Raw genomic sequence first — 66,498 nt, forward strand, 5'->3', positions numbered from 1 at the left:
GAAAATGTATTTTTAATGCACACTGTAAAAATGAGTCGGTATCGGTATCCAAAGGTCAATATCTTCCATGCAAAGCCCTGAAAAAAGTACAGCGAAACGTAGGACATAACAAAGAATTTGTAAAAACTTAGCGACGCGTATTCGGGTGCCTGAAGATTCCATAATTTAATTATTGATAGAGGAGCGCATTAGGAGCAATAATGAATAATATTGCTACCAAACACACGATCGAACAATTTCGAAAACAAACAATTTACTTTAATTTACTTTTCGTTCGTATACTGAAAACAAACCTTAGAGTAATTATACCTAGAGAGGAAATTCGCACTACGAAAAGCGGTCCCGACATCAATGTGTATAAGATACATTTACGTAATGATTTACGTAGAGCTTCTACCAACACACTCACATTTGAGATTTCTGTCAAAATATTTATTGACGTTGTTTATCTAAACAGTCTTATGCGTTGAATGTTATTTATTTTTAAATTTCACCGGTGAAACTAACAAAAAATAAATAAAATTGTGATGGTCTACTCCTGTTCTATCAAAGGGTGTATGTCCCGAAGTACTGCGAAGCAGAAAACATAGTTTTTTTTAGTAATTGATGTGCACATAACCTCATTCTTGCATGTTGTCTCCTCAGCTTTTTTTTGACATAGTTTTCCGTCTGATCAAACCGATTGAAAAAAAATGGAAAGAAATAATTCTTCAATTAAACAATCAGCAGTGTTATGTTACAAACACACCAGAGTATATGAAAATCACTTAATGGAAAGTGACATCAATAGAATTAATCACAGATCCACGTGTTGGATGTGGTTGCGTTTTGTCTCAATGTTTGTCTTTACTCTAGCAAATAGGTCGGATCTTCAGAATAAATAATTTAATTCAACTATATCCGTCAATTGTTTATAAAAACAACTTTATTCGAGGGACAGTGAACTATCTATGCAAAAATGACTTTTGTTAAAAAATAATGAAAAATTCCGACAGAATCTGTTTACTTGTCTTGTATACCAAATTTCCAAGCGAATTTGAGATATTGGGGGATCGTAATTTAAGTTAAACGCCATTGTTCTTAATCACAGAAAATGACAGTCCAGCTATCACTTATTTTTGTATAGATTTTTCGCAAGAAAAAAGTAAAAAAAAAAATGATTGGTAACTTAATTCAAATTTTATGCGCCGAAATTTGCCCTCTTAATTAAGAGGGCAAACACATACTACCAAACATTTCGTATTTGATGTTGGGACCACATATTTTACGTAATTTTGTTCGAAGTTTCCTCTCTAGTTATAATTACTCTAAGAAACAAACCACAATAGATATTACTGAAACATGAAGTCAAGAATACGAAAATGAAGAACATTTGAGTAAATTATTCATGATTGTCTTCGTTGTAAGTTCTAAAAAACAACTGAATACACCGCATAACCATAACCAAGTTTTCGTTGAGTTTTTTTTTTTTAAATAAAATTCTTTGTCTTGATGTTAAATAAATAAGAAACTTATCATGAACGAGATACATAAACCTTCAGCGGGCTCATTTCATTTATAATTTATAGAATATACAGAACACGTCGAGGAACACGTACATACGTAAAACCAACTTGAATTTCGTTTTTTTTTGCACAAAGTGCAGATTAAAAGCGTTTTTTTTTCTTTTATATCAACATCAACAGCAGTCCGAACCTGAAGTGGCAAAAAGTAACGGGGGTCGGGTCATGGTCAACCTTTTTTATTTTAAGCATTGTAATCACAATGGCTGTATATAAAAAACTAACATCGCAGACGATAATTTCCATTCAATTACTCAATCTGGCTACCTTAACAAAGTGGCAAAGTTTCACTAATCCACTGTTGAGGTAGGGAAGAAGTAATAAATTATGGGTGAAATAGGCTCAATTCTCTGTTAATTATTGAAATACAAAAGTGTTTGTACTTCGGTAAGATGGTAAGAATAAAGTGAAGATCAACAAACATTTTATAATTGACGATACTTTCGTAAGCGGTAAAGATCACTTACCAGGGGTAAACGATTGTGATTCCCAAACTTCGTGAACTTTTTACATTTTTTTCATATATTTTATGATAAAAGTCTACAAAATTACCATAATCACGAACTTTGCGAACCATAATGGTTTACCCCCACCATTTCAAGCATTTAATCAAAGGAACAAAGAAAGAAACTGCTCCAATTTAATTTGTTCCCCAATCCGAAACGAATGATTTTGGGAAAATGTTTTCACAATTTTCCCATATTTTTCAAAAAGATTTTTCGGGAAAATAGTGAAAACTTTGAGGAAAAGCGGGAAAATTCTGGAAAAATTGTTAAAAACTAATTAGTTTCTGGTTAAAAGATAAGACAGTAAAATACAACTTTATCCAGTCATTTAAAAGTATAGAAATTCTGGGCATTGTCTTCTAAGTTTTCCGTTCAATCAGAATGAGTCGAAAGTCTGATCGTGTAAGTGAGAAATCACATTTCCATAAATGTTTTTAGAGGCATTTACATAGCAAGAAATCAAAAAGTTGAAAAAAAGATTACGTTGCTCAGAGGTGAGGCCGACATGATGGAACACACGTAAACATAAAATTGAAAAACTTGATTTTAAATTAATTACCACCTTCCTTGAAGACGGCTTTGTCTGCAAACGTTGGCAATGATACAAATAAGTTATCTGTGCCAACATGTTGAAGACTAAACAAAGGAAGTAGTAGCCTCGATGCTTCTAAAGAATTTCTGCAGTCGTCATAGAACAGATTTATTACATTGAGAAGCAGGTACATATTTTTCTGTAACTTTTTATTTCCCTTATTACTTATTTAAATGAAAAGAAACAGACAACATTGCCAGATACGTAAGTCTGTGTCGTAGAATTTATCTGTACCGTCGAGGAAGTACTAATTACTAATTAACTAATTAGTATAGTAGGCACCCAACCGAAAGTGGAATATTTTTTACATTCATTTCTATTTTCATTTGACTGTTCTTAATTTAAAAGGAAATTATAAACAAAATGCAAAAGTTTTGTGTTAAATTATTTCAGAACATCAAATTTTCACAACTTGCTGATCACCTTAAAAAGAAATTCTAACATTTCTGCATTGTTCCAAGTTCCATTTCACTTTCGTATCTACAAACAGACAAAATTATTTAAACTTCAATAACAAGAGCGGCCAAAATACACTTGTATTCCACAATAAGTTTGAGTAATAAAGGGAATACGTAATGGCATTTGAACATATGTCTCAAATTACACACATTAAAGTGGATGGGACGACAAGGCTTGCATGAAACGGTTTGCAATTATATAATAGTCACAATTATTCCTCAATAATTTGCGGTTGGTTTCGTAATGATGATTGTGCACTGATCTGAAAAACAAAATTTTACGACTTACGACCATGCTCCGACATTTTTTTATCCAGTGGAAAGTGACCGTCCTGTAGCTAAAATATATCATTTCCACGGAGAGCAGCGAGTATAGCAGTTTTATTTTATGTTACGTATCGATGGAACCAACGCACTTCAAGCAAAAGTGCTTTGGGCGACAGCTTCCAAATAGAGTACTATTTTGTATGAAAAATGTTTCCAAATTTTTTTAAAGTGCCAAAAGAGAGTACCACCCATGCTTGAAGTGCGAACAACTAACGAATTCTATAGATTGTTTTACTAACACTAACAACACTAACAATGTGTTGAAAATATATTGTGTACCACAGAAAACTGTACTAACTTGACACTAAAACAATAGCTTACCACAGCTAAAACTGTAGGTTAGGGTCGGTCGATTTTTGAATATTTTCCATCCGAGCTTCTGGACCTAGCTGATCCGACTCAGCGAAGTCTAAAGAAAATTTTAAGACCAAAAAAAAATTCAAAAATGTTCGATGCTTCGATGTTTTTCGAGGTATCGACACTGTACAGGCTTTCTTGTCTATGCCAAAAAGTGAATTGTTGGTAAAACGGTCTTAGTATAAAATACATGGTCTACTCTAATAAACAAACCCAAGAGACACATCCTTTTAATGACGAAAATACTTTTATTTGAGAGAGGTTTCTATTGCAGATTTTTCCACAAAATGAGTTTAAATTTGTCGCACAATAGCTTATCTTAAAGCTACGTTGATAGGGAACCAAGAAGTAAAAAGATTTTGAGAAAAGTTTTAAATGCGGTCGAGTGATCGCCATGAGAGTGACTAAAAATTAGCCATGTTCGGCCTTTCTGAGTCGGATCAGCTAGGTCCAAAAGCTTGGATGGAAAATATTCAAAAATCGACCGACCCTACTGTAGGTACAATAACTGTACTACTCTATTGTGTTTACTTGCCGTACCCATAGAGGTAGACTAGGCCGTACCAACAAGGCTAACTGTTCTAAATTGTGCTAAATGTCACGAAGTAAAACACTCACAATTGGGGTTCGCAGCCTCAACTGTTCGAAAACTGTGCTTACTGTTCGAACTGGGCCACTCTATTATGGAAACGGTATTTAATGAGTAACATTTATTGTTCCGAGTTGAAGGCGAAGTTAATAATTGCAGAAGAAGCCATTTCCATCATGTGTCCACAGAAGCGTTTCATAAAGGGCGCCTAATATTTCCTTGCAGAAAATGTAACTGTTCTACTGTTTGTGATCATAATACCTGTGGTCTGTTTTCGTTTATCCCTGATCAGGTCATTGAATTCATGTCGCTAACAATATTTAATAACTGCACACGACATTAAACATTCATAGTTAATTTTGTCCACCTTCATAATCTCTATTTTCCAAGTATATTTGAATCATGTGAATATGGCGGTGAAATTTTACTCATGATTGAAATTGGTGATATGAGGATTAATTCAAATGCACAGTCGAATGACATAGAGCGTTTACTTGTATTAACGTTGCTATGTACGGTTACATTTTCGTAAATCTTGTCACTGCGTGTATGCAAGGACCTTCTTTCATTACCCTGAAATTAATGGAAACAGGATTACGGCAGTAAATTAACAAAATTGAAATTTATTGTTTAGACAATGAATACAATTTCCGCTGACGATGGTATGAAAACGTCGTCAACAGAGTATCCTCGTCGAGGTTGCACAAGAGATATTCAAATTATTCTTAACATTATTTTGAATGAACTAGGTAAAATACTAACAAACTTTAGATATGCTAATTAAAAATTTGTTTTATGAGGTGGCCTGAATAAGCTAGAGCGAAACAAGATATAGTTATTATTCACACTGCGCGGAATGTGGGATTTCGAAGAATTTGTTAATGGGATGGAACCATTTGAATGATTCACATTACCAATGTCTTTCAATTTTTCAATTGAATTCTGAGACATAAAACGCATTTGGCTTCGACTTTAGATCACTTAATATCTATAAATCCCCCGGTTCTTGTGATTATTTATTTATCTAAGAATTTTCATATATTACGATCCTCACAGGGTTAGTTATAGAAGCAGTTGAGTTTATTACCCAAATGAGGAACTGACAAGATATAAGAGTCCACTTCAGCAAAAAAAATAATCGACAAATGAGATTTAACCGATTTTCATTAATCGCATTCTCTCGCGCAGCTTCGCTTCAAAGACTAATAAGAATAGTCCTATCCAGGAAATATTTAAGAAACGGCTAGTCATCTGTTACAGACGCTGATGACAGAAATAAGCAGCATGCTCTGGTCGGTTTTTTTTATGTAACAAAAAGTATAGGTAAACTAAAGAAAGAAAAGATTTGCAGCGAAAAATAGACTGAAACGTAAAAAATAAAAGAAAGTTTGTATGCACAGTAGTCTAAATAGTGTCCGATTTCACTCACCATAGCACTGAATCAAGTACTAGAACAGGTTTGTTTAACGGAAAAACGTCCCCTCTTACCAACTTCATACCAACCTTACCAACCTAATTTATATAAGAAATTTTGAGTCGAGGAGGCTTATATTTGTAGCTTTTACTATCAACTACTGGATGTAAGCCTCCCAATGAGGAGTTTTTAGCCATAAAACACCACGCAGGCCAGTGCGGATTGGTGAGTGTGGACCACATGCTTTATGTGAATTTCGAACCACGCCTTTAGGTTAGCAAAACCTTTAGGATTTTTCGTCTGGTGCTAATTATATCTGCGCCTAAAGTAGTCTTTTTAGATATTTGTACACAGAATTCATTGTGAATGGGTTACGTCAAACACCTCAACTACCCGGATTATGATGCTTGGGTACGCTCAGGAACGTTACTGTCATGTTACACATTGAGGAAAAATCTAATACAGATTTTGCCCTTACCGGTATTGAACTCGGATTTTCTTGGTGGAAGGCCAGTACGTTACCACATATATTGAAAATTCTGTTCTCATGCTTGGTTCAATGCTATGGATTCACGTATTTTCTAATCAGTTCTGTCAGTCTTCTATGTTAAGGCTGAATTCCCAGTCACTCTGTTTTGTCTCCGTTTGACTCCGTTTACGTAAACCACGCCTCTTTTCTCTTGTTTAAACACATCTCTCAAGCAAAAGGAGTCAAGGAGTAAGTGTGAATTCCATTGTTCTATTGTTTTTGAATTTATTGCTCCCTTGTTCACATGTTCGACAACTTTCTAAGTGCACAGTATAATATTGCGCCGCAGTAGCATTATACCAACCTTATAAACTTAATTTATATGAGAAATTTTAACTGATGCGTCGATGAGGCCTCCTATTGAACTCACTTATTTTCTAATATGTCAGTCTACGCTAATGCCAACAGTGCGTTGTTGTGTCAAAGAAGTTCAAAAGTTAAATTCAACTTCATTGAAGTGTGAGAAATAACTAGTTAATTACATAACGAGGGATACAAATTTTAAAAGAAGAGTTTCGTGTGAATTTTGTTGATCCGAGGCAAAGCCGAGGTCAATAAACACACGAAAATGAGACATTTAAACTATTTTTTGCGAGTTGTGTAATGGATTTTATCAACCTAGGTGAAATAACAGCAGTGAAAAAGTGCTATTATTTCGCCTTCGGCTCATGCAACAACTCCCCAAGTGTCTAAATAAACATGTGGACAGAGGTGAATAATCACTATTACATGCTTTTGAAACCATAACCAATTTTCTTGTGTTTATTAGGTGTGTAATAAGCCACTTTCGACCCTAGGGAAAACGAAAGCATGTAAAAAACTTATACCACCGAGTTATGATGGTATATTTTGTTGTTGAAATGTTTGTGGAGTGATTTCTTTGTTTGTGTTGTTGTGGTTTCGTCTCATTTCAGTGAAAGATAAAAGTGGAATTTTTCGGAACGTGTCGTAAGCTTGTCTTAACCACCAAAATAATTTTAGCCCAACATTTTCCTCCGTGCAGACAAAGAGTAAATTGTGCAAGCATATTTTTCTTAGTTATTAGCAAAAGGCTCCCAGCTCAGTAGCATGGTATTTTTTTAGAATTGGTTTAAAAAAAATAGATTCTCCTAACCGGAAGATAATATCGTTAAAGTGTTTCAATGCATAAACCTTTTCCCATAACTTTCCAAAGTAAATATTATATATATACTCATACCATCGCCCACTGCAAAGAGCCGATGAAATCCTTGGACGACTATTCGGAAAATGAAATTTTCAATTGACTGATTTTTTGTTTTTTTTTTGATCTATCCATCCATCTATAGACCTATACTTGTAGAATAAATATTATAGAAAGAGGGAGAATCGATGTCACATCATTGAATATGAACATGAATACGGAGTGTGTATATGTAACGTATACCATGGGTGATGTGTGATGATTCTCTGGGAATCGAAATTCAGCATGTCAATGATGGGGAGATAGAATGTAATTTTATATGTATTTTGATCCAGTAAATTTGTAGGAAAATTATTTTTTGCGACAAATATATCGGATATTGGAAATTTTCGGATCAAATTTGTGATAATTGGAGCATTGTTGGAGTTCTATTTTCCACATTAAAATCGGGTCAAACATTCCATTTAAGTAAATATTCGGTTATTGTTCGATTGGATAGAATTTCGGTTGGTATGGCAGATCAGCTTCACTCTTGCTTTAATTATGTTTGTATAATAACAGGCCCAACAGAGGATATGGTTCAAAGTTCGAAGCTAATGTTATAAATTGATTAATTATTCATTTTAGCAGCTGTTCCATTGCATCTAACACACAATAAAGATGACCGTGTTGTTCGGTTTATTAAACAATTCCATTCGAAAACCGTCTGACCTTGCTTTTCATGAAAGCAGCTATCTGACTTGAGAATTGTCCGTTTTGAGTACCATGAGACGTAAATATTACACTTAGGTATCCTGTTGACTCGTATGTACCACGAACTCTGCAGATGAGAAATCTTCACACTGAGCTATTGCGTTCATAATGTCATTGCCTATTTCGAACGTTTCTCTGTTGGGATTTGCGATTTATTTTCACATTGTCACTGTGGGAGTCGTGGTCACAGGTTCGTAGTATGGTCAATATTGAACAGCATTCGAATCTATTTAAGTTCAAAAAACGGGAAACCCGTTCATTTCTAACACAGAGTTAATATAAGTAGGTCACATGCACAAACCGTTTCGTCACTACAACTACAGTACGGAAAGGACTGGTGGGCAAACAATTACCCCTCATGGAATTACTGTATTGTCGAAATATCTAAGTATATGCTAGATACTCTCTGTGGAAAGGGCAGTGCGAATTTCGCCGGTACGACATTGATTGCAAATATCAACGGTTAGATTTGGAATCCTCAATTAGCTGTATCAAATGTCGTATATATATGGTGCGTTTAAGTGGTCATACACGGAAAATATATTGCAACACATAACAAGTGATTAAACGTTTCCGCACTCTCGATTACATTTTGCTTGTTGCATTTCTACAACCGTTTGATTAACGCCATTGTTACCTTGGCAGAGATAATCTGCATTCACTGGTTATGTTATAACCGTTTCATTACCGCCAAGGCAACAGAATCGGTCGAGATAAGCTCCATTCACTGGTTGTGTTGTATTGAAAAACGAAAAAAGGAAATGCACAGACAAGGGATTCCAAACCACTACCATTATCAATTCACATTTAATGCACGATGCTCATCATTAGTTATTGTACATTTTATGCAAGTTTATTCATTCGAATAGAAAATAGGAACTGAAAATATATTGTAGCCGATCATTTTCGCCTTTGTGTGGATATATTCTTCTTTTAGTGGATATACAACCGGTCGAAGTTTGAGTGAGTGATATTTGCCTGAATAGAGATGAACGATGATTTATTATTGTTTATTTTACCTTTGTAATAATGTTGGCGAAATCAACAACTTTTCCATGATAATGCATGGTTATTCAACTATGTGATGTTAAAATTTGATGAACGTTATCTGAATAGATATAAACACATTCCACTGAATGTGTGTAACATCCTTGGCATCAAAGGTTCGACTTTAGGGATATATGACATGATATTTTGATATATTGTGTTTAACGTGAATAATTCTGTGTCCATATACTCCATCATTTTTGGAAATATGACTGAAATTTCCATAGAAATAAAAGATAATGAATTGCATGCACACGATATGCATTGTGGAGTCTTTTGAAAATGCTAATTTTGTATTCAAACTAACATCCTTCAATGTTGAACATCAAAAGAGAATTCGAGACGGCAAATTCTGTAAAATTTTGAAATTTATGTTGGCTGTGGAGAGCTCTTAAAACTAAATTAATAAACTTAATTTGGCTGGTATGCGCTAATGATCATCACTATGTGTTGCCATAGCGTTGACTGTGTTAGTAGCACAGATGTAATGTTTAGATATGCGATTGAATTGACTCAAGATAAGTTTTTCATGCCTTGGACATAGATTTCAGAACTTTTTTCGTAATTTGGGCTCTTAGCATGAAAAGTTGTTTATTGGACGGTTGATTTTAGGCACTTTCGCTTTTCGTCCTCACTTCGTTCGGTCTACTGCTCGAAAATTGCTTAAATCTAGCATCCACCACAGTTATGTAAGCAGTATTTAGTTTATGAATGTTCTTCGTCTTTTGTAATTACTATCAAATAACAAGAAAACTTCGATTAAATCGACATCAATTGCTCAAACGGAGAAAATCTATTTTTTCTTAGAATCATTAAATCAGACGAGTTGTTGATGATAATATCAGAGTGAACTAAACCCGTAACACAATTTGTTGCTTCGGACTCGCTTTTCGCATCTTATTTACAACAATTTCGAATCACAAAGGAAAATTCCAAGCAAAATTATTATTTTTTTTCTGCAAATATTTTCTAGGAGCGATGGCATGTTATGTAATCTATTAAAACTTTCAAATTATTTAAACAAATTTTTCGCAAAAAAAACTTTTCACATCTTCAGGCAGCTTCCGAGATGCAACTGGAATTCATTACCAACTTCCAACAATGCTAAAAACATTTAATAAATCCCTTTGTATATGACCCAAAAAAGTAAAATTTATTTTCTACGACAAGCAAATCCAATTATAAATTAAGAGAAACTATTTTGTTTTCAGTCATAATAACTGGGGTGTGGGGGGTATACTTTCGAAATAACATTATAAGTATCAGAGCTATAAGCGAGATGACGAAATTGCGAATCCACATGTTTTGCTACATCATTCGACAATATTTTCATAATAGACGAACTTCCATCATGATACTCTGGTGAATTTTGCATGTGAAAATTGTACAAACGGGGACATGGCGTATTCAGAACGTAAAACGACACCAAGTCTTTTTCAGATTCTATAGTTTTCAGATGTAATTGATATCTGAGACGTGTTTAATTCAAATTTTATTGTGCACGTTTGAATATATTGAAAAAGTTTTCAGTAAACATGAATCTATGGGTATGGCCGTATGTGGTATGTGGTCATAAGATGGTATAAAGGACTATGGCGCAACCATTTCTATTAGACGAGAAACGTCATCTTCGAAAAGCTTCAGAACTTATCGATGATCCTGATGTGTTTGAAAGCTAACACATTCGTGGTCGTTATTGCTGTCATACATTTATCAATACTTAAAAAACACCCAAATTATATTTTATGCTTTTCAGAAAAGCATCGATGTCTCTTAAGAGGAATAAATGCTTTGTTGGAAACCCTGCATTAAGGCGTGTTTAGTTACTGTATTTTTTCTGATATAATTTTACAAAAATTATTTTTGAAAAATGTAAGCCACTACAAATGCGTTAGCTTTCAATAAAAAGAAGATTTGTTTGTGACCTTTTCACTACCTCTGATAAAACTCGGTAGTTTATGCAAAAGGCGTTGAATTTTCATAGAACTATTCAAAAAGCCACACTCTTAGTGGTTATTACCCTCACAGGGTTTTTCCAAAATGATATCAGCGAAAATATATTACGAAACGCCCAAATGTATACTTTAATTACAGCTAAGTATCCCTACCTCTAAACAAAGATTTTAATTTAATTCACCAGTTATTAGTGTAGTGTCTACCTTACACTGACGGCAAGTTGGCAATATAGTTATAGACTTAAGTATGGTTTCCACTCAACAAAAAGTGCTCAGTGAAAGAGCCGTGAGACGGTGAACTGTCAAGTAAACAAAGCAAAAATTGAAAAAATTCAATTTTGTCTCTCACCCGGAGTATTTTTTGGTAAGTGGAAATCAAGCCTTAGTTGATTCTTGTCATTAGACATTTTAATCAAATTGATGCAACTTCTACCAAATTAATTTTAACAAACATTGTGCTACATCAATGGACATTTGGGACGTAGACAAACTTTAAAATGGGGAATTAAGTTCATTGAAAATTATTTTTAAATTTTTTAATCTGATAAGTGAAGTCGTTTAAGCATATCTGTCTTACTGTAACCACAATTAATTAGGTCACAGCTATTGGTAATGTTGAACAGAGTTTATTGGGGAGAAGATTTATTTTTTACATGTTACATTCTAGGCTGAGCCAATTAAAATGTAAATTAAAAAAAAATGATTTTTCTTCTTGTGACAGATTTATTGCGAAAATTACCGTCCAGAAAATTCTTTTTCTCAGATTTATCACATCATTTAATATAAAAAAAAATATATTTTTATTCGACTCGCGTCGCATAGATTATCATAAGTATTTTGAAATCGATTCTGAATATGTTAGAGAAATGTGTGCACGCAATAGTAGCATAAAATGAGATAAAATGAAAGTTAAGTTGATATGGTACAGAGGTAGTCTTTAATGTTTGTATTCAAAGAGTGTTTTAGCAGCGAATACAGAATATGTCGCTGGGGAAATGACTATACGTCCCGAATGTAAGATAAACAAGAAAAGGCTATAAATAAAGAAAAACTTTTAATTATTTGCCATATTATCTCTGTCGGATGAGAGAATGGAATCGCATTCCTTTTCTCACGCAACAAAGTTTTTATAATGGCAATTTGGTTAAAGTTGTTTTAAACTGTAACAGTCTTTCTTGGAAAACTGTTTATCTAGTACGTACGATATTCCACATGTGTGCATCCAACAGTTTCATCATTACCCTTTAGTTCTCTTATATGGCAAAATTTGCTATATATACATTTCAAAGCTAACGAAGTGCAGATTTTGTAGCAGCCAATTGACGATATACAAATGAGGTAACCGATTTAATAGAAATAACGGCGTTCTATGCTCAGCTAACATTGTAGCCTACATTTGCGTATTTCATTTTAGAGGATATTTTTTCATCAGAATCGTTTTTGAAAAATGTACGACTGCAATTCCGACAACGGATGTGTTTGCTTTAAATAAAAACTAGGTCCCTTGACTGTCTGAACCTGAGCTTCTTAATAGATTTTATATTGGTAATGATTTATTAGTTGATTAAAAAGAACTATACTAGAACGGTCTAAATTTCTCAATAATAATTTAATTCTGTTTAGTTTTACTGAAAATCTTCGTGAAGTTACAAAACGATATTCATTTTTGATTCACAACTTTATTTTCTGTTTCTAGTCTGGTTTTATGCTCTATATTAGACCATTATTGTCTATAAAATGATAAATGTCTTCAATAAAAATTAAACTCGTGAGAATTGTGGCCCTCGCTTCGCTCTGGCCGCAAACTTCACACTCGTTAATTTTTTGTGGTTTAATCGCTTGTGTTAACAAGACAAAATAAAATACCAAGAAAAACTTATTGAAAATTCGTTTAGCAACAGCAGTTACATCGTTAGACCAATATAATGTATCTTGAAACATAACCTCAGGAATTCTGTGCTTTATCAAACTATTTTTTTATCGGTTTAAAATACCCCCAGTTACGGTGTGAACAAAGAGCAGATAAGGCTTTTTCTGAGAACTCCTTCAATACCACCCATTTCCGAACATGACATGAGGATTTCAATGCTTCATCGAATATAAAAAAAAAATTTTGAAAATCGGTTGAACTTTGCTCCAGTTATCGTGTTAACAAAGAGCAGAAAAGGCGTCTTCTGAGAACTACTCCCAGATGGTTCAGCCGATACCACCCATTTTCGAACTTGACCTGAGGATTTCAATGCTTCATCGAATAAAAAAAAAATTTGAAAATCGGTTGAACTTTGCTCCAGTTATCGTGTTAACAAAGAGCAGAAAGGGCGTCTTCTTAGAACTACTCCCAGATGGTTGAACCGATACCACCCATTTTCGAACTGTTTAAGTCAGCGGTTTAACGAAATTTTCATAAACTGCTCATTTTTCTCAGAGATGGTCAAATCTATTTTGTGTTGAAAGCTGAAAGTGGTCGTTATTGCAGTCCTATATTTTTGAAAAAGGATTGTGGTGGAAAGATATCATTAAAAGTAAACTAAGATCCACTATTAAAAAAACGCCCAGATGTATTCTTTTGAGCCAAGCATCGATGCCTCTTAAGCCTGCCATTGATAACACAGAAAAGTAAGAGGTTCAAGGTCACGAAATTTCTTGTAAGTTCTTTGAAAAAGAGCTACGTCGTATTTGTAAGTTGTTAAGTGTAATAATTTACTAAGACGTATAAACGCAAAAACGTAATTGTTGTAACAGGTTAACAGAATTTGAATACAGCCTCCGTAGCCTAACAATATGCCTGACATGGAACAATATTATGCAAATAGCAGAAAATCCCAGAAATAACCGTTTGAAAGTTGAGAATGTTGTCTGTGTGCAAAAATAACAATAGCAAGAAAAAGAAACTTCGTTATTGTGCTTTTTACCATTTTTTCCCCATCATTTTCTTATAACCATAGAAATCCATCGACTATACGACCATTGTTCTCTTAAAATTGTGTTTTATGTAGGAAAATCATGTGATATTAGCTACTTAGAATATATAAATCTATATGAAAGCATAAGCAAAATCGTACCTATAATGTAGTCGGGAGTTTATTTTTCGCAAATATACAAAAACTCCAAACCGAAATATATCTCTTCTATCCTCATCCGCACAGCAGTTGCTTAAATCTTATAGTTTTTGTGAGCGTTTCGTCGAAAACAAACTGTTTATAAGAACCGTTTTTATCTTAAACATACAAAAGTGCTTATGTTTTGCTCCCATAATATAAATACACAACACACAGCCACACCGTGGAACTTTTTCACAAGAGTTTCACAAAAGCGGCAGAAAAAAAGAGCATCGGATGAACAAAAGTATTACGGGGGAAAAAAACCCATCCAAACCTGGAGCGTATAATAAATAAAACACTGAACTTAATTAAAATACTGAAGCTGCTGAAAAATTGTTATTTAGGGAAAACTTTTTTTGGCACCAAAATCTACCGTATTGTGCCTCGGATTGACCATACTGAAAATGCTTTAGTAATTATTCATAAATTGTTTCGTTTCCCTTTTTAATAGAAAAGGATTCCACTGAAACGCATAAGAATATTGACCCAGTTTTTCATCAACTTCAGCTAGATTAATGAATGGAAGTGAAAGAATTCATTTCCGAAATCTTGTGTGAAAATCGTTCTCCGTTCCGTACTCCTTCGAAGAAAACGACATTGTTATGGTGCTGGTTATTGAAATTTTACCCACTCAAATCAAAATGAAATATTACCTAACCTCCTATATACCCAGTCAGACACCAAAACCATCTAATTTTACACACCTTGAACGTTTCTTAACGTTCGACGAATTTCTCGCATTTCGTCCGACCCATCGAATATACTTCCTTTTTTATCAAAATAATCGTAAAATTTTAATTGAGCGGAAATAAAATCATTTTTTTTTATGTTAACATTTTCCAACCAAAAAATTATTACCAAATTCTATCATGGATAAAATGTGCTGTTGTGTTTGTTGCTCATTGTTGGAAATGGTGAGATAACGTCCGTCTTCGTCATGGTGAAGCGTGTCGTAGAAATAAGTAATTGGGAGATACACTTTACATTCTTCACACCCACTGAACCAATGAACAATTGATGAGATATTAAGCAGTATGTTATTTCATTGATAACAAAGAATCAGTGTATGGTGTATTGAGTGATTCCACACGAATACCTTACACGTGGTACATACACTAACCAGCATATCTCCAGAGTCAAATATATTAGAAAAAAAAATTGTTTTTTTCTTATTAATGACCTGGAATAATAGCGTTATTGTCATATAGTCATCTTCGTCCTACCATTTCCGGCTTAAAAGGTATGCTGAATGGGAAACCTAATGTGTTCGACATTCGCTTGGAATGGAACATTTAAAATAGTCTTCCTGTTGTTTTGCGTGGGATTGAAATTAATGGTCTTTGTGAAGGTTTCTCGCAAGCTTCCATTGTGTTCCATTTATAATATTAGGCGTGACATTTTTGTTTGTGCGGCCCTATGAACCCTATGGCACCGTCCACGTTATGTTACATAAAAACATCTCTACGTAACGTACGATACTGATATGTTCTCGCACATATCCACAATTAGTTACATAAGTGAATTTTATGATAACAGATTTTATTGATCGGTTGTGCCAGATGTAGGGAAAAAAATGTGGATATTAAATGAAGGCAGCAGTTAATTTTAGAGATGTATAAATCGAGGAAATATATTTGTACATATATCTGTAAGTAGGTTTTAGACAGATAGAGTTTTGGGAGGTTTCTTCAGTTGTTCCCTACTCCCTGATCTTACTAATTCCATCATCAGGGTAATTTCCGATAAAAAAAAGTCATAACTTCATGTACAACCTGACCTTAAGTACGTTCACTTATGTAGCACCGATATGTACAACGGAAAGCAAGTGGCACCGAGTACAGATTATAAAAATGCCAGGTCTCTAGAGCGACACTGAGTTAGTTTTAATTGACCTGTTCCGATCGGTAATTTTTGTTATTACCTTAACTGAAAGGCAGAGCCTTACGAAAGAAAGTAAATGCAGTAGTGATCATTGATATTACATGTATTTTAGTTAGATCCAGTAATTTTAAACGGATTTTAATGAAACTTTTGGCGGTATCGGATCGTTGGTCTGTGAGTCAATCGAGGCATGACTCTAGTTATATGGCATATATTTTTTCGCAACGATAACGAATGAAAATGTACCTGTGACTCAATTTTTATGCAAAAATAAATTGGAACACTGTAGGGGATTTCTTTTTCTCAGACAACTGTGTAAATATTATATGAACGAAATATTTACACACGGAAATATCTCACATGACACGAATATTATCTGTGCACTGGGAGTTGCAGGAAATGTTTATATTTGGTAATATTACAAAAATTAAAAAAAGCGACAAAAAGTAGATTAAGTTAATCCATTTCCAGACTTGTACCGTCGATAAAATTCTTTGATTTATAGAGCTTCAACGTTTGTTAATTTTATTGTCTAAAAAGATCTACGGAACAGCCGATGACTCCTTTAGTTTTACTGTACTGTATTGTTTTACTCTATCGTTCGCCTGTATATCCTGTTATACGGTGGTACTAATAGAACCAAAGAAACATGAGCGATGAAACTAATACTGAACATTAAACGATCAATAAATTAATTTGGTTTTTTACTGTGTAAACTCTCAACTATAAACCAAAAAAAGCTGTTATTTCAAGAATTACGTATAAGTCAACGCTGAATAAATTTTGTATTGAAAACACCTTCATGATACCAACTTTTCTCTACAATGTTACTCTGGAGAGAGACCAGGCTAAATAAATTGTGCTCTCTAAATTCGAACGTAACTAACAAAAAAATTCAAATGTATTTGACTAATTCGTGTTTAACCGGCACTCGAGCTTTTATTCTTGAAACCTATTATTTCTAACGTACAATCTTAGTATGCTTCAAAAACACTTTTTTTTCATTCTGCTACAAAGAATCTATTTCGCATTTGTTCACATTTATTTCAAATTTGAAAGCGGATGTGCTCACATTTGCGAGTCAAATGTGGACACATTCGTTTCAAATAATGCGAAACGAATTTGCTCACATTTTTTTTATGACAATTTTTGAAAATGCAAATTTTCAAAAATAATCCAAAAAAAATGTGAGCAAATTCGCGCCACATTTTTTGAGCGAATGTGAGCACATTCGTTTCAAATGATGCGAAACGAATTTGCTCACATTTGATGACAAAATGTGAGCAAATTCGCTTTTCAAATGTGGTACAAATGTTCATGACTTTTTTCAATCTTTTGATATTGATATTGATGTTTTCAAATTAATGAACGATTTCAGAGATTTTTTTTATAGATATCGCAAAAATGACAAAAGGCAATCTGGTCAATATCAACGATTTAGATTTTTCTGCATTTTGTTATTTATATGTGAATCTACGTCCAAATTCAATGGCGATCGAAAGTCACAGGAAATGTTTTTGAATTTTATACGCATAGCATTGAGAGTGTGAATTTTTCGCCAGATTAATTCTCAACTTATAAGAGCTGTATTTTAAAATATGTGTTCAAGAAGCTTAGAGTTTAGTCAAAAATACATAAATATGTTAAGTATTTTCTTTATTTTTTTTTATTTTTTTTACTTTTGAGTGTAAGTATTTAACTTTTCTTCAGTACTTCAATGGAATTTTTTGTACATAAAATTCTGGAGCTATAATGCTAACAGTAAAACCCTAAAATCTTTGGTTTGATTGATGTTTTTTTAATTTAGGTTTAAAAATTTTTATCAAAGTTTTATCAACTTTTGATAAAATTTCAAAATAATTAAATCACTGTGGAAGTGATTATGGCTCGAATGTTTTTACGGAATTGACAAATGTCACCATTTCCCGCAACTCCTTGGGCTCAACGATATTAGAATAATGATAACCCATAATTTTTTATGCCCATTTGGAGTTGAATATATCTTTTTGTTTCATTATTTTGAAAGACCCATTTAGTAATTTGGATCATATTTAAAACAAGTTCACGCGCATCAATAGCACTTGCTGCACATGTATACATTGTACAAGCAAGGTATATAAAGAGATGCAAAATAAGTTTGGAATCACTTGGAATTTTTCGTTTCGTCAGATCTTACTGTGTAAAGTGTGTAACGTTCAACAGTTACAAAAACTACAAAAATGTTTTTCCGAAGACTACTTTCGACTCTAAGTATTTGCTTATTGGTAAACAAGTTGGAAGCTCGTTCCGACGTCATACAATGGATTGAGTCGGATAGAATAACCAACTGGGGTGATTGGGGTGGAGCCGACTATTGTCCAGAAGGAAGTTATGTTACTGGTTTCGACTTAAAGATCGAAGGAAGCCAAGGAGGCGGTGATGACACAGCACTGAATTCTATAAAGCTTGTCTGCACTAGTTTGAAAGGAGTCTATCAGAAAGACATTGTGAGTAGTGAAGGTGTTTGGGGCGATTATCGAGGACGTAAATATTGTCCTAATGGACTTGGGAATGGTTTTGAACTTCGATCGGAATCTAGTCAGGGTGGTCGTCGAGATGATACAGCTGCTGTGGATTTTAATTTAATCTGTGCTAACAATGATGGTACTAGTGCGAATATCAGAGGAGGAGAGATTCTAACTTTTGGTGAATGGAGAACAACGAACAGAATGTGTCCACCCGAGACAGCCATTTGCGGAATTCGTACTCAGGTTGAACCTCCCCAAGGTGGTAGACGTGATGACACTGCATTGAATAATGTTGATCTGGCTTGTTGTCGCGTACCACATCCCGCAAATGCATGTGAATTGCAGCGAGGCCATTGGGAAACTGTTATCGGATGCCATCAAGGAATTTCACAATGCAATGTAAAATTCAAAAGTGGACTCACAACATCTTCGCAAACGACAAACACCTTATCGGAATCTATAAAGTTAGCTGAGAAATTGGGATTTAGTGTAAGCGCTGAGGCATCAATTGGTATCTTAAAGGCTCGACTCGAAACGAACGGCGAAATTTCGAAAGAAAAATTTAATGAGAAAACTTTGCAGACCATCATTAGTCAAACGGATACTTTCGAAATGGAATGGTCGTTTCAAATAAGTTGTGTCGGCACAGCACAGGAGCTGGTTTTGGTTTGTGGTCCGTTTAAGGTTAAAACGAAAGAGTATCGCTGTGTGTCGGACTAAAGACAAACATTTCAGTTGAGAAGTGGCGAAAATGGATTGGATAAACTTTTTCTTTTTATTAAATTTTGTTAGTGTTATGTAGCATAAAGTCGTTGATGAAGAATAAACACCCAAAAATAACCCATCTACAAGAATTATAATTCCCTTGACTGAAAGTCTGAATTGTAGGAATAGCTCAAAATGTCTCTGTCGGTTGATTCACTCCGATGTAAAATCAATATTGAAATACATAATTGTTCGACAGAACGTTAACAACGGATCCCAGACAGGAAAGTCTTCTCATTCTACAAGAAAACGACTAAACCTGGATTGAACGCTCGGATAGGCTAGCCTTGCGAAATGTGAGGCTGGACTAAGTCAATAACGAGCGGACTATGAGTGTGAGTTACAGGTTCTGTGATTGACCAGGACTGTTATTGATTACGGGTTAGGAGATGAGGTCCCAGAGTGGGCTTCAAGATTTTAATGATGACAGGGTAGTACAAAGGATCCACTGATATGTGTGCATCGATCAGTATTGGTCCGCCCTAAGTGATGAAATCTGAGATCTAACAACGTCCGTAGAAAACATTATACAGACAATTTTAAATCTTTTAGCAATTACTTCGAAGAGTGAATTTGAAAATGAGAAATGTTTGAATGTTATGTACAAAACTAGATTGGAACCCGGGACTTACAAAACACCAGTCGAGAGCTTTCACTCTCAGCCAGTACCTTCTGGAGTTTATTTCGAACTTTCGTTACAGAAATAAATCCCCGTGGGAATAAATTACGTTTTTAATCCCTAACAAGTCGAAAATAATCCCGGTTCTAAATCCCAAATTTTTGTCTTTGTAAAAATGCTAATATACTCAAGCTCGACTCGGTAGAAAACTTACACATTTTACAGAAATGTTAATTTGAAAGAAAAATGTATCTTGTCTTTTCAGGATAGGATCAGGATAGAACTATTTTCTAAATCAACTAATAATTTAAAATTGTAATGTACAAATCACAAATAACTTTGTTTCATCCATAAAAATAAGGGAGAATATAGAAACATTCAAATTAACAACTGTTTTATTTACTTCAGGCTTTTAATTTGTCCAACATATTTTAATTTAACCATTTCGAAGTGAATTTAACTGTACACCTACTTAACTTTTGCAAACTATTTTGCTGGAACAGCATTCCGGCGAATTCGCTGAATACAAAGTGTATACCTATCCAATAAATTCCTTCTAGACTCTGAAATCCAATTTAATTTGGACGATAGAATGGGGAATATCTTGATAATGCCCCCCAAAAGGTTGCTTTTTTATATAACTTTTTTGTTCAGAATAGTTCGGCGACGATACAAATCGGGCTATATGATGACTGTAATCCGAAATCGAGATACGAATACGGCAAAATATAATATGAAAAAACATATTCGAACTGTGTGTGTATGTGTATGTGTATACCAGCTACTGATGGGGTTTTTTTCTCGCTCCAAAATAACTCCATAACATGAAACAAATTTTTATGATTATTATTATGTTTATAACGGAAGAAAAAAGCCGTAAAAATATATTTTTACAGTTTCTTTAGTGCTTTTGCTCCTCCGAGGGACTTATTGTTAATACCTGATGGTATTTCTATGTTTTGTTGACGTAACATAGTATTATGTGTATAACTGTCTCGATGAATTCAACTGAGTCCAAGTGTGTACTTTTCTATATAATATTGAACATTTTAACGCTTCGTACAATGGGTGTCTTTTACAGAAAAGAAGGATTTCTTTGAAATTATAGATCCAATGTTGTAATGGAAAGCAAATAGTGCCACTAACATGATATTCCCGTTTCTATTTTTTAAAGACTCAACTCTTTTTTGTCACCATCGATATCAGAATTTTTGAAAGATACAAGGACATGGTTCACGTTGACCCTTCAAGGGGCTTTTTCACTGATTACTGATATCAGTTATTTTTGAAGGATTCAAAGTTTTACTGCGTTTGAATAATGTAAATAGTTAAAGATCCTGTTAACAGTTAAGAAGTACTAGATTCATAAACGAGATTCATCGGGAATTGACTATACAAATTGTACTATACTCTATGTCATAGTCTATGACGAACACACAAGAAGTGATTTTATTGGTTCAGTAGCACCAATGGGACCAGTAGAGTGGACACTTTCATTATATACGTTCAGCAGAGTTCAAACAATTTTTATTTGATGGCGCTTAAGGCGCTTAAAGCAAACAAAATTTTAAGTTTCGTCCCAAACGTAACAATTAGTGAAATTTAGACATGAATTTGCTTTAGCTGTTTTTCAGCTGATCCACTCATACAAACAAAAGTGTTTTATACGATTTTACCACTTACAAGCTCGTTTGATTTACTTGTTTGTCTTTGGATTGCTCTTTTTTTTTCTTTTTTGTACTCTTTTTGATTTTGTATTCAATGTCGGCTAGAAGATAGTAGACATCAATAAAAGGAAATTTATTCATTCAAGTGTAACTATTTCACCCAAACAAATATATTTAAGCACTTTTGATTATATGAGTGGACCAGCTGAAAGACAGCTAAATTTCATTAACGCCATCTGTTATCACTTCGCTGGTATTACAACAATAAATTATTCTTATTCTTCAATTTGTATATTGTACCATGTGGTTGAGCGGAGCTAATCCCTTTGAAGTAAGAGCAAAGAGGAAATAAGAAATGACAGTTTTTTTTATAAGTACCCGTTTAATCCCATAATATTGCTATTTATAAAAAATAATAACTGAAACCGTCTATCACCAAGATATTGCATTATAGCTTAAACGTGTTACTTCCGAAAGTAAAACAATCGCTTAAATTTATATTTAAAGCAACATCTTGCGTCATTGACACAGTACATTAACATTTCATCCCCTAAAACATCTCTATGAAAAATACAAATTTCTAACCATTTATCTTCAGGAAAATTCCCACACGAATTCAATCGTATCTTACCACATGATGTAACATTGCCGTACCTACATATTTTTCTCTTTTGCTAAAATTTATTAGTTCGTTTATGTCATCCATTTTGAAAATGAAATGGTTAAAAATTTTTGTAAATATATCTCTGTGTTTGCAGGCAGAAGTATTTTATTTGATGTCATGTTTTGTGTACACTTTCGTTTAACTTTTGGGTGAATTATATGTTGTTTAATGTTTTGTTCTCTTTGTTGAATATTTTTTTCTGTGTGTTTATTGTGTGAAAGCTGTCGTTGCTTGATAAGTACTTCGGAATTGTCTTGTCGGGTACGTTGTTTATGTACTTATTCAGCTTTCAGCAAAATACTTATTCATCATTTGATGTAGCGATTAAAATCATTGTATTGTATTGTGTGTCCTGCTAACAGCTTTTCATAAACTTTTTGCAAAATGTGGATCACCTTAATAAACAAAGAAAACTAATTGTCTAGTAATGTCCAGCAAATTGTTTCATTATTTAACAGGAATACCAACTTAACATTTCACAAACGACAAGCATACGAATAAATCTCTTACTTCGTTTGTTTAATGTAACGCCTAATGTTCGATATAAGAACTTAACCTCTTATCATTCATATATCTATTTTAAGAGAACGTAAACTAAACTAAAATAAACTTTTTTCATGCCTAAGTTTCTACGGTTTTATTCGTTCCACATCGTTTTGAATGCTTTCAACAGGAGAAACGTTAAGAGAGTTGTTTCATTCAATCTTACATTTGGAATGGTAGAAAGGCAAAGAGAGTCGCTAGTCCTGTATGAGATGAAATGCATGTGGAACGAATAGAACCAATGAGACAAATTTTTCGAACATTTATGTCTTACAGCTCCGATTTTATGAAGAATAGTAATATGAATGCACCACAGTCCGGTGTCGTTTTAGCAATAAAGCGGCAACAAATAGGTGGAACTGCTGGTCGTAACAGTTTCAGTGGCTTTATAATTCAAAATGTACGATAACAAGTATGATACTTTTACTCAGGGATCGCTGTGGTTTTAAAACAGTTCTACTATTGAAATAAATCTTCGGAAAGTGATAAGTTGTTACCTCGATGAAATTGAAAAGTAGCAAGGATTCCATTCGCAGATAGAAATATGGCCCTAGATGTAAATCTTTTAGGGATTCACACTGACCGAATGTTTTTTTGAAGTAATTTTAAATCACTCGGGAATTACTTTGATTCATAACATTAGGTCCTATAAGGATTACATTTTTATCTTTCGAGATGTTAGATTTATTCTCGAGTTGACTTCGTCCCTTTGCATGAAAAGTTTCCTTGGACGATTGACTTTAGGTACTCGCTAAATTACGTAAAATCAGTCGTCCAAAACAGATACGTAAATAACTATTATTTCCATGACCCTAGGACCTCCAGCAGTCAAATTTTACAATTCCATCCTAAGCTTTTATTTTGAACCGTCGCGTCGTTACAAAGAAATTGATTCATTGTGGGAATAACATGCATTTAGACGGAAATGAAAGATGGTCAGTTTGATCATCTTCTAAATTAAAAAAATAAAAAATTTTGCGAATTTTTCATGGAATTTTTAGTACTCATTTTAGTGATTCAGGCGCCAATTTACGCCAATAAAAACTCTGCTTTGGTTTACTCAAATAAACGAAAGCTAGCGTTCGTCAGACGTAATAGTTATTTGCTCAACGACGGGAAAAAAGTTTGAAATTGCATTTCGAAGGGTTGCCACAAGTCACCCGATAAAATTTCCAACTTTTGCTCAAGGTAAACACAACAGAGGCACCCTAAGTTTCAGCAGAAGGCAGAAAATGACTTTTTTCTCGTCTGCGTCCTGAAAAAAGTACATTTCGTACCTAGGACTAAAAGTCTTTTTTATCGTGTGAGAGATTTCCAGACCGAGCCGAAGGCGAGGTCCTAGCTATGAAAAATTAATTTGTATGGTCCTGGTTGTATTTGCATCATCACTGTGTGGTACTGTGGTATATAGTCATCGACTCTATAATATCATCGTTCTTCTATCTCGTGTAACACGGTTGTAAAATGAAACATGTTTGCGCGACGACAAACTTTCCCGTTGAGTTTTATCGAAATAGTTAGTCGAATGGTACATATCAAATCAAAAGATTTTCCACAACTTTCTTGAACGTGTAACCAACATAGTTCAAGTTTCTATTCAGCGAGCAAATTTCTCAAACACAATATTTTAAATAATTAAACAGGAAAACGTTGTAATAAATTTTCAAGTATTTCCAATTTAAAATATCAAAATTTGTTACTGTTTTTTTGTTGTTGTTGTTGGTAATACATTAGGCGCTTTGAACCAGTGTGTTCAGTGTTGCAAATTGTATGTATGTAGCACACAACCTGTTCCTACACCACTTTCGTTTACAAAATTATTAAGATATAAATTTTATGCGGAAAAAAAATCTCCGTACACATAAAAACAAGCTCGAAGAGGTGTTTCTCATTGTTCATTCGATTATAAAACTTTATGCGATTTACAAATATAAATGAAAATTCCCAGGGAAAGTTTTTCGCGTGCGCGTTTAATATTAAAACATGATTTTTCGTAGGAAAATTTATTTGGAATGTGTAGAACCGCACTGAATGAATGTACAGTATTGTTGTGCGGGATGTAATCTGTATAATATATTGTGGAGTTTGACGGCATAGCTGTGCTCTGCATACATTTACAGTGGAACTGCGATGCGCTATAGGTATACACAACTGCAAGACTTGCATAAATATATTTTCGATGGAATCGCATCCAAATATAAAGTTTTCTAATTTAGCAGTAATACCAGTCTATTCGTAGGTGTCTAACTTTTGAAATCAACTTTTTCTCCTGCAAAAATGAATTTTCTTATCAACATCAGTTTCTCAATATTGTCTCATTGAAAAGCTGTAAGTTTGTTGCTCAGAAGAAAAAAAACCCACATCAACCAGATCACATATTTCGGTCTATTTCTTTTCCTGCATATTCGCCGTGTATGCGATATGAATGAAGTGTTTGTCATTTATCGATTCTCCCGGTTTTTGCTACATACTACAGATATATTTTACCGAAAATTGAACGTATCAAATGTTGAATTTCAAATGGTTTCATTATGCAAATACTGAGGAAATGGTTATATCAAACAGAAAATCAGGCGTTCTTTTTTGCTCGGTACTTGCTTATTCACGACAATAGACCTCGGATAGGAAAAATGTGTTTTGTGTGCTCTTCGTCACAAGCATTAACATAGCTAATGAGGGCCTACACACATAACTTACAATAAAATGTTTATTCTGTTCAAGTAAAGTTAAGTGAAGTGGGTGTTGAATTGAATGGGGTGAAAATTTTAAAGATGTGTGAACATAACCTATACCCGCAATATATATATATATAAAAGAAGAAAAAAAAGAAAGGCAATCATTATGCAAGAGGAAAAAGGGGTAGAATATTTTTCAAAGGATTCTTTGTGTGTGCTGTAGGTTAGGTATATTATGATAATTAAGAAAAGTGGCATTATGTAATTAATTTATGACTACACTTTTTTCATGCTGAAATAACGTCAGGATACATTTTCTCACAAAGAGCCTGGTGGGTAGGTAATAACATTGAAAAGTTACATTCGTGTACGCATAATTAAATGAAGGCCTAAGGCACTCTGTAGCTAATTTTGAAGGGAGTTAAAAGTTAAAAACGTTCTATTGTTTTAAGTATTATGTGGCACACATTAGTGACGCAAAACAAGGTAATATTTACTGTTCACTCAATACTTACCTAAGACTCCTGCTTAGCAAAAAATTAATCTCTTGCCTAGACTAAGTGATACACGTGCAGTGTAATAACTTTGCCTTAAATACTTCTTATCGTTCAATGCTTGTCTTTCTCTTGCTCATTTAAATAATCTGTTGCCGCATCCACGGGATATAGCTTTATTGAAGTGATAACCGCTATACATCCAAAATTTATTATTTCTAGCAGATGCCTACGCTCATTCAGTTCTTCAACCCAGACGTATACCTCGATTAGGGAATTAGGGACTATATGCTGTCAGGAAGGTTTCAAATAATGAGGCCAAAAACACCCTCTTGCAGCAACTCCCTCATGAAGGTATTAAATCATTGTAATCATTTCTTCATTATTGCAACGTTGCATGTTATAATATCGAAAACTTCAATAGTTATTTACGTTCCTATCTTGGCCGATACATTGCAAAGAGACGAAATTACGAGAAAACTCCAAAAACTCCCTCACATTCGGCCCTGATTTTGGACTTATGTTATGGTAGAAGTATAGTAACCTGTCTTTATCGTAAAATTTTGTATAATTAAACTGCCTGAAAATTGCCAAACAATAAAGGCTTTCGCTGACACGACCACATTATAAATCGCTTTGTGGATCGGCAAATTTCCCTAAAATTTTCTCCTTTTTAGTTCTAAATTAAAACGTATCGAAAGTGTCGTCTACATGCTTTCCATTCAACTTCTTTTCCAATTGTTTGGTATTTATGTGCCGTGTGCCCAGGCGTTAAAACGTTTTTATTTTTCGTGTATTTTATTGACTTTCAAAGTTCGTGTATTTATTTTTGTATTTTGTAACAAAAGTGATATGTACGTAATGAGCCATAAATAACGACAGGGAACAACAACAAAAATGCTCAAACCGCACCAAAAACAACGATAAATTGTAAATGGGTTCGAAGGGACCATATATACTGCTTTTCTGTTCATTCGGTTTCTGTAGTTTCAACTTTTTGATAGCTGTTTTATAGTTCAAGTCTTGTCAAGCTGAGGTCGCGCAACAGGGAATATTGCGACTGCTGTGGTTGACTAAGAATGCATAAAATACAAATGGGTTCTCATTTTTTCTCTTTTTCATGGAATGGAATAGAGCCAATAAAGCTGATCAAACTCAATAAATAAATAGCAGACGATGATGATTGAAGTATATTTTCATCAGCCATAAATAGATTTAATCGAAACTAAAAATAAACTTTCATCAAACATCTGCGACTCATTTAAGTTTTGAAATTATTGATGAATTGCACTCATGTGCTGAGCTACTTCAAAAATCAATTTGCTGTTGTTTCATAAATTAGTCTAATGAAGGTTTTAGCCTTTTTCCCTCCGACTCGGTCGCTTCACTGCTTTCTGTTTATATAAGTATATTCATCATATCTTATAAAGTCTTGAAGAGGAAGATCGCGATTCCCGTAAGAGAATTGCATTATTGAATGATATTGGCTAGGCTGGAAGGAAAAGATACTTTTTGTGTGATTTCCCGGAAGTTTTTATTTTTTGAGCTTTCAGTTTTTCTTTTCTGCATGAAGAATAGAGTTTTCGTAGCTGACACGAGACTGTCAAATAGATTTCTAGAACGAATAAAAGCTCTAGAAGTGGTAGAAAAATGTCACAACGTGGTACCTACGTTACACTTTCTTCCCAAGCCTATTGAATAGATTAAACAGTAAGGGATAAGAGGTAGGTTGCTCTAATTTGATTCATTCCATTGACTATTCTAACATCTTTTTTCAACAACGACGACGAAACTATCAAGGAAAATATGCATAATGCGTTTTGTTGTTGATATTTCCTTACTATATAGCAAAATGTATGTTAAAACATATGAAGTACAAGATTTTTTTTTAATTAAACACCGTGATGCGCTTGTCCCTTATTTGTTTAAATGCTTCGTTTACTGAATTAACTTCAATATTATACAATGTCCATTGTTGTACGATCATTGCACCGAAATCATTTCGAAAAGAGTATACGGAGTATACTGATTCAAAAGTAGAACTATTGTGTCCGGACCATTTTGTTTACATGCATAAGATACATCGAATTCAAATCCAATTCAATGTATTATCGAAACTAAACTTTTAACGAGTTTCATAGTATGTTCAAATCTATGCACAATGTCCGGAACATATTCAAATTGAACAGATAAGTTTTTGTTCAATTTCAATGAATGTTATGCTGATGCTAAGAATACATTTTTAACTGTTGTATGACAAACATTTTGGTATAGCATGTAACAACATTTTGGATATTTCTTCGATTTAATTTTAAATTTGAAAAGTTTTTTGATTAAAAATAAAAATTTTGATTCAATATCCGAAACCCAAACGGATACACCAGAAAAGTTGCGTATTAGTTGCGTTGAATTCTTCTTTTTTTTATAAAAACAACAATCGGAAATTTCCTATTCCACTTCATTTAAAAGTCACAATGAAAGAGTGTTTGACTGCTGTATATTTTCATCGGAAACAAATTGATTGAAAATCAGAATTTCTGACATTTATGTATAAAACAAATTACTCATTTAAGCCTTCACTGCACCTGCAACATCTAAAACAAGCAATTACCCAACGTCGGATCTAGTTAAGAGTTACATTTAATCAGAAAGACTATTCATGGCACATTTTCCACGTAATTGCTTCATTGATTTTATCTCACGAAACACTTAAGCTCAATAAATAACCAGATGTATAGATGTAAAGTCAGTGCTTTAAGTGACTTCACTGAAATGACGATTCAATTCAATGTGACCGCATTTCGTATATATTACTATTTCGTCCACTAAATAAGCTGAGTGCTGCTGCTGCATACACTTCAGTTTTTTTTTTCTCTTCTCTCTTCATTTTTCGCAATCATATTTCGTTGAATGGGAATGAAAAGTATTACTTGCGGCAAATATCAAAATCGCGATAGTCTTTCAAGTGGAACAGCAGAAAAAAGAAGACGAAAAAAACTTTCATGCACACAGGCACGACACAATAATTAGAATTCGCTGTGTACTATTAAACAAGATTGAAGATCTCAAAGCCATGAAAATCTTTCGAGAAGGTTGAAATTTCGAAAGCGCTCAAAAAAGATGGTTCTGGAGTAATTAATCCCAACTTGAAAGACTTTATCAACTTCAACGGGACGTAAGGATTACGTACATTAAGCACCATTCCCAATAAATTCTCAATACGAAAAAGTTATATTTCTAATCGGATTTACTTGGAAGACTTGTGATAATAATGTAACACTCTGAACGCAAACTAAGTGTACGTTTTCGACAATTTTCAAAATGTCCTGTTGAGTCAGTAAATACAGTTCACAAAAAATTCTTCTCTTTTCAAATTATCAACGTCCTCAATTTTTACATAATTTAGAGCAAGACATAGAAGGTACTACAGTGCAACAACATACAAAAAGCTGACTAATGCTGTGTCGTGATATATGCATCTCCAGCTTTTCGATTTGACGCAGGCAACTTTTTTCTGGACTATTGGCTTGAGCTGCACTGTAGAAGCGTTACTTTTATAAAATAGATGTTTTACCACGTCAAATAGAGTAGAATTTTGATACCAATAATACCATAAGCATGCTAGGTGCTTTGGTATGAGCAAAGATCGCGAGTTGGCGTGTCTCTCATTTTTTCATATATTTTTGACGTATATTTGATAAATGGATGGCAACGTCTAAAGCTTTCATACTCGATACTCGACATTGAAAGATTAGATACAGTTTGCAGGGGCTCTCTGCGTACAACACTTCGACAATGGTTCTGATCGGTTAAGAAACAGAATAAGGAGACAAAATGAAGAAAAATTCGTAGTCAAAACGGAGACAAACATCGGTGAGGTGTGAAGCCCTCTTAAAACTATAATTTCACTTAGTCTCAAAAATTTTGAAATTCGATGCAAATTCTTCTCTTTTATACAGTCTGGTATTCGAATTGCGTTTGTCGCTTGTTGTCTTTTTTTTACATTTTCGTCGAAAATGTCATATCGAAAATTGAGTGTGAGTAACCAACAAGTATAAGGTTTCATCGCAGAAGTTTCTGGCAAATATGCACACAAAGAGCAAAAGAAGAGGTTTTATTCATTGAAACGATTCGCTATTATCCTTTATCCATTCATGTAATCTTTTGTAAACAGAACTTGTGAATTGCAATCGCATAATTATCTGCAAATAGCAATTTCTCAGTGGTACACATCTATACATACATTCGGTTTGGTATAGTGGTATAGTGTATGGTGTTTGCTCAAAATGATATCTGCTAGTTTCATACAATTGAATTATATTTGCATTTTGTTTCACAAATTTTTTAGAGTGTAACGATATTGAAATAAAGCTGCTGTGATGCAAATTCACTTTACATTTTATTACAAATTTTAATAATATACAAAATAAACTAGACTAACAAAAGCAAGGGTTTTTTACAGCTCGAACATGTGTTGTGTGTGCACTGTGCATCCCACGAAATGTTACTCGTTTGGCCAAAAATAACGTTGGCATCCATATATAACATTTAAGAAAATGCATGTAGTGTAGGATAGGATTACATTGTCTTGACAGTTGTTGAACGACAAAGTTTTTGTGACAACTTTGTAAGCTGATGTTATTTGAAAGTTTCCTTTTTTCATCCGTTTAAATTGATTTTTATGCATAAATTTTGTATGCGAAAAAGGAACTGCACTCAATATTCGATGTGTGCTACGTGTATATGTTCACAATCTTGTTTTGGCATCGATTTACTAACAAGTGTTGTATGCGATTAACGAGAAACAGTCGCTTCGTCGTATAATATAATAGGCTCTGTGTAGAGACTGCATCAAATAGTATTAGACAGAATTACAGAAAGTGGTGAGCTTCATAGTGTATGTTACGTACCTGCGGGAAAATTTGCTTACTCAAGAGGGGGAAGTTTGTAGAGCCGAAGGCGAGTAAATAAGGCAGTTTATGCAGTTTTTAAGATTTTTTTGTTTGGTATGTTTTAGGCGAAAATAAACTATTGACAATTAGCAAATAGTTCTAGGACTTCTGCAACAAATCCAGGGCCGAATTATTTTTCTGTTGACATTGGTTTTGTTACAGCTACATCTTTTAGTGAAATAGTGACTCGAACTCTATCGGTAGAGTTGAGATAGAATTGAGCAAAGTGATGTCGTAATCCCTCTCCAGGTAACGTGATACATTCCGGAGATCATTCACATAATAATATGTCATAATATACGTTGTAATTTAGAACAATTTTTACTGTCAATTTCTAAACTTAGATAAATTAAACAAAAAAAAAATTGAAGCCCTTGCTGAAACAGTTCTATACAGTTTTTAAGACACACAGAAAAATGTAAAAAGTCATCGCCGACATCAAGACATATCTTTTTTTAACCTTTCAACACTGCATATTCTTTCAATCTACTACTTCTGTTGCTTAAAGCAATTTCTAGTGTTTGATCCAAAATTTGTTCATACATTGGTTTAAACGGATATTTCGCTATAGGCAAACTACCCAAAGATCACTCCTTATTTGTGTAGACGCAGTCGATAACAGATGAACTAAAATATGGTCCGCTGCCCGTCGACAAATTTAAACTTTCGCTGGCGCTTGCTAAATCGTCCCACATAATTCTCTAACTTTTTTCGTGGGAGCAGCACTTCAGCAGATACCGTTTCCAATATTTTCTTCAATTGACGATACGAGAGAATTTCATATTCTCTGTTGTAGGGCAGAGATATTTTGAGTTACTCCACATGCCTTTTAAACTGAAAACAGTCTAATTTCTTATATAGGTAAAGGTAAAGGGGGAGACTAGGTTCGTCTTACCATTCAGAATTTAAAACCTTTATGTGAAAGGGATTAAAAGTGTACAATGTTAAGTTATGTTTCCTATAAACGATACTTTAATCTACATTCACTTCCATATAGTTAACATTTTTCTGCATTTTTGTTTTCGCTCAAAGTAATACAAAAGAATATTTTATATTTGGTGTCATGAATTTAATGCAATTTTTTGTTTGAACCTAATGAATTATGTGTAATGTTTTGTTTCTTTTCCGGAATATTTGGTCTATTGTTGTTGCATAACAAATATATAGTTCGTTGTGAGCATTTAACCAGAATGCTGTCATTGTTTGGTCGTACTCAAATAAATAGTTGGCAAACTGGTTGGCAGACACAACGAGAGAAAAAGTTTTAAAAAGAAATGTCCCTCTTTCCAGCATTATTATTTATTTGCCTAAACCGACAACATATTTTGTTGTTTTTGGTTTTCGTAAATAAATTGGGTTTTTTGTTGAACTCAAATTTTAAGTGGCAATTTACTGTTTCTTTTGTGTTTAGTTTGTCACTGAAGTTTTAATAAGCTTTGCAAAAATATCAAGTTTGCATGTGACGTGACCGTGTTACGACTTCTCAATAAATGCTGAGAATTATAATTCATTTTCCTGCAAAATATTCACATTTTCCCGAAATTTCGTAGATTTTTCCATTTTTTACCAAAATTAAGGATATTTGGGAAAATCTAGGACAAGAGTTGGAATATTCAAGAAAACATGGGAAAATGTTTTTCCAAAAATGAATTGGTAGGCACATGAGCTTAATAGGTGGCGCCTCTATTTTTAAATGAACCCTAGGGGTTATTGTCGAAACGTTAAGTTTCTTGGTCTGCTAGTCAGATATGCACTAAAAATATTGTTAAAATAACAGAGACAGACATTTTTCGATCGTTGCACCATTCTATTCTGATGGTGCAATACACGGGCAGAATAAACTATTAAAAAAAGGTAGTTGTATCTAAACTAATTGCTTGATGACCAATTTGATGTTTTCATGAATAAATGTTGCGGACAAGACGGCATATAATTCTAATTTCGAGTTCTCGTAAATGTTGAATGTTTGGAAATTTTCCAAACATCTGTCGCATCTATCCTCTGGGCTGTAAACTTCGAAAGCACAAAACAAATATTATATTCCATAACGATAGATGCAATAGATCTGCAACCATCAGCCGTAACATAATATTGATATATTCGTTGGGATTCGGAATCTCATATATGTAAATTGAAGAAGAAAAGGACATCTACCAAGGCTGCTTTGCATCTACAATTAAAAACATTGCAGTTTGCAGGTAATAATGTAAATGTCGGTTGTAATTTTTTCTATTGTGGAGAGAATTTTAAGCTTCGTACAAAGTAAGTTTAAATGTGAAAAAGCCATGTTATATTTCGCAATTGAAAAAAATCGATTAGTCCCTCCCTTATTGGACGTGATTGAGCTTCTGCTCAGTTTTTGTTTTCGTTCCTTATTGCTGCATTAATCTATCTTCGATCTTGGTGGAATTTCCTTTTTCCTTAAGTATTTCTTTACGTAGATCAGATAGCAATCTACGTAAAGAAATACTTAAGGAAAAAGGAAATTCCACCAAGATCGAAGTTAATTAACGATAAGAGCGAAAACATTGCCTTAAATCGCTCGAGTTAGAGTTTCCTATTTTTCCCTGAGCCCGAGGTGAACAATTTATAATAGTATGTGGTACCACATTCGCTGAAGCGATTATCGATGGCGGCCTGCTCCAGCTGCACCATATAAAAAGTTGTTAGTAAAGATTACGAACGGCTTTATGAGACAACAGCTTTTGTTCAGCGAGATCGCAAGATTCGGATACAATTCTCAGCGAAACAGACAAGAAGGGTTTCAATAAAATTCGAAATATAGCCCGCAATATTTTGATCAAACTGAATAGAGGGATTCTTTTGAAAAGCCGCTTACCAAAATCGGACCCATTTCGCCTGGGATTGAAATATACATGGTTTGAAAGGTCTTTGCCAGTAGACCTCAAAACAGGCCCACACGGTCTCTAGCCACACTTGGTTGCTGGTTGAACATCTCCGAAGTTGGTAAAATGGTGATTTTTATCCGAATTTTTTGGCCGTTATAAACGATCGTCCCGGGCGAGAGTGTGCTCGTCGGAAAGCTGAGTTCAAGTAGTTTCGGGTCATGCCTAGTTTAATTTAATTCATTGATATATGTTTGCAAAAATCTGCAAGAAAAATTTTCAAAATCTGTGTGAACTTTAGACAGGTCTGGGCTGGTACTGATGACGCTTAATGGGAAGCTAACATGCTAGTCGTAATATACATTGTCTAAGCTTTCCATTGATACCCCATTTGCAGTGCTGGTGATTGCCGACATAACAGAATTTTATGTTAGCACAACCGCTACTCGTAAAACTCGCCAGCAATCACCAGCGATCGTTTATAACGGCCAAAAAATTCGGATAAAAATCACCATTTTACCAACTTCGGAGATGTTAAACCAGCAACCAGGTGTGGCTAGAGACCGTGTGAGGCCTGTTTTGAGGTCTACTGGCAAAGACCTTTCAAACCATGTATATATCAATCCCAGGCGAAATGGGTCCGATTTTGGTAGGCGGCTTTTCAAAAGAATCCCTCCAGGACAAGCAAATTCAATGAACTAGACAATTATTAGACACTCAACGAAATATATTAGTATGGTGACCAGTCTAAGTAAAATTTGGGTAAACACAGTTAGGCAGTCATGCGAAAGTTGGCCATTACGAAGTAGTTTGCAAAAATGTTCCATTACAAAAAGAGTGTTTGATTAAACTTTCGCAAGGAGCAGGCAATAAACGAGAATACATTGGATGCTGCGAAAGTAATTCATTAACTCGGAAAAAACTTTGTGATACTCGCAAACTCACTCGTGTGTTTTTCTTTTATCACAAAATTGTTACCTCAAGTAATGAACCACTTTCGCGGCATCTACTATTACTTGTGAAGCCCTTAAGGTGCGGTGCAAGTAAAATGTCTAACTCTATTCTATCCCAATCAAAATGCAATTTTTTCGTTTTCCACATTTTAGGCATACCCTAGTATGCCCGGTCATCCTGTAGTCTATTTATTTATTTATTTATTCGCTAGTACTGTTTGAGCCGCAATAAAACCACTTGCTCCCATAACCCCACCACCAGGATGTGAACCCGATCCACAAAGGTACAAATGCTCGATTGGGGTCTCGGGGAACCAGCAATTTTCACTTCGAATTGGTCGCAACCAGAACAATTGATCCATGCCCATTGCACCATGGAATATATTTCCGCCAGTCAGTCCAAACTCCTTTTCCAAATCCCATGGTGACAGAACTTCCTTTCCGACAATGCTGTAACGATTTGAAAATTATCGAACATTCTGGTGGATGCAGAGGATTCCGTCACTATTCACCTGTTTATAAATCCGGGAGCATAGCTCTCAATGATTTCGAAAACTGTTTTCGCATAGCTTTCCTTATATTCCGGTGATTCCCATGATCCATTACTCGGATTGATCGGAGTGAATTGGGTAAATAAAAGGCAGACGTGAGTTCCATCTTTACAAAGTGTTGGATCCAAAGTGGATGGTATTACCATTTCAATCATCGGCTTTGTCGAAGGACAGTTGCTTGTGATGCATGAGCTGTAGGAGTCAGAGAGTAGATCCATATTTTCGCAATTCAGGTGGATTGTGCCTAGTCAAAATTTACAACAGTAAAATGCAATTTATGATTAAAGTAAGATTCTTGACTACCTATGTGCCAAGGTTCGACTTTGCCGGGACTGGAACTTGGATTAGCAATGAAATTGGGAAGTTTGTCTACTGCAACTGTTGACGCAGAAAAAATATTAATTCTTTCACATCAAATTGGATATAGTCTCCAGGAGCATACCATTGATTTTTGTAACTGGTGAGGTATAATCGATTCCCTTGATTTTATTTAAAAATTCCACGCCTAGACTGTCATTAACAGTTTTTTCGGTAAGTAACTTTTTGAAAGTAACATGAGGCGTCGTGCCTGACAAAACTGCCTTCTTAGCTTCGATTTGTTCACCGGACTTCAGAGCTACTGCACACGCTTTTCCGTTTTTAACCACAATTTCTTGCACCTCAGAACTTGTGAAAATATCAGCTCCCAATGCAGCTGCCGATTTGGCAATTGATGCACTAAGTGCTCCCATACCACCTTCTACATAGACCCAGGCTCCTTCACGTCCATCGATTCCACCAAAAACATGATGCAGTAGAACGTAGCCAGTGCCTGGACACTGCGGTCCCTGCATTGTGCCTAAGAGGGAATGTTATAAGGTGGGGTTTGCATGTCTCAATTTAGTCATATACCTATCACTGCGTCTGTGGCCAATGTAGCTTTAAAAAAATGGTATGGTCAGAAATTGAAGTTTATGATTATGTTGAACGTTCAGAAGTTTACCTTTTAAAGGTTCTGAGCTGAACCAATGATCTAAGATTCTACTCGCCGGAGAAGTAAGAAGATCATGAAAGTCAGGTATGCGAGATGGACCGAGTTCTTTTAGCGCCCGTAATGTTGGTAAAAATTGATTGAAACGTTCACGTAGTCCAAAATTATTGTTCTTTTTCATATGTGGCGGTCGACTGTCGATGAGATGTGTAACGGCTTTGCAATATCTTCCCATTTCTGCTTCGTATGACTTATAAGCCTGCGCATCTTTTACTGAAAATTTCGCTATTTCGGCTTGGGAAAGTTCAAGTTTGTTGGATAGTAAGAGTGATTTTGCCGGATATTCAGGCAGGGACCAAAAGTCGTCTCGAATGGGTGTGTAAGAATTATATGGTTCACGGAAATAGTATTTCAGACCGTATTCCTGTTATAGTGACGGGATGTTAGCACTTTAAATGAATCTGTGATACACCTTTCCTTTATAGAATCTATAAGAGTTGGAAAGGAAATAGACGTCTGTGTAATACAATACCTTAAGTTTGAGGTCGTTTATAATGTACGGACGCAACAGACTTAAAACATATGACGCCCTTGAAAACTTAAAGCCAGGAATAATCTCTTCTGTTACTGCAGCTCCACCAACAACATGCCGGCTTTCAACGACCGCAACGGATAGGCCAGACTTTTGTAAGTATCCAGCTGCTATTAGGCCGTTGTGCCCTTGAATATGGTTTTACATATTTTACTTTAAAATGCAATTTGACCGTGTCATTTGTATAACACCACCTGCACCAACAATAACTACATCGTAGCTAGATTTTAGTGACGATTTTTCTTTGCTCTTAAATTGAAAATCACCGAAAACACTACTACTGGCTAAACTTCTTGTACTAAGAATTTTATTGAAATTGTTAAAGTTCTGTAAACCACGTAACATTTTTACTAATTTCCGAAAAAGCTACTAACTTAAGACTGATCCAATAATGCTTCGATGAAAATACCGATCGAATTTATTGTGTGGACGCGTACAAAATTGTTATCTTACAGACACGACAAAGAGCTGCAGGAAAAATGTGAACAAGACACTGTTACATTGAAAAGTGTAGTTGAATTTCTCAATAAACGTTGAAAGAAAGTTCAGTTTCGTTATCATTTAATAATATTTAGAAGACGCTCTTATCTTAACTTTACTTGAATCACTTCGACTATGTGTTGATGTAAAATTTTGTCGTGCCACTTACTTATCATAGAAATTTTAATCATTAAATCTGAAAATCAAATTGTAGAGCAACATGTTATTTTAATTCAAACAAAGGATTCGTATTGAATCTACAGTTTATTCAACCGTATATTCTGACTGAAGGTTCTGATAGAACAGGTTAGGACACCTCTGAGTTGATCAGATAGAAATATGAAAGATATCCTCTAAGCAAGCCGTTAAGATATGGGTGCTCTTGATGAATTAAGCTACTTTTGAGCTCCAAAAATCAAAAAACAAATCATGTTTTAAGAAATTTGAATTTTCAATCCATTGTTCATATTTCGTATGAAATGAGAGAAGACCGACTTGACGACCGTTGGCAGCCCTGAGAAATAGTGCTCAAATCCACAATCTATAGCAAACCCAATTTTAAAGCTAAGGAAATACAAGAAGGCTTTGCATCGTTGAAAACGCTTTTAACAAAAATATAGTTTCCCGCAGCTTTCAATGTACCAAGCGATAAAAAAGAACATTTTTTACGTAAATATTTATTTCAAATACGTTGATAATCCTAAAGTCACAATTATTTACGACAAAAATTGCTGTAGTCCAGCGAAATATACCATATGGACGATACAAAATTTAAAGAAAACTATTTATAAAAGCTAATCTTCAAAAGTAATTAACGTGTTCTCTCAGACAGCTCTTATAGAGATACGTTATCTGCGGGTAGATTATGAATTTAATTTTTCAGTTTAACTTCATTTATAGAAAACACTATCAAAGAAATGCGGATAGCCTATAATGATAAGAAAAATGCACTTGTTTGAAAAATTACAAAAGCGACGGTCTAAAGAAAACTGTTGGCAATTGCCGAGTTATTGATGTATTGTTTACGAATGGTTATTAGCTTGTTATCGACGAGGACGGCAACATGAAATGTATGATAAAACTAATGAAGTAAAAGATTTTGCATCAATGTCTTGAAAATTGTTAGATCAAAAGAAGTAGTAGATGCTTAACCCAATTTTTTAAAGTTCAAAACTAGGGTAAGAAGTTTGTATGAAATTTAATTTTTTGAGCCTTTTCAGCAATTGCTCGCTGGTGCGGATTACTCACGATAATTTAATTTGGTAAAACATTTTTAATGACACTTACAAGGAATATTTTATTAGGAATGTGCCTGTATATTAATCTGAAATAAACAAACAAACAAACTGTTTGGGAAACAGATTTCATCAGTTCGATAATATCTAAATTTACATCGAATCGTAATCACACATACTGCTGTTACTTTCGCGATTAACATTTGAGAGAAAACGAACCACTTCCCACATTTAGGTTATATTCTTAATTGAAAGTTTTATTTTCGCCCCGTTTAATTAATCTCCATTTCAAATTGAAGTATTCCCCTTTATGGCAAATAGTTTCCCATAATTTGGCAAAGTCGGTTTTTATAACCTAATTAACTAAACAGAAATATACAAACAATAATTATCAAAGGCATTGATAGTTTCCGCAACATTAAATCTCTAAGTATAACCAACACAAAATGCTGTCTTCAATTGTAATAATATTTCCATATAATACACGCCCATGTGGTAGTCAGATACAAAAATTTGGAATAATTGTCTTGTAGGGATATTAAAAGCGACATCAAACATTTACTGCGTTTATTGGATGCTGTCCAGAAGAATCCTATTCGCTTCACATGTATGAAATGTAATGTGAATGTTTAACGATATAGAATTTGTAGGCAATTTAATTTTATGTGCCGTTTTAAGTGAATTTTATTGTTTCGGATTTATTAATAGATGGGTGGATATGTGTGGGTTATTGGGTTTTCTTTTGTAATATTTAATTGTAACCAGCAATTGGAGGAAAATTATTGACCAACTCACTTTAGTTACCCGGATTGATGCTAGCTAAATCATCCATTACTTGTCATAATTTATGACATATGTTCAAGGGCTTATAAGCTTTAACACGTCTCACAATCCTCAAGCAATACAATCCATAAGCAATCAGCTTTAATGCCTATCTAGAACGAGATACATCACATACTACATTCCCTCACCATTTCAATGTAACGGCAGGTTTGTCTTAGCGGATGCCATTGCTGATTATCATCGTAGCAATTACAAATTTCACTTGCAAGGTAATGTTTTGGCTTCAAAAACAGACTTTCCTTAAGGTCTTCGGAATTGTCAGGGTCTATTATTTACTGAAATTTACCGAAAATAGTCGGTAAATCCCAGTAAATTCACCAACAATAGACAGTGAATTGTTTCGATTACTGATCGATTGATGATATTTTTGTGAACATACCTTAAGTTGGAGAGGTTCGATATTGAGAATTGATTCACCAAAGACTATCTAAGCTCTGCAAATTGTTTCGCAAATGCAATACCTTAACAGTTATTGTACAACACTCCGATTGTAAACGCATCGAAACACAAAAGAGTTCAAGTGAAGCAGCTCACAGAAGTACTCCTCGTTGTTGAAAACAGCATTTTACACTCATTTTCTAGTGTTGAATTTTCTGTATATGAAATTAGATAGAAAAACCATTTTAGTAAATAAGGCAGTGGATATAAAGTCACTCCAGGCAATTACACCTCGACTTTTTACCGTACGATACGGTGCTTAAAGACCATTCAAACCTCCTTCACAGTCGTTTTGAATGAATGAACAATTTCATCGATCCACACGGATTTACATTTTGAAGGAAACAAAGTGTCTCGTATAAATAAAATCCCGACTGGTTTATAAAGAATGTTCATGACGATAATGCAAATTCATGCTAATTTCACCGCAAAGACAAATTCAAAGTGCAAGCTCGAAAGCTTAAATGTAAACAGTGCGCTTTTACAAACATACAAAATCCTATCTTCAAATTGCATAAACCATCGTGTCATTGACATAGTGCTATTAATTTACATTAAGAGCGAGATTTAATGATTTGGTAATAGATCGATTCTTAACTTTTACAGACGGCAAATATATTATGTCACTCGGTATACACATTATTAGCCAGAGATAGTCGCCTATTTTGTCATCATGCCGTCTCCAGAAGCTTTTAAGCATAAACTTTAGTCGTTGGATACAAGTGACAATAGGTAACCTTGGTTGGCCTGTAGAAGCGCCACATTTAAGTACTGCATACTTTGCGATCTATTTTCTCGTGAAATAACTTCCCTCTGGAGAATATCCATGAAATGTCATAGGAGTAAAGGTGGGCCACAAAAAAATATAGCGCCAACAGTAGTAATGTTATGATGAAATGGAATACAATCTAAGAAAGTTTATTTCAATCGAACCTTAGTTTCCAAACAGTATTTACCTACGAAGTGAAGAAATAAAGTATCTTTCGCAGTCCATTTTTTGCGTGGCGTACTGTCCTATAAAAGCGTTGCAAATTATACGAAACCTTTTTTATGCCAATTTATAAGTACACTTCTGTTCCAGAATAGACTTTCAATTTATTTGTCAAAAAAATCAATTAATTAAATGGGATTTTTTAATCCAAACGGAATCTGAAGGATGGCCAATTCTTATTTAACATTCACAGAAAAGTAATTGTTTCAATGTTTTTTTTATATTCTGTATGACGAAAGTTAACTTATGGAAGGCATACAACACCCACTATCATCCCAAACTGAATATATTACCATAAATTATCGAGAAAAGAAATTAAAAAAAATATATTTCTCTTGAACCCTTTTTGTGCAGCAAAAATAATACCAATCTGAATAGGTACACAAAAGGAGATTGCCTTTTTAATATTAGCAAAGCGAGGTAAAATGCCAGGGAAAACTTTTCGATTCCTATTCGACTGCTATTGAAATGGATGTATTGGGTTGTGTATTCTAAAAAAAATCAAAACTGCTGTCATTCAAAGGAGTTATTGTCAAACCAAAGCACATTTTGTAAAAGGCTATGCTAAACAATTCGTTGAAAAATGGTTACTATCGCAAATACAAATGTTTCAATATCGACGCAAATAAGATGTTTTTCTACTGTTGGGGAATTATAAGAACCGACAATTTCAATCTCTCTCTATTGATTGTCTATCTAACAATTCATACTATACGTATGAATAGGCCTGAAATTGTTGGTTCTTTTAATAAAGTTTCCAACTCTGTCATTTTCCTAATTAACGAATTTTGGTCTAAAGAGACTTCTGGAAATTTAATTGCTTTGAATATACCAAGGTAGATATAGTGTAGATGCCATATAACCAAATCAGATGTGCGGTGGTTACGGCGTTCGACAATAGATATATGCTGGTGATAAATATGAGAAGTACAAATAATATGTTACACACTGCCTACTGGGGACGAAACAAAAAGTTGGAAAATTCATTTCGAGGGTGTTATCAAGAAAATGAACTTTCCTACTTTTTACCCGACGTCAACACAACGTTTTTCACAACAAAGGCTCCCGAAATATCAGCGTAGGTGAGAAAATAACTAGGGAAAGTTGGAATTTCCTATTTTCTTCCAGATGTGAAAACAACGTTTTTCATATGTGCGAGGTGTGATTAACCGTTTTTCTCTACGAAACAAAAACATTAATTTGTTTCACCATTTTTCAACACAAAATATTGGTGACTGTTCGGGAGAGAAAAATTATATTTTCTGACCTGTCTGAACAAGAACTTTTTTATTTTGCCTTGCAAGGACATAACGTCGAGTGTAATGTTCTATTACTTTACTTGTCGAATGAAGTGTGAGAAGAGAAGAACGGTTAACGATGCATGTCGTAAGTAAACGATTTTGTGTTGATTGTTGAAAATTTCTAGATCAAAAGAATGCCTGATGGTATTTTTATCGTATGTGAAACAATGAACCGCTTCGAAAATGAAAGAGTTTTGATAAACAACGACAGGAACAATAAATTTTATTGCTAAATTTCGAGCTTTTTGATGATAAAAATATTACGACAAAGTACCTATATGTCATATTTTCAAAGCATTTTTGCCGATAAACTCCAATCAGAATGTAAATTTGACACATAACTTTGTTATATTTCCAATTTTCCGCCTCGTTAGGCAAAAAAACAAAGTCCTTCTGCATAAGATGTTTTAGAATAATATGTGACAAAGTGGAAAATAATGCACAGACTACGACTTAATATTGAATACACTTGCACGTTTGAAAAATCATCCAATCTGGAATACCGACGAAATTCATTGAGCATTTTTGTTGAGACCTGATCTATTTCCAAAGAGTATAACAGGAAAAGGATGACCATAATTTGTCAAATTTTTAAAGTGTGTACGTGCAACGGAAACAATAATATTCGAAAGAATGTCCAAAATAGGTATTTCAACCATCTAATCTTAAGTTAGCATTTTTACCACACCGAAAAAAATATTCTACGAAATTCCGTACTCCAGTAAATATAAGGACATGGAGCAAACAACAGGATAATCCCCAAAAAGAACCATCAATTTTATGATGTATCGCCGCAGAGCTTAAGATGTGACATGTTCTTTTCTTTATTATTTTATTTTATTACAATAATCAATATTCTGTTCAATTTCATCGTACAAATACCACATTGATACATAACATTCTATCATGTTAGATTAAGCCACAATATAGCACACGATTCATTTATGCTCGTGACAGGTAGAAGAAATATTATTTGTCTTAAAACGACAAGTTTGCCAGCGTGTTCAGACGATTTTTAGTACATAATAATATTGGAAATGATTGTTCAAAGATTCTCAGACTATGTACACACATCAATATAGTACTTTGAAAGGTATGAACTGTTCGTATAGTATAATATAGCCTCTACCGAATGTTGCGGGAAATTTAAATGTACAGCGTAAAGATTTTGAAAAATGCATGTTGAAACTAATGAAGTAAAAGATTTTGCATCAATGTGTACCATATAAGGTCGTTAGAGCCTTTGTAATAGTACGTAGTAATAGAGGTAGATAGATCTTTTTCGCGAAATACAAAGTAATTCTAATGGACAGCCTCGTGGTCAGCAGACTCGGAAACCCTACGTTTTACGGAAAAGGTGTCAGAACAATATTAGTTCTTCATATTTAATTATGTTTAAAGATACAGAATATGAAGAATGGCCTAATATACCCGGAATCGAAAATATTCAGTTATTGGTTTATTGCCAACTAACTTTATTGAAACTTGTACCGTTTAGAAACGTATTATATTAGTCGGTATAACCATTGAATCTGTTAAACCTAAAATCATTGACTTCATTTTGTTAATCATTCGTTTTAGTATATAGGTTTCTTCCAAGGTCGTTCAAAATGTCAATCGTCATCCACAGAGAAGCCAACACAACCTCACTTTGAAGTTTTAACGAACAAATTTGTTTAAGTTGAGGTTATGTTTGCTTCTGAGGATGACGGTCGGTTGTTTTCGGCCTGTCAAAATTCGTTTTTACCGTACGATTGAAGAAACCTATAAAACCACAATCATATGAACCGTCGGTCATCGCTTATTTTTGTAGATGCTCTCGATAACAGATGATTAGCCGATTCTGGAAGGTTCTTGTTTTTTGGACAAGGCACTTCATTGATCGCCACATATTGCTCCCATCAGCAAGAGCTAATTGTTTATTTTGTTAATGTTGTCTGTAACGTAACTGTTTCAGTTTTTTGCGACATTTATGAAAATGGTTTGATCCAACGACCTGTTGCATTTCAATTGTTTAATGATGAAATATCCGACTTGGTTCAGTTTGAATTGATCAATTAAATTTATTTGGAGGGAAGTTTTGATGAAAAAAATCGTACAGTTGCAGCAGCAGTACCATTGTACGGTACAATAACAATATAAAAACCATAATATTTAAGACCACTGGGACCGACAGCGTTAAGGCCCGTCATAGGGAAATGACAAGACAGTTTTTCAAAAATTCACCGAAAAAAATCAAAGAAATTCACCAGTATGCTTTCCATTGTATTCGCCAAGGCATATTTGAACACTAAAACCCTTTTTATAGTTTTTTTTTGTTTTGTCGCGACAAAACACAGAAAATATTTCGACAGAACTGCGACACTCCGCTATTATAAGTACTAGAATGAATGTTTGCGGTGTTCACTTTGGCGGTAAAATATTTTCATTCAAAAGAGTGTCGGACATTTTATAAAAATCATCAAACAGTTAACAAAAGGTAGCGTATAGATCTAATAATGCTCACAGATCATTTTTCAAAGCGTTACAAGAGCACAGCGGACATTCTTTCATTGATGGGAGAGCATTTATTAAAATTGTAACATCTCGTAAGACTACGCTAAGCATAAAAAAATGTTCGTTCGGATTTCAAACTTCTTTAGTAAGCTAACAAGACTCCGCTAAGTCTAATTATGCCACCTCTCTGAATAAAAATATCAGCTGAGCTTTCACAAACCTCCGCTGAGGTCTAATAATTCTCCGCTTGGCTTGGGGAAGTGTCCGTTAGGTTTAAGGTTTAAGCAAGTTGTAGTAAGGCTTAATGGAGCCAATTGGTTACTCAATAGCAGCGAATGCGAAGATCTACCAATGATGGCCTCTTACTGAAGCATAGCGGAGAATTATTAAAGATCATTAGAGGTTTGTCAAAGCTCAGCAGGGAATTATTAGAGCTCATCGGAGGTTTGTCTACCATCATCGTTGAAATTTGCGACACTTTTTTGAATGAAGCCGAAGCGAACACAGCAAACCTTCATTCTAGTACTTACAATAGCGGAGTGTCACAGTTATGTCGAAATATTTTCTGTTTTTGTCGCGACAAAACAAAAAATACTTTTTTTTAAATCGAGTAAAAAGTGTTTTAGTGTTCAAATATGCCTTGGCGACCTAAAGAGACTATGCCCGAATAGAATATAATGGAAAGCATACTGTAACTCAACAAGAATGAACCTTTTTTTGGTCTGTACTACCTCCCAAATACATCCCCTAAATGGGGGATAGAACAGACCATTGACTAAAAAAGAGCAAACTGGTCGAGATATTGGTGATATTGGTGACAGAACTGAAAAGAACGCTAAGTCATTTACTTGCAATTTCTAATAGATGTAAGATGTTTCGTTCTAGGAAAATTCAGTAAATTATTAGCATTCTCGTTGGTAGCCAATGATTCGACTTGGATATTTAAATTTGTAACTTGTAATTAAGGTGTGTCTTCATGCTACTTACTTCCAAGTTTGTTATTGTTGAATGGTTTTCTGGTTGGGTTCAGTGACATTCAACAAATATTTTCTCCTTATCTCTTTATTAGCCTGCAGATGAGGCCGAATTCCGACTCGACACGCAAATTGTATTTTGTGCTGACATCAATCATTTCCCGCAACACATTTTTGTTACATCTCCCAGGCATTTAAACTTTTTCATAAACTATTTTGATTCATTAACATCTCTTTATTTACATTAAGTTCTTTGTTATATTTTAGTATAAATACTGTAAAGTTTGATTGAATAAAGTCAGTTATTAACATCAACTCAACGAGCTTGTTTCTATTACATTTCTCCGAGCTCAGGAGAATTACTTCTACTCTAAGACTGTACCAATGTGTAAGAATGCGGTTTTAGCAGAAGGCTGAACATAATGGTGACCCCGACGTGATGTCTTTTTGTAAAAGATATCATCATTGAACAACGGTCTTAGGGCAGTAGTAGTGTAGTGAATGTCGTGTTAACTTGTCAAAACATTGGTCGTGCATTATGGACATTAAGTGAAGCAGCCCTGAAGGAATTCTTTAAGCGTTTGGACTTGGTTGGCAACCTTAAAACCTCACCTCTAAGGCAGTTATAAGGAACCAGTGAGAGGAGCAGAGGAAAGTATTCGGAATTGGTTGGCAGCGGAAAGTCACAGCTCTAAGGCAGTTGCAAAGGGCAACCGAAAAGAGCAACATCCAAGTATTTGGACTTGGTTAAATACAAAAATAGCAGCTCTAAGGCAGTTACACAGGGTAACCGAAGGGAGCAAAATCCAATCCAGACTTCATTAAAAAAGTCACAACTCTAAGGCAGTTACACAGAGTAACCGAAAGGAGCAAAATCCAAGTATTTGGACTTGGTAAAATTAAAAATCGCAGCTTTAGGGCAGTTACACAAAGTAACTGAAAACAGCAAAATCCAAATCTGGACTTCATTAACAAAAAACAAAAAAAGTGCAGTGGATACAAAAGTCCATTAGGCGACTTTCATTAAAACAATTCAGAAGGAATTGTTCCAGGCTATATAATAGGCCAAATGGTGTTAAGTGTAACACAAAAATAAGTCCATTAGGCGACTTTATGCGCGGATATCCCAAATACTAATTGAGTATTAATATTAAAAAACTGCAGAGTTGGCAGAACACAAGCAACTCTATAGAAATTCTACGACTGCAGATCGGGAATTTCCGAAGTATGAGCCTGAAAATAACCGTGATTTTGGAAGGCAATTGATTGGCAAAGCAACCAAAAAAGTGTGTAGGATATCCACCCAAAAGTATCATAGCAAAGAAATTGGTGAGATTTTTGGATAGCAGACACGATATCTCAAAGAGAAAAATGGTTAAAACGCAGTCCAAAGGAAGAGCTGTTCGTGAATGGAAGCCGTGGAAGGTGGAAGTTGCAGCTGTACAAAGGATTAAACGTTGAGCTGGACACTCAGTTGTGAAAAGTGGAGCAGACAACGTGTTTGATAACCAGAAAATACATAAACTGAAGTAGTCCGATAGGTGACTACTAAAAGAAAGACTGGCGATGCATTGGAGCGTATCGAATGTGGATTCGCAGTTCTTCAAATAATGATAAACCTACGTAGTGCGCAAGTTTTTCAAACTAAACAAAACATAAGGCCATCAATGGTTAAAAATGGCAGAGATCCAGGCGATACCGAAACAGCAAATGAGGATCGGTAGTCATAATGGACAATAGTGCAAACTTATATAAGTATAAAAATAAACTTAAAATTTAAAGTTGTTTGTGCATTGAAACCTAAACGAGGTGGAGCTGACGGCTTAATACATAAAAATAAAAACTTAAACTATTTGTGCAATGAAACCTAAAGGAAGTGGAGCTGACTACTTAACACATAAAAATAAAAATGAAAACTCAAAGTTGTTTGTGCATTGAAACCTAAAGGGGGTGGAGCTGACAGCTTAATGAATTTAAAAGTTGTTTGTGCATTGAAACCTAAAGGGGGTGGAGCTGACAGCTTAGTGAAAAAATAAATTCAATAACATTGAGAGTTGCGAAAGGAGATTTTTGATCTTCACGGAACGTAGAAAATGTGAAAAGTGCAATTTAATAAACAAAATGACTTAAGTAGAAATTGATCTTGCAATGAAATCCATAAAAAAGGAGGGAGCAGTCAATTAATGAAACAATTTGTGAAAGTGCATTTGGGCACTAAATTATATCAAAAAGTGATAGAAAATTTGTTGTAGTAACAGTGTCATGGGAATCGAGCCTTTTGAGTGATAACATGCTTCTCAGCAGATTGAAACCGAGCAGCAGTTTGGACGCAAATTGTTGAACGGGAAATAGGTAATTTGGACGCAAATTACTTATCCTTAATCTGCACTATGAGTTGCATTGAATTCGAGAGATTCGATGAAAATGAGAATGTTACTTGCAATAAATATAATACTGGATTCATGAGGAATCAAGTACAAGGACGCATTGAATCAATATAAAAAAGAGGGTCTTCGGAACAAGATTGGTAATAATTATAATTGATAAAGTTATTACGCATATGTGATGTGTGAGACGAGACCAGTGAGATATTGAAAGAATTCAGAAATATTAATAATCTGTGATGGAATAAATAGAAAAGTAAAACTATTGTTGATAAGTAGCAATTAAGATTGCCTTACTAAAAACACACGTAAAGCATCATCAGTGCATCGTAATGAGTGAAAATTTCATCAGAAAGTGAATAATATAATCGAAAAACAAAAGTAAAATAATGAATTCAGCAAAGAAAATAAACGAAATGAGGTAATGGGACCGTACATAGAGTGGCGCCAGTTTGAGTTGGAGATCAAAATTGTGGCGCGGTAACGAAGGTTCACCCTAAGCAGGAGTTTGGAACGTTCATCCAACAGAATCGTCATCATACCAAATACATCATTTGAAAAACGGTAAACCGCACAATGGTGCGGAAATTTGTAAGTTGTTTTGTTATTTAAAATATTTTAATAATTAATCAAAACGCTGAGACTTACGATTGATGAGGCAAATGAATTTAATAGAAAACAAAAATTCGGCAATTGTATGTTCATATTCAATGATCACACATATTTTAAAAGAATTGATTAAAACTTAGAAATTTGTAAAGTTTTAATGTCCGGGAGACACTTACAGTTATCGATCAACCATAACTGAAAGGTATTTGTTGTTTGTGGAGCTTTCTTTCGTGAAAATAAACAAATATTGCAGACGAGGTTCAGAATTGACTAATTAATCAATTGTGTTATTAATTCGTTAGAATAATGGTCGTCAAAAGACATATTTTAATTTTTTTTTTTTTTTTGTGAAACATATTCTAATTTGAATGATTATTGTCAAGTATTTTAGTGACGTGAGTTGCGAAATTGAAGGGACCTCAACTGATTCCACATGAGTATAATGTCGAGTTATTGATTTTGATTTTTAAAATTCATTGAGTATTATGTTCGTTTTTATGAAATCGGATAATTTATTTGAGATTGAAAAAATATTTCTTTTGTTGAAAAAGAAGGTTTTGAATCATAAACTAGAGTAATGATACATGATCTTTAATAATATTTTGTGCTATTCAAATAGAGGGTTCAATAATCATTTTTTGATAAAGGGATCAAATAAATTTTTAAAAGTTATGTTTAACTTTATGTTTTCTGTTTTTCGGATGATGGTTTCGGATTAAGTTTAAAGTAAATAGTGAAATGAAATCGATATTGAGATAATGATAATCGGTATTGTGTTTGAAATACAGTGTTGGATCAGGTGGGGAAGGTATAAAAGTATTAACGCCGTAAGTGCAGTCGAAATTCAAAATGGAAAGTACATAATACTTTTTAACGCAGCGTCATTTTAATAAAAGGAAGCGTTGGAATGTAGTTTTCCGTTTACTTGGTTATTAAATCGTTCACTTGAAATTCAAATTTTAGGCAAAATTTCAGCAGGAATTATTATCAGGCGTTTGTTAGATTCAGAATTTTGATGGAAATCTTTCAAATGTAATAATACCTTCTGTTAGTAATTAGATAATAATATAGCACCCGTCATTGGTATTACTTCAGCAAATGTAGAAGGTATGTGAATTAAAATCAAGTTAAAAAGAAAATATAAATAAGATAGTCAATTCTTGAATCTGTTTGTGCAATAAGCGGTTCAACCAGTTATTTGAATTAAAAATTTGTATTCAGATAAGTTGTCCGCACAGTAATATTATACTAACATTGTAAAAAAAAAAAAAAAAAAAAGAATATGAACATAACGAAAAGCCAGGGTAGCCTAAATAATTTTGATATTAAAAAGGAATTGGTTCTTAAAATAAAGATGATTAAAAACACTAGAAAATCATGACTAACAAAGAAAGAACAATTGGTTCTTAATTCTGCGTAAAACATAAAACAGTTGAAAAATTAAATCTTGAATATATAATTTTGTCCGGGAGTATACCTTGCCTATAGCAAGTTTAAAGACAGAGCATATACCTATAGCACTTTTGAAATAATTAAATAAATTAAATGAAATAACGCAGAATAGAGTTTGTTGACAATTATTAAATCCTAAACTAGGAGGTGAAAACGTAGTGACAATAGAGAACGGTTTTGAAGTTTCTATGTAACAAATGAATGACCATAAGGGATCATATTCAAAATATTGATTGAAAAATAAAATGTTAAAATGTTAAAATATTTCATAACGTACAGGAATTAGAATATTACATACAGACAAAAGTAGAATTAAAAGTATTTTATTTGCATTATTGAAATGTTAAAAAGAAAAAGAATTTGACGCCAAAGATTAAAGATAAAATATATTATTAGATATTTTATGGGATGTGTTGCTGGTATCACAAGAGTTCAACTTGTAGATGTTGTTTTGCTTGTTCAGATCCAGTGAAACGTTTGTTCGGATAATTTTATGTGACCGAATGAATGGAATAAATAAATTATTAGATAAAGTAATTTGTTTTCATTTAAATATAAAACGTATATGAAATTACAAACGGAAGTATTGAACTTTTAGTAAGTAAAAGCCATGTTTATATAATTATTGAATTGTAAAACTTATGGAATTATTGGAAATTATATACAGTAAAAAACATTGTGAAATTATCCATAGTAAAGAACAATAAAGTATTTGAAAGAGCATTGTTAGATCACAATAATCTGTTTCTTGGGAAAATGAGATACTGGAATTAGATATTTCCGAAGCCAGTTGTTTGAAAAATTAAATTGATCAGAATAATTGATTCAATGTCAAAGATAATGAATAATTATTATCTAAATTTATAAACCAGTTGATAAGAATTGTGAGTGTTTAAAGAAAATACGTTGATGAATATTGAGTCATTTACGTAACGATAATGTAATTTAGACATTATTGAAGATTATTGTGATATGTGAGAATATAATTTTGTGAAAAATAATTTAGTGTAAAGCGAACTAAACGATTCAAAGGGACTTAATTGATTTGGCATTAAAAGATCCTTTGAGATCTAATTTGATAATGTGACATATTTATTTTAAATAATTAAACTAAAATTATTAAACTTACTTCGAAATTTAGAAAGCGTTTCACATTGAATCATTTAGGACGCAAAGTAAAAGATCAGTTTTAAAATTATTATATTTAAATATAACAATCTTTAATTGTATGAATTTGATTGATTGTAACATGAATTTAAACATTTTTAGTATTGAACTTCCATTCAATGTATGTTGAAGCTTATATATTTTTGTATTGAACTTAATAGTTCAATGTCCGGGAGTATGTTAATGCTTCTATATGATCATCATATAGATCCATTACCAATGTCGCGGGCATGCGAGGGATTATATGTAATAGTATAGTATGTATCGTCAAACAATGCATATGAAGACTAATTATTGTGTTATACTGCATAAACATTGTGTGACAGGTTGTATACTATTATGTATATGCAAAGATTAAGTAGAACTAAGGAGTTCTACGGCTGGGAGTATGTTAGTGCTTGCATTGAATAAGTCTATGCAAGCATTGGTATATTACGGACATATGAAATCGTATACGCAGCAACGGAATACTCGATTATATAGTGCACTCAATGATGCGCAAGTATAGTGCGCATGTATCACAATGCTATGCAAATAATATGCAATATGCTATTGATGCGCAAGTATATAGCAGTGATATACAACTAATATGCAGCGTGCTGTATGATATTTGTTTTATTGCTGTGTATCATAGTAATTAAGAATGGACATAATTGTTATAGTATGATTCATCTTGATGCACATGCAGGATGCGCATGTCAATCATTCTAGAAGTTAATGACTTACGTAGGATTAAGATGAACCATTAAAGGTAATGTACTAATGAATCAATTACGTAGGTTGATTCATTAACATCTCTTTATTTACATTAAGTTCTTTGTTATATTTTAGTATAAATACTGTAAAGTTTGATTGAATAAAGTCAGTTATTAACATCAACTCAACGAGCTTGTTTCTATTACATTTCTCCGAGCTCAGGAGAATTACTTCTACTCTAAGACTGTACCAATGTGTAAGAATGCGGTTTTAGCAGAAGGCTGAACATAATGATCAATTGCCTTCCAAATACTTGGATGTTGCTCTTTTCGGTTGCCCTTTGCAACTGCCTTAGAGCTGTGACTTTCCGCTGCCAACCAATTCCGAATACTTTCCTCTGCTCCTCTCACTGGTTCCTTATAACTGCCTTAGAGGTGAGGTTTTAAGGTTGCCAACCAAGTCCAAACGCTTAAAGAATTCCTTCAGGGCTGCTTCACTTAATGTCCATAATGCACGACCAATGTTTTGACAAGTTAACACGACATTCACTACACTACTACTGCCCTAAGACCGTTGTTCAATGATGATATCTTTTACAAAAAGACATCACGTCGGGGTCACCATTATGTTCAGCCTTCTGCTAAAACCGCATTCTTACACATTGGTACAGTCTTAGAGTAGAAGTAATTCTCCTGAGCTCGGAGAAATGTAATAGAAACAAGCTCGTTGAGTTGATGTTAATAACTGACTTTATTCAATCAAACTTTACAGTATTTATACTAAAATATAACAAAGAACTTAATGTAAATAAAGAGATGTTAATGAATCAACCTACGTAATTGATTCATTAGTACATTACCTTTAATGGTTCATCTTAATCCTACGTAAGTCATTAACTTCTAGAATGATTGACATGCGCATCCTGCATGTGCATCAAGATGAATCATACTATAACAATTATGTCCATTCTTAATTACTATGATACACAGCAATAAAACAAATATCATACAGCACGCTGCATATTAGTTGTATATCACTGCTATATACTTGCGCATCAATAGCATATTGCATATTATTTGCATAGCATTGTGATACATGCGCACTATACTTGCGCATCATTGAGTGCACTATATAATCGAGTATTCCGTTGCTGCGTATACGATTTCATATGTCCGTAATATACCAATGCTTGCATAGACTTATTCAATGCAAGCACTAACATACTCCCAGCCGTAGAACTCCTTAGTTCTACTTAATCTTTGCATATACATAATAGTATACAACCTGTCACACAATGTTTATGCAGTATAACACAATAATTAGTCTTCATATGCATTGTTTGACGATACATACTATACTATTACATATAATCCCTCGCATGCCCGCGACATTGGTAATGGATCTATATGATGATCATATAGAAGCATTAACATATTTTATGACAAAAATATTTTGCAAATAGTTATCTTCCTTTATGTTTCATTTTCCTTACATGAAAGGAATATATATGTGTCAGGCACATGTAAAGCACTATCTATCCTATAACATGTACTTTATATGCTAAACGAACTTTACATATAATATGACAGCAAAGATAACGCATCATTGAACAGCATAAGCCAGAAGCCAGATGTAGTCTATTGTTCCGAAAACGTATTTTGGGAGAGACAGAAAAAAAAGAGCCAGCTACCGAAAGGACGACAAAATAATTCTCGACTGAAAGTAGTTAAAAAATTATATGTTTCATATACATACACACGACAGCGTATTCATCCAACATGCCGCTGGGTTAATGGAATGGAATTTTAATCGCTGAAAACGACATTTTCATAAGGGACGCTTTATCGCCAAAGTTTTCATTAGTTATTGGCATTGTCCCAATGTACCAGGTTAATGATGTGTGGTAATTTTATGTTAAAGTTAAATGAAGTCATTTATATGCCTTACGTAATGTTCTTATGTTTATGAAGAGCTACCAAAAACAGGTGTAATCTACGAGAAGATATTTAACGACCGTTTCTATGCATATTTTAATAGTTTTGTGTATACCAACAAGTTCCAAAAATGTAAAATTCCGGGCTGTAGATATCGGTTTTTTGTGCCAACAAAGAACAAAACATCTTCATTTTCACATTGAAGAAAAACACACGAGAGCTTCACAAAATATACTGATTTGAATTTTATTGATTTCTGTTTTGTATTTTTTATTTGCATTAAATCGAACATTCCGTACAATGAATTCTTTTTTTAGTAAAACTCCAAGAAATATATTTGTACGGGAGATTATGTAATCCTGTGGGATTCAAAGTTTTTGGTTTTTGGTTCTATCGTCTACGTGACAAAATTTAATTCCTTTTATGTGCTTCTGTATGAAACGAGTCAGATTTCACACTGAAAACTGGGACGGAAAATCATCCATTCTTAATGCTCTATTGTCAAATTTATATACTCAAATGATCTCGTCCTGAAAATTAAGGTTCAGGTCAGGTATTTTCTTAAAAAAATACCTGACCAGACCTGAACCTGATTTTTTCAAAATTTGCGGGTCAGATTTCAGGTAGCCCGGAATTTTTCATACAAATATTTCAGGTCTCCTGACAGGTCGGACCTGAAATTAAAAACAACAGGTTTCAGGTCAGATCAAAATTCATCCCGCAGATTCAAGTCGAAACGGGTTCAGGTTTTCTTTCAGGGAATTTTAGGCTCCATTCGAAATCTACTTGCTACGCTTGTTTTGCACGAGATGAGCGATGATTTTGTTTTAACATTATATCAGAGCAACGGTTGACCTGGACCGAAACCGTACGTATTGTCTCCTTTGTGACATAATGTAACAACATTTTTTACTCAAAAGGAATGTCGTGAGACATTCTCCCAACATCTGGGTCAACGTAATACTATCGTTTTCCACAATGATACGACCGACACAGGTCTATTATAAATTACAAACATCATTCATGTGCTAATGCTGGTATAATATATGTACTGGTACCAGTGGTACTCACCTGGAATTGTCAGTATTTTTGAACCACTCCATTAAGTGAAATTTGATATCGAAAATCTGTAGCTAGAGGGACTTGATAAAATGAATGCCATAAAATCACCAGTGTTCATGAAATTCAAGTCGGCGCCACTGGTAACTGCCAGTCGGCGCCTCTGGTAACTGACGACCACCAAAATCAATCACATAAAATATAATGACCGCTTTATTGGCTATATTGCAATATGATATTGGTGATATATTCCTCCAGTTATGTTGTTGTTTCGCGGAATTATAACGATAATTATGCAAAATACATTTTATTAAACATTTTAAACCTCAATCTATTATTGACTTTATTTTGGAGCTTTTGGATTATTTTTCAATGTTGTATGGCGAACGCAAATAAAATGGCATATTTTTGCAATTACTGAAACGAAACCATATGCGCTGACCTAGTGGTTCATGTAACAATTTTATTCGGATTTTTTTTTTAATTTTTATTTTACCGGATATTCAACATTTTATAATCGGATTTTCCTATTTATTTATTTGAAATAAAAAAAGGAGTATCCCAGTGTCATAAAAGTAAAATAAAATAAAAAAAAACAAACTCAGTGAACATTTAATTTTATTTTGATTATCGAATTTTTGCGGTTTAAATTGTACAAAAAATATACATTTTTCGCCTCATTAAATGTATAAATTAGCTTTGAAGCCGAATTCTTCAAACCATTTGTATCTTATCGAAACGTGATAACGGTTCGTTAACAAATTTACGTAAATTGTTTAGAAAACATAACTGTCAACGACAGGCAGCTAGTATCATCATCTGTTATCGACAGCGATTGCGAAGAAGCGATTAGATTGTATAAAATCAAACCAAAATGTTAAAACGAATAAAGTGAAAGATTTTATTTCAATCTGTAAAAAACTCACTTAAAGCAAATCAAGTCATAGATTCGATTAATTACCCTAATAATAATCAGTCAAAAAACACCCTTTTGAAGGGTAAAGGTGACGCAAGTCTTTGTGTCAATGTAAATCCTTGTGTCAGTTTAAGTCCTTGTGTCAGTTTAAGTCCTTGTGTCAGTGTAAGTCCTTGTGTCAGTGTAGGTTCTTGTGTCAGTGTAGGTCCTTGTGTCAGCGTAAGTCCTTGTGTCAGCGTAAGTCCTTGTGTCAGCGTAAGTCCTTGTGTCAGCGTAAGTCCTTGTGTCAGCGTAAGTCCTTGTGTCAGTGTAAGTCGATGTGTCAGTGTAAGCCTTGTGTCAGTGTAAGCCTTGTGTCAGTGTAAGTCCTTGTGTTAGTGTAGGTCCTTGTGTCAGGGTCTTTACTTCAAAAAAACCGATGTTGGTAGGACTGGTAGGACTGACGTATTCTGGGTCAAATATAATTTTCCTCTAAAAAAAATTGAGTTACAAATGCGAAATATCTAAGGGGAGAAGATTTAGATTTATCAGCCTTATAAAGTCATTGATGTTCCCTGTGAATTAAGAGATTCCCAGTATATGATATTTTGTCGCAAAATTTGAATTCGCTAAGAGATTTTCAATGTGCCAAAATATCATAACCTGGAAACACCTTTTATTGACTGGGAACAGGCTTCAAGGAGTCGCTAATACCAGTGAACTAGGTGGATATGGCCGCATTGAAAATTTCTATATAAAAAATGTGCATTAAGAGGTATGGATGCTTAGCTAAAATTCTAGCCTACATTTGAGTGTTTCGTATTGTACTTTCGATGATATTCTTTTATTAGACTCCTTTTAAAAAAATGTACGACCGCAATAACGACCACGAACGGGTTGACTTTGAGAGAAGTCAGCAGTTTGCTGTAATTTTTTTAACATTTTTGAACTTTTTCAGCAAAGCATCCCTGCCTCTTAAGTTCTCTGCTACAGTGCACGATGGCATCCAAATTTGTGATACAAAGGAAAGAGGTATTATTAAGTAGTTCTGAGTTTATAGACAATGACGTCATTCGTTCTTAGAGAAATAGTAACGCCACCATGCACTTCAGCATCAAACTTTATGCTGTCCCACTGGTTTAATACGGCCGGGCCATACCCTTCCATAATACGTCCACTGGCACGTCCGACATAACGCAAAACCATCGTTGGATAAAATCTGATTCTGGAAAATGATGATCCAACATGTTTTACTAAGTTGTCAAAATTTGAATAAAAATGCAAGTTTCGTGTAGTTGAGGCCAAATTCTGAATTTGTTTCAAACATAAATAGCTTCCTATATATATATCTGTGGTGTGTGGTGCATGGGACGATTGAAATGAATGAATTTACAAAGTTCATAATCTAATTTAATCTCTTGTTACATCGTCCCTCTCTGTGTATAACATCTAACAGAAATAGTTGAGATTTTACCATATGGTTAAGGTATTAATTCAGATGGACATATTGCACATTACGTTACCATAGATTTCAAATTGTTTGTGTGTGTGAGTGTATGCTCAATGCAAAATCTGAACCCAAAACATTCTCTATCAAAATGTAAAATCTAAAGTACTTCGCTGAATTTAACTTATGCATTGCAGAAGCTTTGTGTGTTATACATCGAACGATTGCAAAACTGTAATTGGCTTTCTATTGTCTGGCTCATATTATGGATCCTGAATAACAATGTGCGAAAATGGAATATAATGCAGAGTTATTAGAGGTTTTGTTCGTACTAACAGGGATAAGGTGATGTTTACGATGTTTGGCTACTGTGTGGGAAAATAATTACTGTGAAGTACATGAGTACATATATTATCCGTAAGGTCAATTTAAAACTTTTCCTCCTCATATTCATTGTTTGCTATATACAATACATTATGTACTATTCTCGTATACTTAACGCCATTGGTAAGGTATTCTGAAGCTATGTATAATCGAGGAAAAAAAAGTTTATTGTTCAGATACATGCCAAGAGCTTAAATTGACTACATTTAACATTGTCTCATGAGTTAATTTTATGGGATAATTAGTCAAGTACGAAATTTTAAGTGTTAAATGAATTTACCTAATTAGACAATCTTGGGACACATGTGTGGTAGATTAGTCAAAATAATAAATTAGATTGGGTTTTGGAAGAAAGATTAACAGACTAACGAATACAAAAGTTCTTGAAAAAAGGCCCCTTAGGACTAGGCTATACATACATATAGTTTGCGATAAAATAAAAACCAATGAAAATGTTAGTGGGCGATGGGAAATGGTCTGGCGGTTGTTATCGGTTGGATTATTCATATTTTATAAATTATTTATTTCGGGATATTCAAATTGATTATCTATTCAACTTATGTGTTATATAACCCACATATAACCCACTGACATTTCAACACTTGAATTCTATTCACGTTTGTGGTGCGAAAGCTGTGTTTTGTCCCACGATTGTGATGTGAAAATTAAATAGTGTACACACCAACCTCCTCATCAAATATAAACAAAAAGCATTTGGATGCTTGCAAAAGTGCGAATGCGAAAAGAAGTTTTTTTTTTCTCCGCTGAAACTAAGGAAGCCTTTGTTGTGAACAAGATTGAGTTCAATTCGGGGAAAAAGTTGGAAATTGCATTTTTTTGATACCAACATTGAAAAATGATACTTTCGCCCCGCATATGAGGGGCGAAAGTAAAAAAATGCATCCCACGGGGAGAAAGTACTTGACGAAGAGCGAACGCAACTGAACGAACAGCGAAAGTGACTGACGTCACAGAAAATGAGAGAAATGAGTCGAGTTGTCAACAAAATCCGCTCATATTATGCAGAATACTTTGATCAAAATTGTAAAACACTGTGCGCCAGTGTTCTTATTGAAATTAGCATACAAAGTTGATACTTTTTGTTACTGAATGATTTGTTAGTTATATCTTAATTTTTGTGTGTGTTATTGTTGTGATGGCTAAATTATTAAATTTTTCATATACCAGGGGGCTGCCGCCCCCTGGACCCCCGCATTTTCTGGCTAAATGCCTTTTTATTTCAACATTTTGTTGCGATGTTTGCGATACGTATCAATTTTCAATGTTGGTATCAAAAAAAATAGTATGAACGACTCGGGCCAAAAGTAAAAAAATTCAACCTGTGCGATTAGAGCCCTTGCCTTCGGTGCGGGCTCCAACTCTCGCACACGGTTGAATTTTTTTACTTTCGCCCCTTGTCATTCAATGTACTATTTCTCGTGTTGCATTTTGACCAGAGCGTATGAGCAAAACCTTAGAAATGCAATTTCTAAATTTTCAACCTCTCGTTAAACAAATAACTATTTTTTGTACAGTATGCTATCGAGTGGATATCAAACTATTCTAATGGTATGAGGATAAAGAAGACACGGTACCGTATAGATGTCTCCACGAGTTCAATTTCAGATTTTATTGCACTTAGCTCTGAAGAATCTGCTACTATTGGGGACACGAGGAAGCCCCCGAGGCGTCATAACTATGGAGGAACCACTAGTTTTGAACTGACAGAAAAATTGTGTCCAGAGAATCTAAATTTTGTGTCACAGTTGCGCTAGAGCTGTTTCTGATATTGTGTATTACCTGAAGGCAAAGTTTCCTGCAGATAAATTTTCAAATCTTTTTTGTCAGTGTGGGCATTGCAGCGGTAACCCTGGACGGTAATATTGACTTTAGAGAAAATCATGGTTGTAGATTCGCTGCAGAGTCTACACTTTACAACCAGGGAGCAGGTAATTGTTTCAGACACTGTGGCATAAATTATCCTCTTTCGAACGGATATGTCATCTGTTATGGACAGGCGACGACCAACGACAAAAATATACGATGAATATTAGCCCAGCACTGCTACTAGCATGAACACTGAATTGACAAGTGTCAAATTTGGAGGCTTTAGTGATACGAGCTACAGCTTACGATTGTTTGTATTGTACGTTTTAACTCATACAACGAAAACAAGTCATCTATATGTATTACAGAAACGCAGTGCCTACTGTGATTTCATCAGCCTACTGTGATATTAGCTAATGTGTTGTTATGTGGGAAAATGCATGTTGAAACCACAGTTTGTTCACCTTTAGAAAACAAAATTTTAGATTTATCAGAGTTTTAAAAGTCATCGACGTTCCCAATCAAGTCAATCAAGTGATTCTTAGTTTAAGATATTTAAGACATTTGAGATTTTGTGCTAAAATGTCATAACCGGGAAACATTTAAATGACTGGGAACGTTGATGACTTTTAAAACTCTAAAAAATCTGAAATATGTCCCGATAGTTAAAGATTTTCTTTCAATCTATCAAAGATGTGAGGAGCCATCAATAAATGCCGTACTCTTAAGAGGAAGAAGGTATACCACGACGAAGGTGGGACATGCTTATAAGGTATAAACAAATTGAGGGCAAGAGGGGAGTGGGAGTCGGGGAGTCTAAAAATGTGCAATAAGTGAGGACGGGATTTGTGAACGATCCCTAATAGACACGATAATTAAACTGGTGATTATGTTTGTCGTCTATGAAAGGTTGTTTCTGTTGAAAGGTCAAAGATACAAAGGTAAAATAAAAATTCTGCGGCAGAAAAATTGTCTACACATTCCATTTCCAAGTCAGCAATTCAATTTCCAATTCCCATTAAATTCATTGAGATGAATAAAAGGAACAATTTTTCAATATGTTTCACCCACATTGGATCAAAAAAAAAAATGGTTGAAAATAAAAGATGGAACTTTCTGAAACAATCTAAATTATTCACACATAAAATTGTCAAAAATATTTTACGCATTTCACAATTCGGAATTTAGTTAAACGTTCTTCCTTAAATATAAAATCTGTTTGCATCCATGTATAATATTGTCATATCTGCAGGCAAATTTTATTTATTTTGCCTTTTCAGTTCATACTTTTTCCTACACGTTTCTCATATTCTCACATATTTTCACGTATATAAATAAAGGAAATATTGTTTAATATTCAATCTCTTCCATATCAGAACGTTTGATCAACAGAGCCTTACATTGTAATTGTTAAATTCACCATATACGTTATAAGCGGCGCAAAAAAGTGCGCTTAAAATGTGAGAAAGTGAATTTTTTAAATAAATTACGACTTTTGGGAACATCCATAGATTCCGCCAGCCGTTTTTTGTCGAAAACAGACGACTAGAAAGAACTTTTAAAGTGATCTTCCCAAACTTAAAAAGTTTGTTTAATGGGATGGTATACATCAGTTGAGTAGTTATGCACTAACCCCCTCAAAAAGACATTTCCCAAATAATTTTTTTTCGGTTCATGCATATCAGCATATCTCTTCTCAGTTATAGACTGAATTCTTGTCTGGACAACCTTTTTTGGCAGTTGGACATAGATCTAAATCTTTTTGAGATTAACATTTACGGGGTAGGGTAATCTCGCACACCACACAAATTCATGGTGTGCGAGATTCACATCTAAGTGGTGAATCTCGCACAGTCATGACTTTTCGTTACATGTCGTAAAAGGACGCATACTATGATCGCGTGTGCGAGATTCCCCGACACCACATTTACGCTAATGAATCTTTTTTAGAGTTAAAATTTAATTCCCACAAACTTAAACTTATCCCTTAATGAGTAATCCCTAGATTAATTAAATTGTAATCTTTCAGACACTAACTTTGCTCGTTAACACGGCAGAGTAAAATGAATCAGGCAGGAGCGGTTCATTATCGAAACGTCAAATAAGGGACCTAAAGTGTCTATTCCACTGATTCCACACAACAAAAAGTACTCCGTGAGAGAGCCGGGAGAGAGCAAGCTGTCAAAAAAACAAAGGAAAAATTGAAAAAAAAAATCAATTTTGTCTCTCACACGGAGTACTTTTTTGGTAAGAGGAAACTAACCATAATACACTGTATGAAAATGAACTCAAATGAACACTGACATAAATTGAAAAATTTTATTCGCAAAAAATATAGGGCTACTAGATTATTCACGTCCCTAGTCAAATCAGCGCTCCTGCCTGGTTCACTTTACTCTGTCGTGTCATTAATCGTTTTCGAAGTAAGTCAAGTTGAATTCACAGTCGCACACTGCATTTTTTTTCTTGTGGTGGGTCAACTTTTCGTATCATAGTTGACGGAGCTTTCCCAATGTTCTTTTTATTGAAATGTGTACTTTGAAGCCCATAGAGTAAAACTATGATGCATTTTTTTTCCGCCTTTACCCCTTTTTAATGTCCCCTACCCTCTAATCCCACCCAATTAATGTACATTTTGACTATATATTATTATGTGTTGTAGGTTAGAGTAATGATTGCAAAATTATTTGTTAAGTAATCGCTAATTAAAATTTGGTCGTATTTATATCTTAGCTGCAACTTCTTCCCCTCTTTCTACCCCTACCGAACATCCCCACCCATTACTGACAATTAACGAACATATTAACTAATTTTGTTGTAAGTTGGAGTGATTATTGCAAATTATTCGGCAAATAATCGACAACTAATTTTTTTCTCGTTTGTTTCCCTTAAATGTACCTCTCCTTTCCCCTCTTTGCATCCCCTTCAGCACATTCCTGCCGATTAAAGAATATATTAACTGATTTGTTGCAAGTTGGAGGTGATGATAGCAAAATTTACTTCGCTTATTAAATTTTCTTTCGTGTGTTTCTCTTAAATGCAACTCTCCTCCTCTTCCTCCCTCTCGATATCACCTCATTTTCGTAAATTACAATTTTTCCCATACCTCCCCTCTCCCCTCATGAGTGAACACAAAATAAATCAATGATTATATATATAAAGTATTCCTCCACTCACATAATCAAAATTTGCTCGTTTTGACACTATCCACAATATTCTTAGTTGAATCGAAAGTATTAAGATGATCTGTAATCAAAATAAATCCGTCTGATTGTCATCATATTGCAGAATCTATTGTTAAGAATTTGATTTACTTGAGTTACTGAAATTTACCTTGCTTGAAAAATATATGGCTGAATCCATGGCTGTTCACATTACTTTCTCAGAATTTTTCAAAATTCATTAGAATTTTACGAAAGATATATCTATATCATCTATATATTATTCCCTTGACTGAAAGTCAGGGTCTTATGAAAGAAAATACCCTTAAATGTCCGTAACGCTAAGTTCACTATGATATTTTGAAAATGTTCTACATTGGCAAAAAACGTTAAATACAGAAAACGTCCGTACACTTGTTCCCTCGATAACTCGAGTAATTCTTAACCGATTTGCAAAATTTTGGTTTTAATGGACGGAGAATGAAAATCATGAGGTTAAGTTCGTAGATGGGCAATATTGGAATAATGAGATGGGAGTAATTCTCAATAGAATTTTATTCCTTGTTACCGCGATAACTTCCCTAATTCTTGTCAGATTTTCAATTTTTTTATGTTATTCGACGAAGATTGAAATTCTTGAGGTTGAGTTTGCAGATGGATAATGTGAGTACAACGAGATACCAGAAATTCAACACAGACGCTTTTTCTTGTGGACTCGATAACTCGAGTAATTCTTTACCGATTTTCAAAATTTTTATTTTAATCGACGGAGAATGAAAATCATGAGGTTAAGTTCGTAGATGGGCAACATTGAAGAAGTGAGGTGAGAGTAATTGTAAACACAACATTGTTTCCTCGTTACCAATAAATTTTCACACACATAAAATTACTGAAAGACGAACATAGATTTAGTTAGTGATACAAATTGTTCGTCATATCTTTAATAAAGACATGGGCTTAGGTGGTCTGTGGTTTGGTGGTACATTGGGCTTATACCTCGTCTTTACAAACATCCGTCCTTCAGATTCATTCCTTTGAAATATTTCCGTCTTGAACGACAACTTAATTAAATTAATAATGCCACACACCTGACGTAAAGTCGTCCTCAGAAAAAAATAACTTCCATTCCTTCTCATCAAAAGTAGTAATTCAATGCACTACACCTAATAAATGGATTTTGGTGTTACCACCCAGAATCACAGCCTTATAAAAAACAACGCACCCATAGACGTATTCCTTTTGTCTTCTGTTTTATTACTTGACAAAGTTCTTGTAAACAAATTTCTCAACAATTTTAAATAAAACATTTGTGCTACAGTAATTATATTAATATAATAACAATAGCAAAACAGTTTCATTAATCAGTGTTACTTGTATTACAAGTAAAAATATTGTGATAAAGGTTCTGGATCATTTTTCATGGGTCAACAGCTTCGTGTATCAATTCTGAAAGAAAATATATGAGCTAGAGCCATTTGTACACATTGATCGCTACTATCGCTACTCACCATAAAAGTTACAGTAAACATCCAGTACTTTAGAACATCTGATTGGTCAGTGCTAACGACAGCATTGTAAAAGTAATTAAATCCAGTACATTTGGAACTGGTCAGTGCTAAAGGCAACATTGTGACAGCAATAAAATCCAGTTCGCTGAAGACTGGTCCGTGCTAAAGACTGCATTGTGAAAGTAAGAAAATCCAGTACATGTAACACTGGTCAGTGCTAACGACAGGCATTGTGAAAGTAAAAAAAATCCAAAAATCGAATTTTAAAGAAAACTGTACATTAAACAATAGTCAGTGCAAAGACATTACCTCACCACCACCTCTTTTAAAACTAATTGTATTTATATGATCACAGATACGAATTATAATTGAACATCTCGTAAACCTCATATATTTGTCAAGATTCCCTTATTTTTCACAAATAAGTCATTTTATTTGTAAACAGAAAAAAAATCTAAAAATGCCGAAACTTAAGAACAAATCATATGCTAAAAAAATTAAGGAAAAAGCAGTATCGATGAGGAAAGTACGTAATAAGTTGATCAATGAAGAAAATTCTTTAGATAATTCCGATAATTCAGCAAGCTCCACCCGTAATGACATCGTAGACACCACCTTGATGAAAAAATCAGTAACAGAAGTCGATTTCAAAGGATATAACCACTTTTATAAAATTATTCTTGGCGACTTTTCTCAATTCTCAAGCGAATTTAAGTTGCCCCATCACCAATGTACTGCAATGGCAGCGTTAGCGTTAGCAACTGCTACTTTTAAACCCGTTATTTCTTGGAATTCTCGTGATCTTAATAGCATACTTCGTGAAGGTCAAACCTATTACGAAAAATGTATCTTATATCAATTTGATTTAAATTCGAAATATAACGATACATTTTTAGAAGCAATACATTTACTTCCAAATGTAGAACTTTCTTTAAGAAAAATCGATATGTTTGTTAATTTAACTGAGTGTCGCGGGGACGACTGGTAAAAGATTTTTTCGTTGATGCTGTTCACAATTTCGAATCATGTCAATTTACATATGGAATAATTACATGTAAAGAACAATCGTATGGATTGATAAGATTACAAAATGTAGATGGCTCTTCACATTATGCATTTTTTGATTCTCATGGTCGTACATTGAATGGTAACAGTAATGGGTCAAAATCAGCAATTATATTCTTTGAAAATGCAACACATTTCATCAATTTTTTTTTAAAAGAAAATCAGTCAATTTTACAATCAAATATTGTCAAAAATAATGAAGATGCTGTAAAAGTAATTTTAGTACCATTGCATTTTATTGATATGACTGAAAACGAAAGCAATAATTCATTATATCAACCAACACTATCCAATGCATTGAAAGTTATTTCAGGAAGTTTCGCTCAAAATGATATTCGTTTTAATAAGAATTCACGGAACAAACAATGTACCGCAAATTCTGTTTTGTTTTTAGCTTTTATCACAATTTTGAAACATAAAATCAGCAGCGTTGACCTTGATTCAATTCTGATGATAGGAGATCAAATTTACGCAGTTTCCTATAATGAAGCTGTTAAAGTTAGATCACAAAAACCAACATTAACGAAATCACAAATAACAAATCCACACTTAGCTGCTGATGAAATTGAAAAACAAATTTTTGTGGACATTGATCGCTTCAAGCTAAAAAAATTTAAACTTTCTTCCCAACCATTATCTGATAAGGAATATTCTGGGAATTTTAATAAATTTGCAAAAGTATACATAGAAAGATTTTTCAAAGATTATGACAGCGGAATATTTATCTGTTCCTCATTATCTATAGCACTTCATAGGATGTGTGGTGAATATGTCGTATTTGATCCACATGCACGATCTGCAAAAGGACTTCCACAAAATGATGGAACATCTAACATTTTCTTCTTTCCGAATATAAAGTCACTGTATGAATATTTACGTCGCTCTGGTGGTTACGATATTAATCATGAATTTACTTTGACTCCTTTTATTATTGAACATGGATACAAGGTTCAAAATTCACATATTTCTACAGAATCAGATTACGTCACGAATACACGAATTACACTAAAAAGAAAATCAACAGAAAATTCCAATGATCAACTTATAAAGCGTATCAAATTATCTAATAAAACCAGGGAACATAATAAATGTAGAATACAAAAATATCGTTTAAATATGTC

General features: G+C 34.0%; 2 protein-coding genes and 2 long non-coding RNA genes across 4 annotated transcripts; 2 read left to right on the top strand and 2 right to left on the bottom strand.

Moving 5' to 3' along the window:
• Positions 1-314: 314 nt before the first annotated feature.
• LOC119066970 lies at positions 315-11,930 on the top strand. Its single transcript, XR_005085827.1, has 3 exons — positions 315-472; positions 8,127-8,128; positions 11,919-11,930. It is a non-coding gene; the product is annotated as an uncharacterized LOC119066970 (long non-coding RNA).
• LOC119066973 lies at positions 3,789-19,602 on the bottom strand. The gene is made up of 3 exons (XR_005085830.1): positions 19,590-19,602; positions 17,043-17,050; positions 3,789-4,228 (listed from the first exon to the last, which is right to left on the bottom strand). It is a non-coding gene; the product is annotated as an uncharacterized LOC119066973 (long non-coding RNA).
• Positions 18,363-19,572, top strand: LOC119066963. The gene has a single exon (XM_037169695.1). The coding sequence runs from the start codon at positions 18,453-18,455 to the stop codon at positions 19,458-19,460; it is 1,008 nt and encodes a 335-aa protein (XP_037025590.1). The 5' UTR covers positions 18,363-18,452; the 3' UTR covers positions 19,461-19,572.
• Positions 19,603-35,019: 15,417 nt separating the features above from the next.
• On the bottom strand, positions 35,020-37,501 carry LOC119066955 (pyridine nucleotide-disulfide oxidoreductase domain-containing protein 2-like). Its single transcript, XM_037169679.1, has 8 exons — positions 37,226-37,501; positions 36,972-37,159; positions 36,452-36,863; positions 36,361-36,387; positions 35,912-36,307; positions 35,773-35,847; positions 35,431-35,713; positions 35,020-35,368 (listed from the first exon to the last, which is right to left on the bottom strand). Exons 1-8 carry the CDS (start codon positions 37,374-37,376, stop codon positions 35,116-35,118), a joined length of 1,785 nt encoding a protein of 594 aa, XP_037025574.1. The 5' UTR covers positions 37,377-37,501; the 3' UTR covers positions 35,020-35,115.
• Between the last annotated feature and the right edge of the window lie 28,997 nt (positions 37,502-66,498).

The sequence above is a fragment of the Bradysia coprophila genome, chromosome IV (genome assembly GCF_014529535.1).
Source record: "Bradysia coprophila strain Holo2 chromosome IV, BU_Bcop_v1, whole genome shotgun sequence".
Lineage (NCBI taxonomy): Eukaryota > Metazoa > Arthropoda > Insecta > Diptera > Sciaridae > Bradysia > Bradysia coprophila.

Coding starts and splice junctions, on each gene's coding strand:
- LOC119066955 (XM_037169679.1), bottom strand. CDS start 37,376: ATGTTACGTGGTTTACAGAACTTTAACAATTTCAATAAAATTCTTAGT. Junction 37,160..37,225: donor TGTAGTTATTGTTGGTGCAG/GTGGTGTTATAC, acceptor ACCATATTCAAG/GGCACAACGGCCTAATAGCA. Junction 35,714..35,772: donor AGTCGAACCTTGGCACATAG/GTAGTCAAGAAT, acceptor AATTTTGACTAG/GCACAATCCACCTGAATTGC.
- LOC119066963 (XM_037169695.1), top strand. CDS start 18,453: ATGTTTTTCCGAAGACTACTTTCGACTCTAAGTATTTGCTTATTGGTA.